The sequence below is a fragment of the Adiantum capillus-veneris genome, chromosome 3 (genome assembly GCF_014529385.1).
Source record: "Adiantum capillus-veneris isolate H3 chromosome 3, ASM1452938v2, whole genome shotgun sequence".
NCBI lineage: Eukaryota > Viridiplantae > Streptophyta > Polypodiopsida > Polypodiales > Pteridaceae > Adiantum > Adiantum capillus-veneris.
This window is the reverse complement of record NC_140933.1, coordinates 96,044,420-96,116,508: the sequence shown is the minus strand read 5'-3', so window position 1 is coordinate 96,116,508 and position 72,089 is coordinate 96,044,420. Positions and strand designations below refer to the sequence as shown.

The 72,089-nt window shown below is 42.1% G+C and overlaps 1 protein-coding gene across 1 annotated transcript; it reads right to left on the bottom strand.

The window, feature by feature from the left end:
- Positions 1 to 27,004: 27,004 nt before the first annotated feature.
- On the bottom strand, positions 27,005 to 56,765 carry LOC147461343 (short-chain dehydrogenase ptmH-like). The gene is made up of 3 exons (XM_086508911.1): positions 56,329 to 56,765; positions 55,403 to 55,562; positions 27,005 to 27,466 (listed from the first exon to the last, which is right to left on the bottom strand). Exons 1-3 carry the CDS (start codon positions 56,696 to 56,698, stop codon positions 27,103 to 27,105), a joined length of 894 nt encoding a protein of 297 aa, XP_086365037.1. The 5' UTR covers positions 56,699 to 56,765; the 3' UTR covers positions 27,005 to 27,102.
- Between the last annotated feature and the right edge of the window lie 15,324 nt (positions 56,766 to 72,089).

Sequence of the window (72,089 nt, the reverse complement as noted above, 5' to 3'; positions counted from 1 at the left end):
GGAGGTGCATCTGGCTGTCCCACATCTACATGATCTCCCAACAAGGGCTGATCTACATGATCTCCCAACAAGGGCTGATCTCCCACCTGAGGGTCAATGGGCTGCCCACGAGCAGCCATGGGACCATCATAACAATGACCATCCTCCTCAAATATCACATGCCGAACCTCAACCGTTCGCGGTGATGCTCTATACATAGAGTCCTCATGAAAAACAACATCATGGCTGCGCACAATCTTCCTGTCAATAGGATCCCACAATCGATAACCCATCGCACCAGAGCTACCATAACCCAAGAAGATACATCTCTTGCTCTTTGGATCCAATTTGCTGCGTTTTGCCTTAGGTACATGTACATAAGCTTCACAGCCAAAAATACGAAGGTGGCAAACGTGTCCATACCTCTTCAGGCACTTTGAAGCCCAAAGGAACACTAGGTGAACGATTTATCAAATGCACAGAAGTTGCAACTACTTCAGCCCAAAATCCATCTGACAAACCAGCCATAGAAAGCATACTACGGACTTTCTCCTGTATAGTCCTGTTCATGCGCTCTGCCACACCATTTTGAGGAGGTGTATAGGGAGCACTAAGCTCACGCCGTATACCCTTCTCAACACATAATGTAGTGAAAGCATGAGACATAAATTCACCCCCATTGTCCGTACGTAAGCACTTCAACTTACAACCTGATTGGTTCTCAACAAGAGCCAACCATTGCTTAAATATATCAAACACCGTATCCTTCTTACGAATGGGGTATGCCCATACCTTCCTGCTAGCATCATCAATGAACGTAACAAAGTACATAGCACCTCCAAGAGAGGCATTGGGCATCGGCCCACATACATCACTATGCACCAAAGCTAGTTTTTCCAAAGATCTATGTGGAACACTCTTCTTATGAGAAGACCGAGCATGTCGACCATAAAGGCAATGCTCACAAAACTCAAAACCACCAAAATCTGAAACGGGAATGTAATCCGCACGTGCCAACAACTTCAAACCTTTCAGTGACATATGCCCCAAACGCTGATGCCATAAAGAAGCAGGAGGTTGCTCAGTGATCCCCACAATGTGATCAACCACACTAGCTACACAAAGGGAATACAACGTATTCCTCTTAGCACCTTTAACCAAAACAAGGCTACCCTTAGTGAGCTTCCAACCTCCGTCACCAAAAGATACATTGAAACCAAGTGAATCCAGCTGACCCACACTAATCAAGCTTTTTGCAAGAGCCGGCACATGACGCACACGATGCAAGACAAACGTAGTAGAGTTTGGCAAAGCCAAATGAATATCCCCAATGCCATGAATCTGCATAGAACGCCCATCGGCAATCCTGACAGTACCTGTGCTCGAAACATCATAGTCATGAAACCACGACCTATGAGGCGTAACATGAAAAGAAGCACCACTGTCAATGACCCAATCCATAGGCATACTACTCTCATGAGTGAGAAGAAAAGCATCATCAAAATAGGATGCAAGCAGCACATCACCAAGCTCTTCACTAGTAGCACTAGTCGGAGCACATACATGGTCATCTTGAAAGCTACACTCTCCCTGTGTTGCATTTAACTCCTCAATCTTGACATTGGACTTAGGCTTGTCCTTAGCATCCTGGTCTTTCTTCTTACCATCTCCATTTTCCCTTTTCCACTTGTAGCAATCCTTTTTGAAATGGCTTTTCTACCACAATGAAAACATTCCACATCCTTTTTACTTGTGCTTGCACGGGACTTGCTTCTAGATTTACCCCTGTTGGACTTATACTTGTCCATAGTCCTGCCTCTGACAACCATTGCACTAGAAAACTTACTACCTGCATTATTCTTTCGATTAATCTCTTCCGTGAGAAGACTAGACTCCACATTAGTACTTGTCAACTCATCCGCAGGAACCAAGTTACTTATGGCTGTCCTAAATGTGTCCCATGACTCAGGCAACGTGACAAGTAAAAACATAGCTTTTACATTGTCCTCAAACGTAATTTTTTGCGTAGCAAGTTGGCTGAAAATTGTATTGAACTCATTCAAATGCGCATTCATGGAAGCACCTTCCTCCATTCGCAAATCAATAAGCTTTTTAATCCAATACACCATAGAAGCAGCCGAATGCTTATCATACATATCGCAAATCCGCTGCCATAGCTCATAAGCTCCACCCTCTGCATCTTTCACATTGTAATAAACAAACTTTGAAAGGGAAAGCCTAATGGTAGACATGTACATCTCATCCAACTCCTCCCAATCATCCCTCTCCATGTTCTCTGGCTTAACTCCCTGCAACTTTAGAGGTCGAATCTATTTCTTCTGCACCAAGACATCCCAAATCTGATCTTTCCAATATGAAAAGTTAGCACCATCCAACTTCTCAATATTGAAAACTGTGTCCTCTTTAGTGCCCATTACAACAAGAATGCAACAATCAGAAACCTGTAAACCAACCAACAAATTGCCACAACAAAGTAGTGTTGCAAATCTAACAACACTTGCTGCTCAATCAAAGAGCAAACGCATAGAGTATAAATCAGTCCATAATATGGTCAAAAAACGTACGTAGAAATCCACAAACAAATGCATAAACCTGTGACACCTGTAACTCAACCGGCCTAGGCAAACCGTGCCACAAAATGCATCAACAATGAGCTGTCAGAGGCATAAACATACTCCATGTCTGAATAACCACAATAGAGACATAAGCTGACCAAGCTTACACAAATCCGTGAGCATAAACGGATCCAAGTGAGCATATAACCAATGCACAAGCTCAACGAAGTCCAATCTCTACTGTCAACCAAGTACCACAACCATATACATGGCTGTCCCACAGTCAAAATACATGTTTTGTAACCACAGAAGAAACCTGTATCCAAAGCTCCCTATAACCTGTACCTGTACCTACACCTGTACCTGTAGTCGAAGAAGACAATGCCGCCAAACTCCCACTCTATCTGTGTGTATGAGGCCACTCCAAGAAGAGGCTACACACTCTCAAATGAGTTGTGGGCTCACGTAAGTGGAAGACACTGCAGCAATGGCACCTCAAATGGCTATGGAAGCTCTGGTAGCAGAAAACTACCAAAGAGAGCTGAAAAACGCAGCTCCTAGTCTGTAGCTCGGATGGGTATTCTGATGGCACGAATGGCTCCGAAAGGGGGGTTAAACCCCAGGACGTCTACTGCAAATATGAAGGAGTACGAGCGGAAGTGTGACGCAAGAGAGAGTGCGAGAAGAAGAGCACGACGATATGGTGAACTCGCTCTACTGTAATGTGTAGAGCATAGTGAGTTCTTATTAGGTTTTTACAAAAGAATATGTGTACATACATGGCGGCCCGCCCACTTACCTGGGCGACCACATTGGGCTTTATACCCCAACAACCTCCCACTTAAAGTCCAATGTGGTACTTTAAGTGTGAGAGAAGCTACTATACAAGCTAATATACAAGAGATGTAGAGAAGTGATGTACTACCCTACACCTAACTGCTTGCGAAAATGCGCAAAGCTCTCTGAGAAAAGTCCTTTTGTAAGTAGATCAGCAGGATTTTCTGTGGTGTGAACTTTGACAAGTTGAAGTTGCTTATCCTCGAGCATTTCCCTGATGAAATGATACTTCACATCCACATGCTTTGTCTTTGAGTGATAAACTGGATTGCGAGCCAATTGTATAGCACTTTGACTATCACAATATAACACAGGCATCTCTTCTTTGATTCCCAAATATGTTACTAGTCGATTAAGCCAAATTGATTCTTTGCATGCCTCTGATGCTGCAACATATTCAGCCTCTGTAGTAGACTGAGTAACACAATCTTGTAATCTAGAACACCATGATACTGCTCCACCAGCCAATGTAAAGACATACCCTGACGTAGACCTTCGGTTGTCTAAGTCACCTGCATAATTTGAGTCTGTAAAACCCTTTACATTTAGCTCTTGACTCCCATAGCATATACGCATACTCTTTGTAGCTTTCAGGTATCTCAATATTCCTTTCACTGCCTCCCAAAGTTTCTTGCCAGGGTTTGACATGTATCGACTTACTACTCCCACTGCAAATGCAATGTCAGGGTGAGTAGCAATCATTGCATACATTAAACTACCCACTACAGACGCATATGGAATCTTATCCATTTCAGCCTGTTCTTCCTCAGACACAGGACAATCTTGTTTGCTAAGTTTCACATATGGTGGCAATGGAACACTCAATGCCTTTCCCTTCTCCATATTGAAACGTTGCAAAACCTTGTCAATATACTTTGTTTGAGATAACCAAATCAACTTCTTTGATCTCTCAATACGCATACCAAGTATATGACTTGCCTCACCCATGTCTTTCATGTCAAACGATTTTGCCATCTTTGACTTCAAAGCTGAAATTTCTTCCAAGTGCTTGCCAGCAATCAACATGTCAACTTCTGTCTCTCTCAATACGCATACCAAGTATATGACTTGCCTCACCCATGTCTTTCATGTCAAACGATTTTGCCATCTTTGACTTCAAAGCTGAAATTTCTTCCAAGTGCTTGCCAGCAATCAACATGTCATCCACATACAAAATAAGGATCAGCCAACTGCCATCCTTAGCCTTCTTTGTATATAGACAGTGATCGAACTCACTACGTTTGTAGCCTTGAGAAAGCATAAACTTGTAAAACTTATGGTACCATGCCCTTGGTGATTGTTTTAAGCCATAAAGACTCTTTAACAACTGGCATACCAAATCTTCCTTGCCTTTCTCAACAAACCCTTCTGGGTGCTGCATGTAAATTTCCACATCTAAATCACCATGCAAGAACGTTGTCTTTACATCCATTTGGTGCAACACCAAATCTAATATGGCAACCAATGCAAGAAAGCATCTCAATGTAGTCATCTTGACCACCGGAGAGAAGACTTCATCAAAGTCAATGCCTTGTTCTTGCTTAAAGCCCTTGGCAACAAGCCTTGCTTTGTACTTTGGCTGACTATCATGAGCGGTGATCTTATACCTGTAAACCCATTTACAAGGTAGAGCCTTTTTACCCTATGGTAATTTAACTAGCTTCCATGTCTGGTTTTTATGCAGAGCTGTCATCTCTGACTGCATGGCCAATTGCCAATTCCCGGAGTCCTTCATTTGCACTGCTTCCTTGTAACATGAAGGCTCATTGCAATCAGTCAACATGACATAGTTCATAGATGGAACAAACCTATCAGGAGTCGCGTGATACGTCCAGATCTACGCACAATAGGTGGCTCAGGCTCAGCCGCAACCTGTGGTTCCAATCTATCCTGTCCTTGCTCCTCTTGAGCCCTGACATTTTGTCTTGCACGTGCAAGTCCATCTTCTTGGAAGACAACTCTTCTAATCTCCTCAACCCTCTCTGGTTTAGAATGATATTTGGATTCATTAAAGTGAACATCATTGCTGCGGACAACCTTTCTGGATTCGGGATCCCAAAGTCTGTACCCCATCTCACCAGAATTACCATAGCCTAGAAAGATGCACTTTCTACTCTTTGGCTCAAGTTTGTTCCTAAATTCCTTTGGAACGTGAGTATATGCCTCACAGCCAAAGACTCTGAGATGCTTGTATGAGGGTATTTTGCCTGACCATACCATCTCTGGCATTGAATCCTTCTGCAAAACCTTGCTAGGAGATCTATTTACAAGATGAACAGCTATTGATACAGCTTCAGCCCAAAACCCATTTGGCAGCTGTGCATTAGACAACATACTTCTGACCTTCTCTTGTATGGTCCTATTCATCCTCTCAGCAACACCATTTTGAGGAGGATTGTAAGGAGCAGTAAGTTCACGTTTTATACCTTTTGACTCACAAAAGTCCTAAAAGGCCTTTGAAACATACTCTCCACCATTGTCGGTGCGTAAGCATTTAACTTCTTGCCACTTTGATTCTCCACAAGTGTCACAAACGTTTTGAAAACACTAAACGCTTCATCCTTGTGCTTGAGAAAGTAAACCCATACTTTCCTCGAGTAATCGTCTATAAATGTCATAAAGTAAGAAGCTCCCCCTAGAGATAGGTTAGGCATAGGTCCACACAAATCACTATGAACAAGTGCCAACTGTGTGTCTCTTCTACTGCTTCTATGCTTATGTGGCTGTTGTGTTTGCTTACCATACAGAAAATGTTCACATAATTCAAAATCATTAAATAAAAAGCCAGGCAAATAACCAGAACGAGACAAGATTTCCATTCCCTTCTTGGACATATGTCCTAACCGGCTATGCCACAAAGAAACGTTCGGCTGCTCGGTTACATTGATTACATTTTTAGAGACATTTGATACATAAATCATGTAAAGTCCTCAAGACTTTACTCCATGTGCTACTGTCATAGAACCCTTGGATATCTTCCACATGTTCTGTCCACAAGTGGTGACGTAGCCAGCATCATCAAGTAAACCTGTGCTGATCAAGCTCTTTGTAATTGCGGGAACATGTCTCACATTCTTCAGCGTGAAAGAAGAGCCATTCTGAAACTTCAATTGAACATCTCCAACACCTAAGATCTCACATGTCTGCCCATTGCCTAGCCGAACATGATCTTTAGTGGTCACATAAGAGGTAAACCACTCCTTGTTTGGAGACACATGAAGTGATGCCCCTGAGTCTATAATCCAGTCACTCAGTGCATTTCCATCAGATGCTGTAAGAAGAGCTAAGTCCATTGTATTCTTCAAGATGTAGATGTCTCCTGACACTAGACTGTCATCCTCTGCAACAGTGTTTGTCACATTTATTTCTTGAATCTTCACTGAGGACTTGTTCTTCTCACCATGGTCTTCAGCTTTCTCTTTGCCTTTTTCTGCTTTCCATTCTCTACAGTCTCTTTTCATGTGACCCTTCTTGCCACAATGGTAGCATTCTATGTCACTCTTGCCTTTAGCACTGTGGGACTTGCTACGAGACTGATTCCTCTTTCCACCTTTGTACTTTTCTTTGGTCCTTCCCCTGACAACTAAGGATGTTCCTTTGCCTTTGTCCATTGTCTTTCTATTGGTTTCTTCAGTAAGCAGACTTCCTTCTACACCTGCTATGTTCAAACCATCTGGAGGTGCAGAATTACTCAAAGCTGTGCGAAAAGTGTCCCAATTGACTGTAGATTGTGTTGAATTCATTCAAATGATTGGACATAGGTGTCCCTTCTTTCATCTTCAAGTCAACAAGCTTCTTGAGCCAGTATACCTGTGAAGCTGCACTCTGCTTCTCATAAAGATCACTCAGCTTTAACCATGCTTGATAAGCCGACATCTCGTCTGCTACATTGAAGTAAACGCTTTCTGCCAAAGTCAGCATAATGGTAGAAAGTGCCAATTCATCCATTTCGCTCCATTCATCTTCGTCCATATCTTCTAGTTTTATCCCCTTGAGCTTTATAGGTTTTATCTGCTTCTTTTGTACCAACACGTGCCAAATCTGCTTCTTCCACAATGGGAAATTGGTTCCATCCAGCTTCTTGATATTGTAAAGAGCAGTGTCCTGTGATCCAGCCATAGCTACGCTTCAAAGTAGTTTACTTTCCTGGGAAAAATTCGGCAGAGTTTCCCCTGTAAACTGACCTCTGAACCAATATCAACCTGTCAAATGAACCAAGAAAGCTTCATATTCTACATAAATTTCGGCAGAGTCTCCTTTGTAAAATGGCTTTGGTGTACTCAAAAAACAGACCAAAAAACAGCTCAAAAAACCATTGTCTCTCTAACACTGTAAGTTGTGGGTAAACGTGTCCTGCACCTGTACTGTCTCTCACTGTCCTGTCACTGTCCTGTAAGCATAGACTGCGACAATGCCTCAACGGCAGTAAAGCAAAGATGCAATCCCAACTGTCTAACTCACAGTCAATACATCCTAGCTGCCTATCTAAGGGTGCTTGAGGGATCGCTCCAAGACCTGTATCACTGAAAGGATCTCAACATTCGAGAATCCCCCAGCTCAATAAAACCTCACTCGACCCTCAACAAAGGCTGCAGTAAATCTGACAGTACATAGACTTCCCACAAAGTCATACATCCACAAATTTCCCACCATATGCTGTAACCGTTGCGGCGGTTGTTTGCTGCGTGACTCACAGCCAGCAAACCCTCAACAGACATACATCATCTCTGACAATACATCCCATGTGGAAGTACCTGCAATGTCAGGATGAAATCTGGAATATCAAGCAGCAAACAATGATGATGAAGCTCTCAATGCTCTCACTACCAAGCTCTGATACCACTTGTTGGGATCGGAGAGCACACACACACAGAGCGAGCATGAAGAAGGAGATAGACACAGTGTGTGGCGGGGCACTACTCACACTACAATGTGTAGTTATGAGTATAGTTATTATGAAGGAGTAAAACAATGGCTGTACATGGGCGGCTGAACAACGGGCAGCCGGGCACACGGGCCTTTAACCCAACAATACATCAACTATGTATGCTAAAAATAAGTACTTAATTTTTCATCCAGGATGCATAGAATTCTTACAAGCTCTTGTTGAAAAATTGAATGTTAAATTTGTTCAAGTGCAATGAATTACAATATGGAACAAATGGTGCCATGCTTGCTCACAAAAGTAGGAGCACCTATTCCCTTTTTTGTCGTTTGGGGATAAGAAGGTTGGTATAATTATGGCAAAAAGAGATTTTTTGGGGCCAAAAAATCCAAGTATGGAGGTAATGTTTAAGCCCTTAGCAAAATTATCTAAATGCTTTGGGTATGATCCAATAAGGTTAGTGTTAATTCATGTCTCTCCTTCTAAATGTAGTGTTAGTCCTACTAAGAATTATATATTTCCATATACATTTGATGTCGATGAAAATGATGATGACTTACTCTTGGAAAACTATTACCACACTTCATGCACCTTGATGATGTTGATGATGTACACATGATCATTGTTTGTGATTATTTTAGTCAACCTCTGTTGATTGAAGGTCATCCTTTACTTTACCTTGTTGGTGATGATGTTGATTATTGGAAATGGTCACAACATATTTTCAATGTAGTAAGTCTACTTTTAGCAACAAAGAAGGTAGGTATCAATTTGAGAAATACTTATGTTTTTGTTTAGGAAATCTCTAATCAAGAAAAAGGTTGTTGGCAAAGAATCATCATACTTATTACCACTTGACCTATCCTCAAAATTCTCTAGATCAAATAGAACTAGCACGACCGTACCTAATGCATTCTCCTTTGGAAACGTGTGATATGGTTGAGGAGACTCTTTATCCATTCCCTTCAGCTCCACAAGAGGAGTCTTATATTGAGTCCACAATAGGATTGTCAATGGGTATGCTTGCACATTGCGTTTATCCTTTTCCTTTTCTTTCTATCAATCAAATCAATACAAAAAAGTTTTTAAAGTTTTTGATAGACAATAATATCACTTCACAAGGCTGATGAAAATGCCTTGCAATCAACCGTTCTCGCACCAAGGTTCTCAATGAGGTCTATAAGATCTACTTTTGTTGCATCTTGTAGTGCAAGGAAACTTTAGGTTGGAGAAATTGAGCAATTTTGACTAAAGCCTCTTATTCCGCTTTTTGAACTATAGGTAGTTAATGAACATCGCAAGCAAAGAGAACTATTTTTTCTTGCCATGTGTGAGTGGACCCCCCATGTTCTGAGCTAAAAACATGGGAGGGAGTCATGGACAGTAATTGTTCATTTTCTTTTTTTCAAATAAAATGGCCTACACACACATGTGTCACTTTCAGTTGTGGCTTACTGTTTTGAGAATGGTCACTTGCTAATATTTAACACTACATGGATGGTAGGTATAAGTTAAAAAGGTTTAAGTAGGAAATGGATAACAATTGATAGGTTCGTTGACACCTGTAATACGTATTCAAAGCTAAAAATTGGGTGTAGGTGAGGACTCTATCTTTACTTAGGATCTTTTTGGCTAAGCTATTGTTTATCACTATCGAACCTGACGTCCTTAACTTCACAATAAGTTGTTCTTGACTATCTTATGTACAAAAGACTAGAATGATACCTCATTCACTATGATGTACAAAAAAATGAATCAATGATTGAGTTGTTTTTATGCTAATCATTGTCCTTTGTCTACAGCCAACTATCTTTTGAAATGTTATGTTCTTTTGTGTACAAGTATAAGTCTAAAAATAGCAACACACACACACACACACACACACACACACACACACGAAAAGTCATCTTTTCAAATGGGAGAAAAGGCAAATAGCATGTGCGATCTAACAATGTCCATGGACATGCAATTTGGTAAAAGTTAACGTGCTTCCTCCCATGAACTATGGAGATAGAAAGACCTGAAGTTCATTGTATATTTTATAGAGGTCGCCGCATCTTGAACTTGCAAGCATTGGTGTAATGGTAAGAAAATGGCTCTACATTGAGAAAACTATGAATTCAAATCCCAACCCAACTATTACTTTTTCCTTCCCAAGGAAATGGATAGCACATGGGAATCAAGCATCATGATCCGTTGATCCCCGGGATAGAGAGTGTCAATTAATGCCATGAAGGGACTCTACATATGTAATTTTGATTTTCCATGATATTTTCATTAGACTTGTCGTGGAAAGACAAGTCTAATGAAAGTATTAGTCCTTAGTCATCGAAGTGCATCACGTTTTTTATTTTTTGAAGTCTCAATGGAATAATTCAAGCAATCCTCTATTATTTTTTAACTTAATTGGCCTAAAAACTCTTTATAAAATGAGTCCAAAGGCTGCTCCATGTAGCTAAATCTCAGTTGTCAAACAACTAGCAAGATTGTATGTTGCTTCATTGCCTCATATTTTGTGTTGGGCTTTCCACCTTGCTGGCAATCACCTAGCCAAATCTCTAGACTGCTTTTCATGGATGGTCCGCTTTTTTTAGAGCCTATAATAATTACTTCACCAACACTTGTCAAGGCCTATAATTTGACTCTCTACAATTCATTGCAGCCTGCATTCTATGACCTATCATCTGCATCCAACTCTTATAAATCTTAGTGCACCCTGCATTTTGCAACCAACCATGTGATAGGTACCTTTCATCTCCGTCGTTTGCATGCCCATCACCTCTCATGTTTGCATGCCCTATTTGTTTTTTTCATAGAGAAAATAAGTAATTAAACTAGGTGCTTGACAAACCCTTCAACCAAGTCCCTCAACAAGTAATAAAATAACTGAGTGCCTACCTTAACCAAGTAACAACTCATTGCCGTCATCCTTCTCTTTATTTTGTTGAATGAAATAACTTACTCTTGTTACTTCTTGGTTTTTTTTTTTTTTGGAAGCTATGTCAGTATCAATGGGTGTTGTATGTGTGTGTGAGTATTGAGTTCAATGCTTTCAAAAAAATCAGGCTTTATTGTATTGTTAGCTGAATAAAATTGCAAATTCTTGACTAAATTCAGAGCTTGTCTTATAGAAAATCGGCAAAAATTTACAAGTTTTAATTTAAATATCACTGATCCAGGTACAATTTGTGACTTTGTTAAAAGTTCACCAACATTCACCTGCATACTCAATGAGTACCTATGATGTCTAGGACTTCGTAGTTCTTTTCTTAAACTAGACTAGATTCAAAGCTTGTCTTATAGAAAATTGATAAAAATTTCACAATTTTTAATTTTAATATCAACAATCCATGTACAATTTGTGACTTTGTTATAATTCTACCAACATTCAACTGCATACTCGGTGAGTACTTGTGACGTCTAGCACTTCCGAGTTCTTTTATTAAGCTAGACTTATAAATGTCTCTCATGGTGGTTTGACATGACCAGTCAATCTACATAATCTAGAGGTAACCATCTCTTTGGAAATCTCTATATCTTCCATAATAGTCAAGTGACATATCCTTCTATATAATCTATGGCTTGAGACCATAACAAGCAAATGACACTCTCTATGTGTTCCATCTCTCTATCTTACTCTATGTTCCATCTCTCTACCTTTCAGAAACAATGGTTAGAATAAGCAAAAAAATATCAACAATGACACTATCGTGCGATGACATGTGTTTCACATAGACTTAACGACAACAAATTAATAGGAAACACTTATTTATCTTCCATCTCTCTACCTAATTGTAGGGGGTGGATCTTGCTAAATAGAGAAAAACTTATGAAATTGGATAAAAATATTTCCTTTTTGAATTGTCTAAACCCACAAACTTAAGGTTTTGTCACCAAACTATCTTATGATGGGTAGGTTTCCATAAGATCAAGTCGAATTTTCACAATTATACTTTGGTAGTACTATGTAAAATCTAGATTATTCTCACTAAAACAATCATTTCAAGTTTTTGGTCGTTGTGAAACAACCATTACTAAATTTCACCCCTTGACTTTTATGCGACAACAAAAAAATTGTCTACCTTCACAGGGCAACTGCTACAACTCAAGGTTGAAATTGGCCACATAGAAAAGGATACTACAATATGTAGTACTTCCAATAGGTTTGTCATGTGCATCCAAATCTCCATGTCTATTTGTTTTCTTGGATGACACAACTAATGTATGGGGCACGACACGGCTTCCATTATTTGTAATTTTTGGGGAGAAATAATGCTAATTCTCCACCATAATTTTTTATGGCACCTTTGTATGAGCGTACACTATTTGGCCTAGAATTTGTCTCCTTTGCTCACTACATGATGAAAAGTTTAACTAGTCTTTTTGTAGCTTTAGAAAATAACTTCTTTGCATTGCACACTATGATGATACTCCTACTCAATATGAGGTTGGTATTCCACTTTAAATTTTGCATTTTGATATTGCTTTTGGTAAACTGCTTTAGCCACTTATTCTCTCATAAGTACTGGATACTTGAGGACAATATTCATACACGTTAGACACTACATGCTCTCTTGAAAACTTGATGGTAGTTATTAAGACCTTTGTGTCTGTTTGATGCATATATACTTCCAATAAACACTATGATGTCTTGTGCTAGTCTCAAAATGAGGATCTTTGACCATGCAAGACTTATATCTAAGCATAGAGTTGTGACTTCTATCTAAGTTATTAAGACCTTTGTGTCTGTTTGATGCATATATACTTCCAATAAACACTATTATGCCCTGTGCTAGTCTCAAAATGAGGATCTTTGACCATGCAAGACTTCTATCTAAGCATAGAGTTGCAACTAAATTGAAGTTGGTTCAGTGCTCATGCGTTAATTCATGGTTTGAAGTAATTGTAATGCATAGAGATTGGGTGACACAGTGTGACATTCTTGTCCATAATCTAAAAATATGTCTAGTGGAAAATATTACATAAATACCCAACAACTGGACCACATACTTCCACTACCCTGACTTCAATACTATTTCCTGACACCTTGGATGTCTTGTAATTCTTGCAAGAAAGATCCACACCCTTGAATACATACGACTTCTTTTTGGGTGACAAATACATGTATTTAGTGTTGTCAAAATTTTAATCAATGTGGCAAAGACTAAGAATTCTATAGCATTTATATTACTAGAGAAGAGGTCACTACTAGATAATCCACTGCTATTCTAAACAACTAGTTGTACATTGCACTCTATGACCCATGAACTTTCTACTTCAAGCATCTTAGATGTGTTTTTTTTAATATATAGAATTATCTTGTATTGCAGAGGTACAAGTGCATGGCCAAAAGAAAGCACAAAAGACTAGGATTATGCATATTTCTTGCAGAAATTTTAGGCATCAAAAAGCTAGGCACCGGGTTGCAGCTAGATTGAAGCTAGCTCAAAATATGCTAAGTCATGGTTTGAAGTAAATTCAATGCATGGATATTGGGAAAAATGGCATGACATTCTTGTTCATAGTATAGAAATATGTTCATCTTGTAGGGTGGCATATTTTACATACCATAATCGATGACAATACCCTACAAATGAACCGCATAATTATATTTCCCTGACTTCAATACTATTTCAAATTGGACAACTCACAAGTAAAATATACATGGATGTCTTACACTTCTTGCAAGAAAGGTAACTCCCATGTGAACTGTGTGTTGTCCATACCCTTGAATAAATACAATGACTTCTTTTTGCATAACTACATGTACAATTGCTCAATGTTGTCGACATTTCAACAATTAGTGGTGGCAAAAACTACACATGTTATACCACTCAGATTACTAGAGGTCACTACTATTTAGTGCATTGCTTTCTTGGACAACTAGTAGTATTATATACTCTATGACCCATGGACTTTCTTTCTACTTCAAGCATCTTAGATGTGCTTGCTTTCAAAATCCACAAAAATCATATAATGCAAAGGTACAAGTGCATGGACAAAAGAAAGCACAAAAGATTTGGATTATGCATATTGTCTAATTTTTGGTTCTCATCACATGCAGAAACATTGGCCAAGCATTCTAAAGCTCAACAATCTACCTCGTAATGCATTTTGGAGGCTCAAGCTTATTCATCATCTTGAGAAAAGGGGGGGGGTGTCACTATGTATAAATAGTTCATATCACATGCATTCAAGAAATATTTTTAAAACTCCTTATCTGTGAATTTTTGATAGATAAAATACACCCTTTTCCTATTCAATCTGTAATTTTTTTCCCCAATTCTATTTTATGGTATCCTTCTATATGTGAAAATGTAAGAAAAATTGTGGTATGCATGAGTCTCAAAAATGGTTTTGTGAACATGGCATTAAGCTTGTCCTCCTCAACTATGGACATCTGATTATATCTTGAAAAACCATCACCATGAATACATATATCTCCCTTCTTGCTAAATGAATCTAAAGGTTGGTCAATGAAGGGCAAAGTGTAGTAGTCTTTCATTGTAGCCTTGTTCAATTGTTTCTAATTGACACAAATACAAAGCTCCTTATTATTTTTGGGCACGATCAAAGTTGGAGAAACCCACTCAATGTTATCAATAGGAAAAACAAGCCCAACTTCTAAAAGGTTTTTAATCTCCATGTAAACCACGTCACAATAATACTCAAGCAATCTCCCCTAACGCTGATGAACAAGGATAGCTCTCATCTTTAAGGGTACGCAATGCACAACAAGCTCGAGAGAAAAACCCTTAAGGTCAGAATTGTCCCATGCAAAAATATCTTGATACTCTTGACACAATTTAGTGATTTGATCCCTCAACACACAAAGATGCTTCCAGCTTGACAATACTATCCACCCCCCCCCCCCCCCCCCCCCCCCCCCCCCCCTTGATGGATATATAATAATATCCTCCTCTTGGGCCATATGTGGAGTATCTTCATCCTCATTTAATGTAATCTCCATAGAATCATGGTAAATGTAATAGGTATCATGGGTGTAAGAAGAGGTGGAGCTCTGATCATCATCAATATCAATATCGGCATCAGTAGTAGTAAGTCCTTGGGTGAGAATAGAGGAAGGATAGGCTAAAATAGTGACACGAGTAGATCCCAGTCCAAGAAGAAATCTCCCCTTTGGGATATCAATAACATAAGCAGTCTTCCATATGGCATGGTCTACCCAATAGCAATTGATATCAGCGTGGTCCTAGACTCAACCTCAAAACATGGCACTAAATCACAATAGTCTCTCTCACCACAATAATACATAAATTTTGAGCATGACCCTTTGCTCTAAGAGACCAATGATCTCCCATCCTCAAACCCGACAAAGGAACACTTTAAAAGATAAACCCAATTTGATAAAAGTAGAATAGCTCAAAACATTCACCCTAAAACCATCATCAACAATAGCATGGAGAATAACAAGATGAATCATACACCACTCAAAGACACTCTCCTTTTGCAATCACAGGATCCACTTTGCTGAAGGTAGAACCCCAATAGAAGACCCGAAGTGCCAATCTTTCTATAGTACCTCCTCAAAAGTGAGCAACCACTTGGGCATGTGAGAAAGTACTGTGGAAGGGACATGGCTAACTCCACAGTGTTGAGAGTGGATAAAAGATCATAGGAAGGAATAGTGGGAAACAACTTACTTGTAGGTACATGTGAACGTATATAACAAGGTTTAGGCAATGGCTCAAAAATGGGATCTACAACATGAATGGGTGGGTGGGATGAAGAAGATGTAGGCAAAGGAGTTGGAGTGGGTGCGAGAACTGGTGGTGCATTCTCCTCCCAAAACTTAATTATTTTCTCCTTCCCTTTCCTAATGATAGCTCCACATAAAGTTTAGACAACTCAATCATTTTAATAGAGCGACTCTCTCTAGATCGACCATTCAAAGGATTGGCGGATGTCAAGCTGCCAACGACTCCCCCCTTTTACAGAAGAGTCCAGCTATGGCCTACTGGACCAAGGGATGGAAAAGGGATACTCCTATTCATCAAGTGACACATTTTTAATAGCAAATATCCTCAATATGAGACCTCTTTCCAAACAAGGTACATAAGTGCAAACAATAGTTGGACAATCCTTGGAAAGATGATCAGGTCTCTACAAGCTCTACAAATTATCTTGGTGGGGTTAGGCTCATAGCAAGGTGCCACTGCCAAAATGTTTTGTTGACGCTTCAAGGAATTGACATTTAAGGTGAGAGACATTACATTTTCATTCAGTTGGTTCATATAGTTGGTGAACCTATCTTTACATTTTATTTAGTCAGTTCATATAGCTGGTGAACATATCTTTCAAGAAATTGACATCTAAGGTGAGAGAATTTACATTTTCATTAAGCTGGTTCATATAGTTGGTGAATATATCGTTCAGATCACTCATGCTTGATGTAGTGCTCTCCTAACCATCCCCATCTCAAGGTTGTGTGTATGATGAAGCAGCACATGCAGGGGTATAATGCGTAGTGGTAGGGTGTGTGGAGGTGGGGGCTAATGGAACAAGAGTTGGCCTATAAGAATACATGGGGTGCGTAGCTTGTTGGTCCACAATGGGTGGAGAAGAGATGGTTGGATTAGATTAGGCTATAGGAATAATTGGTATTGGAGTCGAAAAACACACGAGGAAACAAGCATCAATGGTTGGTGGACTTGAGGTACATAAGGTGGATCGGGAAATTGGGGTTGTACTTGGGATGGGTAAATAATTGGTTGTAAAGGACATTGTTGTAAAGATGGGCATGGGCATAGGAGATGGGTGGGGGTATTGTAGTTGGAGAGGGTTAAATAATAACCAAGGATAATAAGTGATGGATTGACTCCCATGTCTTGTTGGATCAAAAGTATGGAGAAAATAATTTTATGCATTCATCCGGTGATAGCTGCTACAAACGGAGGCGCGGTGTCCCTGCAAAATACTCAAAATAGTGGGTTGCAAGCCATAAAACGACTAATTTGCATACCTGAAAATTTGCATAGCACGTAATCCAAGGTGGATGCGAACTTAGTGAGTCAGAGAGCGAGAGAGTAAGCGAGAACGTGCAGGCACACCTCCTAGAGCGGAGTGCTATGCTGGCACAACGAGAGAGAAGAGAGGAGAGGAGAGAAGAGGAACACAAACACTGGGTTCAATCTTTCCCCGTGCAAGGACGACTTTGAATTTGCACATGAAGGTGCTACTAACGATGTCCCCCGTGTTTGTGAACTATCTTGTTACTAGGTTGCAACAAGCCATGGGCAACCCCGCTTTACAAGCCAAAGTTGCCCAACAACTTTGCATCCATGGGATTTTCCAAAGGAATAGTACAAAAGAGAAAGAAGTGAATCTCCAAATTCTTCAAAAGATGTGGCTCCATGAAGACGACGGTCTAGACAATCTCCAAATCCTTCCAAGAGGAAAAGGTCATCATATAGTCCTCCTCATAATATCGAGAAGGAATAGAGGAATCAAAGGAAGAAAAGGGAGAGAAAGAGGTCACCCTCTTCTCCATGTTTATCATCTTCCTCCTTCTTCCATGAAAGCAGTGTCTTATCTCTTAATGAGTCCAAGAGGAGAGGACATTGGAAGTCGTGCTGCTTGGAAAAGGTCCTACAAGCTCAAGAAGTTCAAAGAGGGAGGAAAGAGCATCTCTTTTCTCACCTATAATGGCACTTTTGGTGCCACGAACAAATTCTTGGCCTTTATTTAGCAATTCGATGCAGTATTTGGTGATGAGGGCTTCACATACTCCTCTAAGTTACACCATGTAGCTATGCATTTCCAAAATTCTGCCAGACAATGGTGGGCTAGTCTACGAGGTAATGGTGAAGCTCCGAAGACAAGGAAACTCTAAGAGTTTCCATAATGAAGTAGTTTCTTGCAAGTGATGCCAGAGACAAAGTTCTTACGGTTGAAGTTATCTCCCAACGAGTCTATACACAAGTATGTGGACAAGTTTTGGGATTTACATCTCAAAGCTACGGTCTACCAAAAGATGGACTTTAGAGAATAAAAGCAACAATTTTGTGATGGGCTACCTGAATACATGGCCAAGTATTTCAATTGTCAACGGCTAGGACCATCAGTGAAGTCATCCACCATACTATGGTTTCTTCACGATTAATTTCCAACAGGGGGCTAGGAGGAATTCTAAGCCCATGGAAACTAGAGATCAAAATGAGCCTAGACGGAAGAACAATGCTTAAAATGCTTACCAAGGAAACTCTAGAAACAACAACAACAAAACCAAAAAGAATGGAGCCGACAAAGGTAAAAATAAACCCTCTCCTAAAGAGTTAGAGCAATTTTTGCAAAGACAACAAATGTTTCAAGTGCGGGGAGCAAGGACATGGCTATCGCACCTACCCCAGAAGAAATGCACGCAATGAGCCACCTAGGGCTTCTACAGTTGAAGGTCCAAAAGATGATACTCATTGCAAAAGGATCATCCCTTGCCTATGCTTGGACAAAAGTAATGGAACATGATGCCTTTATCAATTTTGACACTGGCTCTACTCACAACTTCATATCAACGGAGTTGGCTACTAAGTTAGGCATACAAGCTTTTGAGATGGGAGACACTGTGACTGCCGATGGGGCTTTCAAGGGATAACACGCCTCCATTACTCCCTTAATTGGGAAATTGAGGCTTCATGTCCAAAGCTACGTCGACAAAGGGGACTTTTGCATCTCTCCTCTCCAACATGAGGATGTTATCTTAGGGGCACCATGGTTCAACCACATGGCTGTCAATATGAAGTTCCTTGAAAGAAGAATTTATTTCAACTACAAGGAAAAGAACATGTACATAGATGCTAATGAGTCGATTCATACTATACCCCTTGTAAATACGCTTACTTTTGATAAGTCAATGAAAAGCTCCGTTTCCGCATACATGATTTTTGTTAAAGAGTTCATAAATGATTCTAATGTTTTATCAAATCACTGAGGTAGGAATCAAGAGGAATTAGAGTTGTCTAATTTCCTAAATAGATTCCAAGATGTTTTTATTGATGGCATCCTTGGAGAGTTACCTCCAAAACGAGGGGATGATGACCATACAATAGAGCTTCTGTCTAGGAGCTCACCGCCCAATAAGCCTCCCTATTGAGATTCACAAGCTCAACAAGAGGAGATCATGAGGCAAGAACATGAACTAGTTGAAAAAGGGATGGTGAGACCTAGCTCCTCTCCTTTCTATTCACCAGTTCTTCTAGTGCAAAAGAAAGATGGCACAGACCGCATGTGTGTTGACTATAGGACACTAAATAGGATCACTACCAAAAATAGATTTTCCGTGCCACGGGTAGAAGATATGTTTGATAAGTTACAAGGGTCTACCAACTTCAGTAGGATTGACCTTAAAAGTCGCTATCATCAAATAAGGATAGTCAATGAAGATACTGTAAAGACCGCTTTTGGATTCTTGTCATGTCTTTTGGATTGACAAATGCTCCGGCCACATTCAACCGTTTAATGGAGAAAAATTTTAGGCCCTACCGCAAGTTCACTGGAGTATTCTTAGATGATATCATCATCTACTCCAATTCTCTAGAGGAGCATAAGCAACACCTCCAAGTAATCTTTCAAGTTTTGAGAGAGAATAAACTTTACATTAATCAAAAGAAAAGTGAATTTTTCTTGCAAGAAATTCAATACCTAGGCCATATTTTCTCTCGAAATGGCATCCGTATGGATCCAGCCAAGCTAGAGGTAATAAAAGGATGGCCTAATCCAAGGAATCTACATGACCTACGAAGCTTTATTGGTATGTGTGCATACTATAGACGCTTCATAGAAAAATTCTCGCAAATAGCAGCACCATTACATGACTTAACAAAAAAGAACGTTAAGTATCCATGGACTGCAAAAGAGAAAAATGTTTTTGAGAAGCTCAAAGAGAAGCTCTCAACCCATGCTTACACTACCGGATCTCTCAAAACCATTTGAGGTCCAATGTGATGCTTGTGGAGATTGCTTTGGAGCAGTCTTGCTTCAAGAAGGGCATGCCATAGCATACAAGAGTCAAAGACTCAATTTCGATAAGTGAATATTGGGCATATATGAAAAGGATATGCTAGCTATATTACATGCCCTTGACACATGGAAGCATTATCTTCTAGGGACTCCATTCATCCTATGAATGGATCACCAAAGTTTTAAGTACTTCATGACGCAAACCAAGCTCTTCAACAAAAAAAATGAGGTGGGAAATTTTTCTTTCGAAATTCAACTTCCATATTGCTCACATTGCTGGCAAGCACAATCAAGTGGCTGATGCACTATCACAACGACCAAGGGCAAATGCAGTGTCTACAGAAACTCACAATGATCTATCTTTCATGATAGATAAGTATGATACTAACCCCAATTTCAAGGATGTCATTTCAGCCCTCGCCTTAGGGAAAAAAGAGGAACCATTCACCTTGCAGGATGGTTATCTCCTCTATGGAAATAGGCTATGTGTTGCTAACTCACTTTGTGAGAAAGTAATATAAGAATCCCATGATCTTCCTTATGTAGGGCATAGAGGGATTCAACCTACTCTTTGGGGAGTAGAGACCTACTTCTATTGACCCACTATGAAAGTAGACATACAAGAGTATGTTTCAAAATGTGTAGTGTGTCAAAAGACGAAGTATGATAGAGGGAAGCAACTTGGATTTCTTCACCCATTTCCCACTCCTAATTCACCATGGGAGAGCATCTCCATGGATTTTATCTTTGGATTTCCCAAGTCTATCCATGGGAAATACAGGAATATGGACAATAGGCTACAAGTTTAGCAAACAAGCACATATTATACATGTCAAAACGACTATTAAGGCACATCAAATGGCAAATCTCTTCATATCTTAGATTTTCAAGTACCATGGCTTGCCAGCTTCCATAGTGTCAGACAAAGATCCTAGAATGACCTGTAATTTTTGGAACGGTCTCTTCTTTGAGAATCTAGGTACAAGGCTAAATTTCTCTTCGGTCTATCACCCACAAACGGATGGCCAAAGTGAAATAGCAAACCTTACGATTCTAGATGTATTAAAAACCTATGTTACAGAAGTAGATCAACGCTCCAACAATGGGAGAAGTACCTACCTCTTGTAGAGTATGCATACAACAACATTGTACATACTTCTACCAGAAAGGCACCTTTCGAGGTCATAGAGGGAAGATCTAAAAGTCCCTTGCTACTTAAAGTACATGGGAAGTTCTTCGTTGCTGATGAGTATAGCCAAGATTTTCAAGAATATTTTTGAAAGATTAAAGAGGCTATATCCATCTCACAGCAAAGAAAAAAGGTTATTGCTGACAAGCAGCGAAGAGCCTTAGCCTTTAAGGAAAATGATTGGGTCTTGCTAAAATTCCACAAGGCTCGTCTAAGGAAAACTACAAGAAAAAATCCTACGGGCCACCAAAAGTATTACGCTAAGCTAGCAAAAAGATACTATGGTCCTTTTAAATCCTTAAACCAATCAATGAAATGGCCTATCAATTAAAGTTTCCCAATCATTGGCTCATACACAATGCTTTTCATGTGAGCCTACTTAAGCCTTACAAAGGAGAGCCACCAAGAGAACCAATAAATAAGGACCCACTGGAGATTGAACATCAAGAAGAGGTGCTCCAACCCGAATCCATCCTTCGACATGAAGACAAGGTACTACGACATCGTAAGATTATCTGACAGTATCTTATTAAGTTAAAAAATTATCCTTTTGAAGATGCTAGATGGATGCAAGGAACACGGCTTAAGAATAATATGAACCTTTTCAATGCTTACACTGCTACAATAGAGTAAGCAAATGTAAATGCATTTTAAATAAACAATGTTTTTTTCTTATAAGACTAGTTCTCTTTTGATTGTGCACAAATTTAAGTAGCATGCATGCTTAGAATCATGTTTGTGATGACGACGTCTTCCAAACACCAAGTAGAATTTGTTATTCTACTCTGGGAGTATGATATGGACTAAAGAGTAGACATGCTTGCAGCGGCTGAGTCTCTCAAGCACCAAATGGACTAGTCATCTATTCTTGAATGATTTCGTAGGGTAAAAAAGGATCTTCTACTCGCTAAGAAACATAGACTAATGACTAAGGCTTTATCTTCTCTACCTCATAGTCGAGGACGACTATGGTTTCAAGAGAGAGGTAAAGTCATAAAATCTAATATCTACCTATCCCAAATGATTTTCTCATATTGAACTGATCATTTAATGTGGGAAAATGAATGGGAACAAGAGTTAGAATATAGATCTATCTCAACACAGGACGAAAGGGAGAGAAGGCTACATCTCATTGAGGGTCCAAAAAAGGAGATTTTAGATCTATCTCAGCACGGGACCAAAGGGAGAGAAGGCTACATCTCATTGAGGGTCCAAAAAGGAGATTGGTTAGCTTATAATGAGGAGACCACTTCTTTCTCGTATGCTACATCTTCTTCCTCTTCCCTTCCCTCGCTCCCTGCTAGCTCTCTCTACCTTTGAAGGTGTTTGAGGTCTTGGGATTGAGGCCGGGGACAAGTTCATGTTATTTGCAAGTTAATCAGGGGGATAATAACCATGTGCTTTTAGATCTATCTCAGCACGGGACCAAAGGGAGAGAAGGCTACATCTCATTGAGGGTCCAAAAAGGAGATTGGCTAGCTTATAATGAGGAGACCACTTCTTTCTCGTATGCTACATCTTCTTCCTCTTCCCTTCCCTCACTCCCTGCTAGCTCTCTCTACCTTTGAAGGTGTTTGAGGTCTTGGGATTGAGGTTGGGGACAAGTTCATGTTATTTGCAAGTTAATCGGGGGGATAATATCGGTGCATGAAGCTTATCATCTTCATAGCATCAAACAAGGTCTCAAGGAACACAAAGAATGTATTGTACCAAGTCTCTCTTTATGGGAGAATCTATAATACAAAAGCCTTTTGGAGGGAGAACCGGCTCCAAGTAAATCCGGTCCTCAAGTGTTGTCAATTTCTCTAATTATCTCTCTCTTTTGCAAGTATTATTCATGCCAAACTAACTACGTATAATGTTTATTTTGCTACCTTCAATCAAGTACTCTCCTTATGTTCATTAAAAATCCTCTTAAGGAAATGCTCACTACTGTCACTTTAATTCCGCTACAATCAATGTCATTAGCCATATTCCGTTTTACAGACACGGTGGAGACAGCTAGAGGACATTTGAGTAATTGTGTACTTTTTTCCTCCATGTTAGGTTTGAGTAGTATAACGATGTGTTTCACTCCTTTGAAATTGCCAAAGGAGGTGACAGCACTGCTAGTGGCATCTTTCAGTACATCATACATGAATTGTATGAAAGCAATCTGAGTTTTCAGTGCTTCCTTAACCTGGTCACCTAGCCAAGAACATATCAATGGGAGGTGATAAACAGGAGGGCTAAGTTCCAAAAGACAAGAGCGAGGTGGTTTAGTAAACACCAAATTGTATGGTCAAACCATAAAATGCTTGACACACAAGGGGGCTTGGGATCTTGAAACTTACATCCAAATTTGATGTAAGGCATGTGATTAGTATAGAATTCATTAGGCTCATCGTGCCTTTTGGCCCGACACAATAGAAGCACATTTCTTGTGATCAAGGAAGTCCATGTTGAACCAAGTCCTAATGGTGGATTGATTAGGTCGGAAAGATGCTTGATTCCGTCCTTCGCCAAGTGGACATCAATTGTGACCCAATAGTCATAAATTTGAGTAGGTTTTGATGACTGTGGCACTATTCTCTGTTGAAGGAGTCCTAGATGTCAAGATACCCAGTTCAGCAGCAAGATTATCCCTAATATATTCTATTTTTCCCTATATAGCCATGAATGTCGTATAGTATGCCGGCTCATCCTCTGCCTCTTATGACTGGCATCCTTTGTAACCACAAGCCTGCAACATCATTGATTGCTTGGCCTTCTCACCACTTTAACCGGTTGAAATCGTAAAATTTTGGCTAGATTTTGATCTTGCCTTGAAGAAAACCGGGAAATTTACACAAGTTTTAGTGTAATTACCAGCAAATACTTCAAATTTTGACCTAAAAACCGGGAGAATTTCAAGTTTTCCCTTATTTTCTTTGATTAGGAAAAATGTATTTTTATGGCCATGCACTACATTTGGAATATGGAACAAAAACTATCATGGTAGCCTGAGAACGAGCGATGATAGGCAGTAACTCAGGCCCTCTAACCCCTATAATGTGAGCTAGCATGATGAATGAATGAATAAACCACCACCACAACCTAAAAAATCACACAGCTATATGTCATTCTGAGAGTATAACCTCCCCAAAGTATGACCCTCCATCTTAAATGTCTACCAATCCACCTCAACCTTTGACATGTTGGTGTGGGATAAGGTCCATACCAGGGTAGAACCAAATCATGGTCTCTTCCCATTTACCAAAACTTTATTCAAATTATAATTAGCTGAATCAAAATATATGTATGTATGTATTCTAAAATTTCAAAATTGATTATACAATGGACCCCTCAGGATATGATCAACTAAACGATAGAGCTCGTGCTCAAGCATAGAGCGTAAAGATTGTCGAATATGTGGCATATTATGATGGTCACCAAAGAGGCTAGTTTTTTAGCATTCAATTTCAGGACAATAGGATTAGTGCTTGTGCTCTCAAGAAAGCCTTCACACATTGGTCATGTGATCTACATGTGTGTAGTTCATCAATGGCATCATGTATCATAGTGACGATGAAGAAAATAAAATTTGGAAGTCAAATCTCTGATGGCAATGGTCGGAACTTGTATAGTTTAGTTGCATGCTATACGGAATGCGTGTGGTCCTCATTGCTCCTAGAAGAGTCGCCACACCTCTTTAGAATTCATAAGAGTCGGTATATCTGAAGGGGGGCTTAAAAACACTCTTTTCTATCACCCAAGGTTATCGTTGTGTGGTATCTCCTATTGCTACCTCTCTTTGAAACCTGGCTCTAATCTCTCGACACTCATTATCATACCAGCTTACATGAGGAATAGTACCGCTACCATGTCTTTCTCTACCACGTGTGCAAAAGGCTATAGCTACAACTGTAGGAACAACATGTGCGATGCATAGGGATCCACCTATCACAATCTAAAGAATTCAAGAGAGAGATATTACATGCATCATAATCAAGCAAGGACCAAGCTTATTATGCATTTCCAAGGACTCAATTCTAGAGTCCAAAAGCTAGACTAATCCACCCCCAATTCAGAGACGAAAACAGTTGGAATCTTGCTTATGTGTCCTCTTGTAATTTGCTTTAAAAATGCACTTCTACTAGGGCTTGAGTGTCTCTAATCTCTGAGAAATGTCCAAATTTGAACTTTCTCGAATACATCATTGAGATAGAATCTAAACAAATGCCGATCTTGGTATTATCTAATTTGTCTTTCACAAGGAATCCGATGCAACTTTTACTTTTTAAAAATGCAAAATCCCTCCAAAATTACTATTTTTGAAACTAGGTGTTGGTATACCTACCCCTTTACCCTATGTGGACCATCCCTAAGGCTCAAATTTATTTTACTTCAACAACAAGAATCCTCCAAAGTTATATCACAAGATCCTGGTCCACTAGTCTTGGAAGAACGATGCAAATATTATCAATTAGCAAAACATACCTCAACCTATTGAAATACTAAATATGAGTTCGTTAGTCTATTCTCAATTATATATAGACTCCTTTTTTACCATTTGAGAGTGATAAATGTAGTAGGGAGAAACTTTACACATCATGTATTTACAACTACACATTGTTGTACATTACACCCTCGAGGGGCGACCGTCGGAACCACAACCCCAATGGGGAAGGAGGGTACACCCAAGAGAACGCAACCCGTAAGCCTCGAACTTTCAACCTTGGGGGTTACATAACGAAGGTCTTACCAATTAAGCTACACTTCTTGGGTATGAAGTTTGGTATACTTTATTTTCAACACTGAAGAACCGCCTTAGTGACATCTTCAAGGCTATAAGCTAACTGTATGTAAGTAAGACCAACAAATTGTAAGTCACAATCCATGCATACATTGCCCCCGGTGGACTACACCCCAAGAAACAGGATTTCTACCTCATAACCAATATCAATGCTACCAACATGCAAGCAGCATTTTTAATACAATTAGCAAATTCAAACCTCACTAAGCTCTGCATTCATGTCTTTAATGAGCAACATGCAAGCAGCATTTCTGATACAATTAGCAAATTCAAACCTCATTAAGCTCTGCACTCATGTCTTTACTTGTTTGATAGACGTTACTTCGAAAAATGAAGGTTGTGAGTAAGGTTTCTCCCTAACTCTCTTAAAAGAAAGGGATGTCCCTTTTGGCTTGATATGTTTGCATTGACAAGACAGGCTCTCGCCTGTCCTTTTTGCCAGATTAAGCAAAAGCTTCCCAACTAAATGCCAGCATTGTTGCAGCTCATTGTCGTCATAATGATCATAAGAATGCCTACCAACCCGTCTTAGCTCTGTTATGCGTGTGGACTTTGGCCCTGCCAACCACAGTAAATTGATCGTACTTGAAAGCACTAATCAGCTCAACCCATCCCTTGGGTTTTGTCAATAAAAAGGCTGCAGCAATCAAAGAATATTCTCATGCTCCCTTGTAAACGGCAAAATATGCCTACCTAAAGATACGACAAACCAGAAGTGGAAAAGAAAGCATCAAAGAATCAATTCACTGCTAAAGCATGCAAGGCATATCTCACCGAATTGGCACTGATTGAAAGAATATGGTCTTTCTCTGTAATTAAGGTGGGTTGCTCATTTCTACAAATTAGTATTCGAATAAGCTTATCAAAAGGGCCTAACACTGTAATACTAATCACTCTTGCTAGAAGGGACCTCTTTAAGGCCAAACATTCTTCGATAAACAAAGTCTCTCAGAAATACAGGAAGATAATATAACAGGGTCAGTTTGGTTGACAAATAGCCGACAGCCAGATAGTGGGGTGGATTTTTTCTCAAAACTTCCTTCACTGTCTTTTCAGCAAACTCCTCTGAGCTTGTAGAGCCAGCTTGTTGAGAATAGCTCATTCTCTTCTTAATAAACTGCTCCCATGGTTGGTAAAACTTCCACTTTGGTAAGCCATTGTAAACCTGTGCGGCATTGACCTCAATGTTTGATTTGATAGCACCAGGTGCCACTACAACAACATCCACACCGAATGGCGTTAACTCAACCCTGCACACCACACCAGGGAACCCATGTTTCTAATCAGAATGTTTTACTTAAAAGAGTGCTAAAATGTCTCTACACCATCAAATTAGCAGATTTTGACTCTTTACATAAAAAACAGCAACCCAATCATCAAAATGTACACACAATCAACAGCCCCCCAACCCCCCCCCCCTTTCTTCAAACCCCACCCGCCCACCTTGCAGCAACCCACCCCAAACCAGTTGATGTCATTACTCTCCCCTATATTCCGGCAACAACCATCCATAACAAGGGCAACAACCTCTAGATTACATATAATCTGATTCGGTGTTTTTTTCCTTTAGCAAGCCGGGAAGTTGGCCTAAGCCCAACCTACTCTCGCAAGATAAATCTTTTGTCACTGATTTCAGTGCCATGAGACATCGCCTTGGGGATCGTGACCCCGTTCAATATTTTAGAGCTTGCACCCTTGAGAATCAATCCAAGAGATCCCTGGCAGGCCCCGTTAGGAGCATGACAGCACCCAAAGGCCCCTCTAGAATAAATAAGACCTGATTTGATTGTGCAATATACGACTTGCTGAATGAAAACCCTATAGTACATAACACCATTAGTAGCATTGATGTGCAAGTGGCTCGATATAAACTTTTTATCCATGTTCAGCCTTGACTGTTGCGGGAGAGCTTGGGCAATTAGAAACCCATGCCACTAGTACTGTCCAACTTGTACAAATGAGAGAAGTATAGACAGCACGTGCAAGGAAAGGATTCCTTGAGGGTGGGTCTTGAACAAGAGGTTCAGGGACCTAAAAATTCTAGGTAATAATGTAAAAGTATCTAGGTAATTCTGCATTTAAAATATAAACACAAAGATAAAAATCTATTTATTATATGGTGTAACAGTCACCAGCGCACACCTGCATGCGCTAGCCTGCACACTCATAATGGTGTAACAGTCATCAACATACACCTACACGCGCTAGCCTGCACGCACACACATACACCTGTTGGGGGTAAAGGCCCCCTGTGGCCCCCCTCTTGTATAGTGTACACATACTTATACTTAAAACTCACTTATAAGTGAGTACACACATTTTTTTATTAAGTGTCCGGCCAAAGCTTGTAAGTGTACTTAATAAAACAAAGAACCCTCAAAAATGAGAATCGTGGGTTTCTTACGTGAGAGCCTTCTCTCTCTCTCTTTCGATCTGCTGCGCATCCTACTTCCTGCAGTGTGTGCCCATCTCCTCCTGCTCTCACACACTCCCTGCGCTCAACAACACCCCCTTACATGGGCTCCCAAGGGTGTAACAGTCATCGACAAATCATTTAACCCACACATAAACACATGCGTTCTCAGTCAACAATACCTCCCCTCCACCCACAATTGTCTACTCCATTCCCTCTTCATCATCCATTGGTACATCAAGCTCTAATGAGTCATCGTACCTCAGCTGCTCCATGAAGGTGATACAACTACAATAGATGGAAGCTGTGAGGCTCCATGATAGAATGATGGAGAGAGAGAGAGAGAGAGAGAGAGAGAGAGAGAGAGAGAGAGAGAATAGGTGCTAGATACTTTTTCATAGGCAGCCTGCACATTGCCCATTTTCGGCCTGTTTTGACCATCTTCATATTTTTAGGATGATGGTTTTATTTTTGGTTATGGTATTTGACAAAGATATTTGCCCAACCTTACCCTAGCTCACTATATATGTGAGCCTAGGGGGCTCTCTCTCCTTTGTTTTGTACATGTAGAATTATTGGGCTCACCAGCCTTTTGTCCATCTCTTCTCTCTCTCTCTCTCTCTCTCTCTCTCTCTCTCTCTCTCTCTCTCTCTATATATATATATATATATATATATATATATATATATATATATAGAATACTTGTCTTCGCTCTAAAATTTGTCTGAGGTCTTTGACAAGAAGGGTAGAACGCAATCCCTTCTTATTCCCGGCAAACGGTTTTTCCAGCATTGGGCAATGGCAATCTAGTTGTGCGTGTCATCCTCGAAGCATCTCGAGACCATTGGATAAGTGTCTTTCTCGTCCTCGAAGGAATTGGCTTATAGCACTTCTACACAGGCGGATACTCTTGGAGCTAATGCACATACTACTCTAATAACCGACATTAGAGGTTAGAGACACAAAGGTGAAATTGTAACCCAATTAGAAAACACTAGTGCTAAATTAAATATCTTGGATTGAGCATTCGGTATGTACAAAGAAAATACGATACAAAAGAAACGTATAGATCTAGTCAGTACGCTGCACCATGGCACTAGCAAGTACTCTACAATATCTTCATTATCTTCTGGGTATTATCTTCAAATCCTGAGGAGATAAGCACGGTGTCCTAAAAGTTGGAGCTACCCTCACACCTTAGCATCCTAGGTTGAGCGCATGGGCAATGTCCGACCAGTGTGACCAGGCCCTACATGTAAACACACCCTATGTTGAAGGAAGCATCAGAAGGGCGTTTAAGAAATCCTAGAAATAGGACCCTACGCTCATTTGTGACCTGTTTGTGTGATCACCACACTTGGACAATAGACCCTAGCAATGCTTGCCCAGACAATCAAGCTAGGGCCCAGTAGTATGAGACGCCAATCCTTCAGGTGAGACACTAGGCTGGAGTAGCTACAAGGTTTTGGACACGACCTAATAGTAAGTCAAGTGTCTATCCCTTTTGTTGATATGCATGTTTGGCTTCTCTGCCATGTCGTGTGTGCAAGACGGATCCTTGGGGAGCACTAACACCCACCCACCAACCTTTATACACGCAAATTAACGAGAACTTTAAATAGAGGCAACATAAAAGTTGCTTCTCCTCACAATGGAGGTCACTATTTTTTTTCACCATTGTTTTACAACATGTTTTACCACAAAACCCTCCACACAGAAAATGCATATCCATCACTGACAATTGCTTAATAGTTGCATCCACATTCCATAGTGGAGGTTGTTGTCAAAGTCGACGATGCAAAAACGTCCAGACCAAGGAGAGAATGCGCGCGCGAGAGAGAGAGAGAGAGAGAGAGAGAGAGAGAGAGAGAGAGAGATTTCTGAACTAACAAACCTTGGCAATGAATTGATGATAATACAATGGGGGCAATGGGTTGTTTATATACCCACCTCACTAAATTGGCCTGCCCAGACTTTGACAGATATGTAAAATAAATACCTAAAATATTGGGATCACATTGGGCTAGTCACTTGAGATGCTACTAACGTTAACACCCTCTCTGCAGCTCATAGTGGACATAAATCGTGAGACCAAGTCGATGAAGAAGCTACCATGGACACCCCAGCAACAACTCTCATGCTATATACACCTCGATTTGCTAGTATCAACATGTCACCTGAGAGAAATGCCATCTTGAGCTCCAATTGCTTTTTAGAAAGTTGATTTGTAGACCACACTACATCCAAAAAACCCGATTCATGGACTATGAACACATCACGTCCAAATACTCCAAGATAATGAACTTTCAAACATATCATGTCCATAATTCGGCCAACAACAATGGACTGGTGCATTCATCCATAGTGTTTTAGATACGTCTGATTGGTTATTTACAAGATGCATGTGCCTTGAACTCCGACTCACGGGTTCAAAAACCAATAACTTGAACTCCAACACAAGGGTCCAAATTATTTATAGAGAGCACTGTTTGTCCCTCTCTGACACTCATAAGCCTCTCCCTAGTTGAAGCTAGTGGCGGCAACAGTATCCACTTGACTAGAAGGCGGGACTCTCTTGCCAGCGTAGTCTCCACCACACCAACAGATTCCTTACTTTCCTTCCCTGAGTCATTATCACTGCTTTCCTTATTACGCTTGCCTTTGCCTTTGTCCTTTGTAGAGCTTCTGTCTTTGCCTTTGGATCTGCAATCTCAAGACAAATGACCACGCTTCCCACAGTTGTAACAACGGCTATTGGTCTTCTTTCTAGAATCCAACACAGCAAGTGCTTCAACACCTTTGTCAAAAATCTGAATTTTGCCTTAAGTTATTAACATGGCTTCCTCCTCCATGAGAAAAGAGTTGAAATCATCAACTTCCAACTTTTCTTTCGTAATTTGTAGCTAAAGTGTTCTAGACATTGTTTCGTACCCCTCAAACAATTTCGTTGGTACCAAAGCAACTAATTGAGTGCTGGTAAGTGCACTTTTCATAGCCGATAGTTGATCATAAATAACCTTAGAATTCATAAGAAAAGATCGCATGGAACTTCCGGTTGGAATCTTGATGGCAAATAACTGTCCAAGAACGGTAACATCATAGAATCCCGATAAAACGTTCCGACGAGCTTGAACCACATCTAGTTGGCAATCTTCAAAGTCTGTATTGCTGGTGAAATTTCCTTTATAAGAGATTCCACAATGGCTGAGACCCAACATTGCCTTCACATTACTCGCATCCCAATCATCACATGATTTGTGATATTGTCATCTTGAAGGCGGGTGTACCTGTTGTTAGGATCCCTCGTAGGACGGGGCTCCGAGCCATCGACAATGTCCCATAAGACTTTGCGCGTCAACCAAAGTCGCATAATCAAGTTCCAAAGGGCGTAGTTATCGGCGTTCAATTTGTCGTTGGCGCTTGAGCAAGGGTTGGAATCTTGATGGCAAATAACTGTCCAAGAACGGTAACATCATAGAATCCCGATAAAACGTTCCGACGAGCTTGAACCACATCTAGTTGGCAATCTTCAAAGTCTGTATTGCTGGTGAAATTTCCTTTATAAGAGATTCCACAATGGCTGAGACCCAACATTGCCTTCACATTACTCGCATCCCAATCAACACATGATTTGTGATATTGTCATCTTGAAGGCGGGTGTACCTGTTGTTAGGATCCCTCGTAGGACGGGGCTCCGAGCCATCGACAATGTCCCATAAGACTTTGCGCGTCAACCAAAGTCGCATAATCAAGTTCCAAAGGGCGTAGTTATCGGCGTTCAATTTGTCGTTGGCGCTCGAGCAAGGGGAGGCCGTGTTGAAGTTGCTAGATATGGACGTGATTGATTCCTTCTCGCACTCCAAAGAGTGGCCGCAAAGTCCAAGCTATTCCACAAATTCTGCAAGGGAAGGGATCCCCGGAGTCTGCACACGAAGTCGTCGTGACGATCGCCGAAGGGTTCACCTCGTTGCCCAAAGGGCGCTCTAAAAAATCCTTTGATTCCAAGTGACCAAAACAATCGGCTTTCAACCAATTTGGTTCCCCTAGGCACCCACCACTCTTTTGTGCACCGCGTTTTAAAAAGCTAAGCCAAAAAAAAAAAAAAAAAGGGGGGGGGGGGGGGGGGGGGGGGGGGGGGGGGGGGGGGGGGGGTGGCGACTTCACTGTCGCTACCAAAGGAGAGACAAGATGGGTTGTCGCCGTCAAGATTTGTAGATGGCGTATCAAAACATTCGCAGGTAAAGGGAAGCGCTTTGGTTGTCGTTGGACGCTTGCCGCACTAGCGTTTTAAACGTTGTCGACGGCACGTGTAGTGCTTACGGCAAGGTAGCAGCACGAGGTAAACGGCCACAACTTCGATAGCCTTTCAAAACGATAGGGCAGCTAGAAAGAGCTCCCATAGGCTCCAGAATGCAACGTTTTAAAACACTGGCTGCAAAGGGTGATGGAGAGGCGCCGCAAGCAAATGGAAGGGAGACTCTCTTCACGGCTTCTCCACGCTGCTTCTCAATGTGCTGCCTTGCTCCACCAAGGCTCTGATAGGATGTCAAAGTCGACGATGCGAAAGCGTCCAGACCAAGGAGAGAATGCGAGAGAGAGAGAGAGAGAGAGAGAGAGAGACTTCTGAAGCAACCAACCTTCGCAATGAATTGATGATAATACAACGACGACAATGGGTTGTTTATAGACCCACAAAAGTAAATTGCACTACCCAAACTTTGACAAATAAGTAAAATAAATACCTAAAGCCAAAATAAATATTGGGATCACATTACGCTATCCACTTGATAACTTTTAACACTTGTAAAACCTGAATCTGGCACAAAGAAGAGCTTCAATTTGTAATATCCGAGCAAACATGAGGACCTTGCCCATCAAGTTTTTCAACAAATTAATTAGACCTTTAAGCAAAGGTATTAAAAAAAAGCGAGTTGACAGAAGCAATTGCGTGTCGCCCCGTTAGAGAAGACTGCAACCACTTCAAGCGTTACATTCCTTGACATAAAGATGGGACCCTCAATTACCTCAAAGCAATGTGAACCCACCCTTATGTTGAGAGCAGTTGAGTCCTACACATAGGATCCTAAGCTCATTTGTGAACGATCTCTTGTAATTGCCATAGTTGGACTCTACACCCAAGAGGAATGAAATGCCCACACACTTTCTAAGGTGTGCGCTAGTGTTGAGTGAAACCGACAAGTACCACGCGTGAACTGAAAAGAACAAAATTGGAACAGACTGTAGCACTTCAAACACACACACACACACACACACACACAAATGAAATGAAATGATATATTAACGTCTTCAAAAGGCCAAAGTGACCTATGAGACCAAAAAGTTACAGAGTGGTGAATCTGATATAGTGTCTCAGTACCGAAAAGAAGAGACTAAATGGTACTAAAAGAAAGGGCCCTGAAAAACAAATTGTAACAACCTAAACTGCTGGAAGTGTTGAGCAACTAACCGGAACTCTGTAGGGTATGAGTAATAGCTAGTACAATGAGTGATACAATCTCAACGGAGGTGAGTGGATAATGTGTGACCATCAAGTCATAGGATATCCATCATCGGTCACCGACGGATCTCATCAATATCCTCCATGGTCAGTACTCTAATTGGGTGTCTCACATGCCAAGCTAGAATGGTCTAGATACTCTGTTGCAGCCTTCGTTGATGATGTGAAGCTCCTCGTAGTTGTGGGCGTCTGGATCTCACTAGCTCAGTCGCTCCATCGATCAATGTGCCTCTGGTGCGGGTGAGATCAGAGCTCTACTGTGAGAGCTGCTCCTCAAGCTGCCCCAATGGCCGGACTAAAGAAATCTATAATCTACCTTTGAGACTGGCTCTCCCCTCATCTCCTCAACAAGCTCTTTGTGTGTCTGCGCAACTCTAGTAAAGATAGTCCAAGACATCTCTAGTCCTAGTATCTCATGACTCTAGAAAGTGGTTGTCAGGTTTAGCGGAAGTGTTTATGGATTCAGGTCGGTAGTACTCCGCACAAACACAAGAGACACTTTACTTCAATTGAAAGACTGAACTGAATTGAAGAAAAGAGAGAGAAAAGAGATGACACGGGGATGTCGGGTCCCAACCCTCGAGGGCCCCCTTGCTCTGTTGCCAGAGCAAGTAATTTCTTTATTCTTGCGCAAATGCTCATACAATGATTGAATGCTAAGATGATGATGTTAATGGGTACTTGTCACAAACAACAGACGTGTCAAACCCCTGAAGAATGGAGCCAACTTGCAAATCCCGATCGAGGGGCCTAAACCCTAAGAAGAACAAGTAACAGAAGAAGAAGTCCTACCAACTTATGGGGACCCCGTCCGATGGGGCCCCAGTGACATAAAGGAATTAAAATAAAGCAGGACCTACACACACACACACACACACACACAAAGGCTTGCGCATCAGGTGATGACGTGGCAAGCGTACGGACGCTTCGGAAATTGCACCGACACGATGACGTGGCAGACTGTACGGATTTCCGCGTTTTGCGCTGACTACTGGCGTGGCAGTCGTACGGAATTCCGTAATTTACATTGGCAGCTTTTTGGCATTGCTTTTGGACCACATGCTTTTGAGTTTGAAGGCTTTTCATTGTAACTGCTTTTCAAGCCAAGGGCCTTTAGATATGAGGCTAGGGCTTATTCTTTGGCATGCTTCCTGGAGAAGGTGCAAAGTCTAGAGTACCAGTTTGTACTATGTTGATGCAATATAAAGAAATACCGAAAGGGGCACCAAGGTTTGGGGCCAATACTCTCTGGGGTGGAATTCCGCCCCTCCGTGTCGGGTCGCGTTGTCGTGCCGCTCCGCTTCCATGACAAGAAAATGAGCAGGGAATGCCAATCAGGTGTATTTGAATCCTACATGATTATTCAGCAGTTATAAGGGCTTGCTAGCTAACAAGCCAATTTTTAAGCTAAAAGTGTGCCAGATGCGGCTCTAAGGGCCAAAAGATGTCTTGGTAATGCTAAACAGTGAGTATGCTTGAAGTGGTCATAGCTGGGATTTTATTAATCAAAGTTGAAGTACTTGAAGGGCTCTACGTGCCTGTCTTTACGGCTCGTCGATCGAAGCTACAGAGAAGAAGTTATGGCAGCTTGAAGTTTGAATTGATTGCAGATCTGTACCGGATTGGGCAACTGCAGCTGAGGGAATAAAAATGAAGTGAATGCACGGGCCTGAAGTGCTCGCTTTGTGGAGTGCATCGGTCTTTTCAGATCAGTGATCGGAGTTACAGTTGCCAAGTTATTGGCCGTTAAAGATGCACCGGGGGTCGGTTCCCTACCAGTCTGGTCGGCTCGATCGGAGTGCTATCTAGGAATTTTTGAGCTTTATCCAAGTTTTGGAATGCATGAGCAGTAATTGCTTTGAGGAGTCTCGTGTTCGGAATGTAGTCTCTTGGAATGCAATGATTGCGGGGAGTGCCCAACACGGATGCGGTAAGAAGCTTCGGGCTATTTTCAGCGAGTGCGAAGGGAGTGCTCTCAGGCCAAAGCAATCACGTATGCTTGCATCTTGAAGGCGTAATTGCACTAAGAAGTTGATAAGGGCATTAAAATTCTCGATAATATTGTTAGTCAAGGACTGCTGAAGGAAGTTGTTGTGCTTGGCAATAATATGGCCGACATGTATATCAAATGTGGTGCCTTAATGAAATTTAGGGACCGGCCGCCCAAAGGCCAAGGGCATGGCCGCCCGCCCAAGCGAACTGAATGGCCGCCCATTGTTAAAAGTAGGGGGTAATTATGGTGTGAACCAAGGAAAAAAAGAGTGGAGCATGGCGTGAAAGGAAGCAGCGACGAGCGGCAGCTGCGCAGGAAGGAAAAGACACGTAGTCGCCAGCACGGGGCTCAGAAGCAAGCGAGCATGAAACGAGAATTGCTTGGAATGCCAGCGCGTGCCATTCGATGCCATCCTTGGGCAATTTGGCGATGGTCGGTACAATCGACTCCCACATCATCAGAGCGCCATTCCCATTAGCGATATCACTAATGGGATGGCCGAAAATAGGAAGGGGCAAGCCCATGCAGCCAAAAGGGGCTATTATAAAAACAAAAGGGGCGGCTCTTGTTGGGGGGTCTTCTGTGCATTCCTTAGCACGAGAATAACAAGCTCTAAGCCACACCTCTCTAATCTCATTTAGCCATCCTCATCTAAAGCTCTCGAAGCTAAGCTCTCTAATCAGAAGCTATCTTAATCATAAGATTTCCTAAGCTCTCTAATCTCTGGCGCCAAGCCTAAGCGAAGGTAATCATAATCCTCTTGAGCTCTTATCCCAATCTTGGAAGCCTAATCCAAGCCTAATCCTAAGCTCGCTGAAGCCAAACCAAGCCAAAGCTTTGATCTCATTAATCTCCTTAAGCCAAGCCGGGCTAAGCCGGATTTCATGAAGCTTTCTTAGGCCGTGCCTAAACTCGAACCTCTTAATCCCACAAGCAATAATCCTTAACTCTCATTAACCAAGCTTGATCTCGCCCTCCTAGCCGAACCTTCTCGGATCAACTTAAGCCTAAGCAAACTATAACCCGGATTATCACAAGCTCTAAACTAAATCCTTAAGCCCCTTGAACCGAAATTAAGCCGGTAATCATAAATCGAATCAGACCAACCAAGGCCATCGGAAGTTAAAGCTCCTAAGCCATGGCGGGAAGAAGCGCAAGGCGGTACAAGACAATTAATTTTTATTAGCACCTGGATTAAAACCGGGACAATTCTTGTAATTTGATTAAAACGGGGATATTGTTGCTTATTTGGTTTTAAGGTAGATTGTCTGTTTTGAGCTCTGTTTCCGTTAATTGTGTCTGCTGCACCTCTTTTCCCCGCACCTCTCACAGCCAGGGGCCCAGTGCCCCGGCTCACCTTTCGCATACTTATCCCCCAACAGCGTGTCGCCTCTCTCTCTCTCTCAATTCAATTGTTATTGAAGTGCTAAAAGTCTGTTCAATCTCCCCTTCTTGAAAGAGAGTAATCGTCCGCGATTACAGCATATCTACAAAACAACTCAAGTTAGCTCAAAAAAATTCCGAGGGACATTCCAAGGGACAATTAGTTTGCTCTTTTTGTTAAGGAGTTAGCTTCTCCTTTCGGCTCTTTTGATCAAGGAGTTGGCTTCTCCTTTCGGCTCTTTTGATCAAGGAGTTTGCTTCTCCTTTCGTCCAAATCGGAACTCTTGATATTGCAGTGTAGTAAAATTAGCCATCACACCCAGACCGCATTGATCTTCCACGGGTGTCTTGATGCACTAAAATTCCATACCCAGGCAATCTCATCCAATTAGGAATATTAAGTGGTTGGCACATCACAATGCAGCATAAAATGCTCACATATGCATGTTACAAGACATAGAAACATAAAGTCATCGATGAACACTCCTCCCGCATAACCTAGCAAGGTCCAGGCCGGGAGAGATTCAACGACTCCCTCATCACTCCTCTTGCATAACCTAAAAAGGTCCCGGCTGGGAGATATAGAGGCCTTTTACAACCAAACACCCCCCAAACCGCAACCTGCGTCATTTGGAGGTGCTGAGAGTAACCACTTCTCAGACTTCTTAATACTCCTCCCGCATAACCATCCAGGTCCGGGCCGGGAGTCACAACACTTTTCAATCATTCAATACTCCCCCTGCAAATAACCACAAGGGTCTGGGCCATCAGTATGAACAAGCATTGTCAAACATCATTTCTCACTACTCCACCCGGGAGTAAAATCACCAATCATTGAAACCAGTATTAAAACCAAAGTCAAACAATTCAAATCGGCACCAAGACAAGTTCAAAAAAGATACCATCCATTTCAAACAATACTTTCTAACTATAAAGAAAAACAAGTAGAGAGTTCATTCAAGGTTTTGTTCGGACAACCGAACTCTGAGGACGACTGGCTTCTGTTCCGAACCTGGAGAGTCACATCATTCTTGTCGTGCCAAGGCATGCCCAAAAGAGCGTCTCAATTGCCCAACTTCATGATGTGGAAATCAGCCTTTCCATGATAATCTTGAATAGTCACTGGAAGAGCACCAATGAGTGGTAACACTTTCTAAGTTTGCCCTGTGGCTAGCTCAGCTTCAATTTCTCCACCCTCTGCATCATAATCAAAGTGCATCTGCTTTAAGAATTCTGGATGGATGAAGTTCTCTGTAGCTCCCGGGTCAAAGAAAATAAGGGCTTTGAATCCATTGACTTTGCCATATGCTCGACACAATTCATTTGTACTCTCAAGGCGTATGCCATAAATATCAAGAACTAGTCCAATAGCGGGTCTAGCTCTCTTAGCAGGAGGTGGTGTTAGGATTCTGTCGACCGTTGGTGCGGGTGTCGGCTCCTCTGGTCTATCAGTGCGTTTGGCACAACTAGAATGATTATGCCCTGTTTGAAAGCATCCAAAGCATCGGCCTTCTTGTAGTAAGGTGTCTCGTTGTTGAGGCGTCAAACGAGGACTTTGCGGTTGATTTTCCCGAGACTCTCGAAAATTTGTTCATTGTTGCCGAGGTTGTGGTTAGTGGCCCGAGATTCTTCAGTGGTAAACTCTAGCTTTCCCTTCATCAGTTTATAGCCGATCGCGACATGGTCCACAAGTTCTTGCATGGTAGAGATTTGCTTGGAAAGACAATATTCCTGCAATGGTGATGGTAGTCCAATGGTGTATCGCTCGCATTGGGACTCAAAGGAAACAGATCTAAAGAAGGACACCAGAAGGTACACGTCGAGAAACCTTTGGTTATATTCGTCCATGGTTTCGGTGGCAAGCATTTTCAAGTTGCCCCACTCTACCAAAATCCATACTTCAAACATAGAAGTCATGTAACTACGTGCAAAAACTGTCTTGAAAGCTTGCCAAGTCCTTGAAGCATGCGGTTGTGTCGCGATTGAACTCCACCATTGCATAGCATTATCTTTAAGAAATCCCGCTGCTCGAGAAATCTTGGATTCTCTGTATAGTTCCCCAAAGCATGGATGTTGTCGAATTGTTGTAGAAACTGCAATGCTTTCTTGCGATCTTTCACCCCGGAAGAGGAGAGAAATTTGATTGTTGTGCCGCCATCTTTGAAATCTTTGGGTTGGTTAGGTGCATATCCCGAGTATGGATAATAAGGGTATCCATATGGGCTCCAACCATTGTAGCCTGGTGGCGGTGGAGGTGGGGGCAATGGCGGTGGCAAAGGCGGTTGCACTGGATCGGGGTCAGATGGCTGCACCATATTCCTGAAAACTCCCCCGATTGAAAAAGACGACTGAGAAGGTTGCTAGTTGGAAGTTCTCGTACTTTCTGATGCCGGAGAAGGAGGTACCACCAGGGGCATCAAAGGGGATAACATGTAGTTCAAAAATTGTTGAAAACTTTGCAGCATCGGAAGATTCTGCTGAGGATGCCGCGAAAGAATGTCGTGGAGTTCGTTGAGCAGAAACTGCAAATATTCCGTTGAATCCATGTCTTGGGTTCTTTATGGCTTATGCCCTGTAAGACACAGCGATGAAGACGGGAGCACGCCCGATGCGCGATGAAGTAAGGGTGGGAGTGGCTAATAAGTCCAGGGTCGGGGCCCGAAGATACTTCAAGTAAAATTCCAATAGCTCTGTCTACTCTTTTGTAGGACCAGTATGCTTTCAAAAAAGCACACGCCTTATGCTATTTGATACCACTGTCACAAGACGGGCACCACGTGCCAATAGAAAAGAACAAACTGAACAGACTTTTAGCACTTCTATAACAGCTGAACTGAGAGAGAGAGAGAGAGAGAGAGAGAGAGAGAGAGCACGCGACACGGAGTGGCGGAATTCCACCCCAGAGAGTATTGGCCCCAAACCTTGGCGCCCCTTTCGGTATTTCTTTATATTGGATTCTTTATATTGCATCAACACAGTACAAGCCGATACTCCAGACTCTGCACCTTCTCCAGGAAGCATGCCAAAGAATGAGCCCTAGCCTCGTATTTAAAGGCCCTTGGCCTAAAAAGCAGTTACAGTGAAAAGCCTTCAAACTCAAAAGCATATGGTCCAAAAGCAATGCCAAAAGGCTGCCAACGTAAATCACGGAATTCCATACAACTGCCACGTCAACAGTCAATGCAAAACACGAAAATCCGTACAATCTGACCCGTCATCATGTCGGTGCAATTTTCGGAGCGTCCGTACGGCTACCACGTCATCAATTGATGCCCAAGCCTTTGTGTGTGTGTGTTGAGTGTGTGTATGTCCTGCTTTATTTTAATTCCTTTATGTCACTGGGGCCCCATCGGACGGGGTCCACATAAGTTGGCAGGACTTCTTCTTCTGTTACTTGTTCTTCTTAGGGTTTAGGCCCCTCGGTCGAGATCTGCAAGTTGGCTCCATTCTTCAGGGGTTTGACACGTCAACAGTTTGTGGCAGTACTAATGCTGGGTACTGATGCTACTGATGCTGGGTACTGGTACTCGTTACTGTGTCAACGACGGTGACAACAACGAAGATGACAATGATGACGACGGCGGCGACGACGACGAAGCTATGGCTGAATGCCAAACTGCTAACCGTGTTGATGGTAAGAGGACTGCAACCACCACGAAGCTAATGCTGGAAACTGCAACACTTCAAAGCTGAAACGCAGACTGTCCAAAACTGAAAACGCTGGTCATAAAAGCTGAAAACGCTGGTTCTACTCTGCTGAAAACGCTGGGCTCTTGCGGCACGGTCTGGTGCCCCGCCAAGTCCCTGGTTCTCTGCCTTCTACAAGCGCCAAAGCTACAGGGCTGAAAATGCTTCTGGAGAGGAAGGCCTAGAAGCGTTGGCTGGCTGCCTGGCTCTGCAACGCTGAGCCTCCTTCTGCTACATCTGTCTCCTAGCGCTGCCCATAGGCTGCATATATATGTGCAAATCATTGGGTCGAGCAGCCTGGAGGAAGACTCCACAATTGCATTAAATTGCCCCAAAGTCACTTAATAAATTAAGTGACCGAACTAAGAGGTGGTTCACGCGGTCCAATGCCTGAATGCCGACTGACTATGCTGAGCAAGAGAGGGTGTGCAATTGTGACCGGCCTGGACATGCACATCCTGCTAGAGACTCACAAAGGTGCCACGCTCAGTCCTAAGCTATTGAATCATGCTAGACTGTGGCAAAACAAGTCCACGTAACGCAAGTGCAGTTGGCACGTGATATTCCCCCATGTTAAAGGTGAGGCACAACTACTGAACTTCTATTTGTACTTCTGATGTTGAATGCTTCTGATGCATGTGGATGCATCAACTGATAAAAATTTCTCCAAACAAGTGGGTACTACAGATGTAGATCCGGTGCGATGTAAACACCTACCATACGAGTTTCCAGGTAGCCTTACTACTGTCGCAGAATACCAACCTTCCTGCTGACTCTGCCTTGCGAGCAAGTACGACCACTCAAATAGTCTTCTCGTAAAAACATTGCGGGCGAAGCTCAAAGGTAAGGGTGCTCGGAGGTAATTCCTGCTGACTCTGCCTTGCGAGCAAGTACAACCACTCAAATAGTCTTCTGGTGAAAACATTGCGGGTGAAGCTGAAAGGTAAGGGTGCTCGGAGGTAATTCCAACGGTTTCTTGTCAACGGTAGTGAATGCACGCTACATGTGAATGTGAATGCAGAAGAGGTTAGGGATCCTTCCTCCAACTCCTTCCATATCCGCATAAGAAGCAAGCAGACCCTGGTACTCAAGGTCTGGATTCTCGTGTATCTGATGTCGATCTTCCTTCAAAGACATGGTAGTGAAGATGGGAGCTAACGAGTCTATGATTGGCACTAGAAGATTCTTTCAGGAAAAAAAAACCGGGAGAGGTTCTTTGGGTTCTTGGTGAATCTTGGGTTCTTGGGGTTCTTGGTTCTTGGTGGTTCTTGGGTTCCTGGTAGTAGTTCTTCCCTTGAGTTCGCGAAGCCGAAGCGTACTCCAAGCTCTGATACCAATGTCAGGTGCACCGGAAGTGTTTATTCCTGACGAATGAGTATAGTGATCTTTGTCCTTGTGAGAGTCAAAGAGGGTGCATCCATAGAGTATTGGAGGGGGAGCTATCTATCCATGCTAAAACCATGTAATAATGAAGCCATGATGCCACCTGTCCATACCAAAAGGTTGTATCCCCTTGCTGCCCTAACTGTCGAGAGGACTCAAGGGCTAGCCGGGCATATCCATCTCTAGGGAGGTCCCATAAACTGCGTATAAAGGAGACCGCTCTAGTAAGTGCCTTGACCACAAGGGGAGATGCGGCACCATCACAGCTCCAATAATTTCATGTGGTACAAAAGCCTTGGCTCTAATCATCTAAGAGATCATAGAAACCAAAGACCTCTCCATACCTCTCCATCCATCAGCGCTACCAGATCTGCCATGATGATCCACTAAGGATCCTCATATTTGAACTCCGTACAACATAGTTGAAGCCACGAGAGTGTCAAAAAGTCAAAGCTTTGTTCAAGGTTCTTGAAACTGAACCTGCGAACACATCCTCTCCAATCCCCCCAATGTTGCATGCGCTCTAGTCTGTCTAGTTTTTGCTGCTCTCCTCACTGAAATCACTCGCTCACAAACTGCTAACGTGTCAAAGCCTTGAAGAACGGAGCCAACTTACAGATGTCGGCCGAGGGGCCTAAACCCTAAGAAGAACAAGTAACAGAAGAAGAAGTCCTACCAACTTATGGGGACCCCGTCCGATGGGGCCCCAAGTGACAAAGGATTAAAATAAAGCACGACCCGAAACTGATGACGTGGCAGATTTCTGAAAATTACGCTGATAGTGATGATGTGGTAGACTGTACGGATTTCCGTAAATTACGCTGGCAGCTTTTTGGCATTGCTTTTGGACCAAAAGCTTTTGGTTTGAAGGCTTTTCATGTAAAACTGCTTTTGGGGCCTAGGGCCTTTAAAATTTAAATATGTGCTGAGGGCTCGTTCTCTGGCATGCTTCCAAGAGAAGGTGCAGAGTCTGGAGTACCGGCTTGTACTGTGTTGATGCAATATAAAGAAATATCGAAAGGGGCGCCAAGGTTTGGGGCCAATACTCTCTAGGGTGGAATTCCGCCACTCCGTGTCGCGTGTCATCTCTCTTTCAGTTCAGTTGTTATTGAAGTGCTAAAAGTCTGTTCAGTCTATTCTTTTCTATTGGCACGTGGTGCCCGTCTTGTGACAGTGGTATCAGAGCATCAGGCGTGTGCTTTTCTGAAAGCATACCGGTCCTACCAAAGAGGAGACAGAACAAACCAGCGCTTCCAAAAGTCTACTGGAATTTTATTTGAAGTATCTTCGGTTGCCGATCTCGGACTTATTAGTCACTCCCACCCTTCATACATCGCGCATCGGGCGCGCTCATGTCTTGCAGGGCATAAGCCAAAAAAATCACTTGCAAGAGAAGGATCCAAGATTTGTTTCCAGTCACTAATTTCTCAAAAGCGGTGCCATGCAGATGTTGATGTCTATAGCTACCAAGCCGCACACTTCCAAGGACTTGGCAAGCTTTCAAGAAAAATTTTGCCCGAAGTTATATGGTTTCTGACATCTTCCTTCGGAGTGCAACTTCTGGCAAAGTGGGTATCCTGAAATGCTTGCCATGGAAACCCAAGCAGATTATAACTTGAAATTTCTCGACATCTCTCAATGGATGTCTCTTCACGAGATGATGACCTTGGAGGTCCAATGCGATTGCTGTCTTGGGACTACCATCGCCGCCAGAGGAACATTGTCTGTCCAAGAGCTGATGGACCATGCTGTGCTCGGCTATGACCTTATGAAATGAACCTAACCCTAATTTTTTGTGCACGTTTTAGGATGGAAAGTCGATCAACTTTTCGAGCTCCACTGATGTCGAGATTGCTTTTTAAGTTTGAGATCTGTTTGAGAACTTGTTTGGTGATCCTACTTGGAATTTGTTTGAAATGGATGGTATCTGTTTTGAACCTGTTTTGGTGTCGATTTGAATGTTTGACTCTGGTTTTAATATTGGTTTCATTGATTGGTGATTTTACCCCCGAGTGGAGTAGTGACAAATGATGTTTGAGAATGCTTGCTTATTTACACTCATGGACTGGACCCTTGTGGTTATTTGCCGGGGGGGGGGGGGGGGTATTGAATGATTGAAAAGTGTTGTTTTCAATCATGGCCCGAACCCTTGTGGTAATTTGCGAGGGGAGTATTGAATGATTGAAAAGTGTTGTTTTCACTCATGGCCCGGACCCTTGTGGTTATTTACGGGGAGAGTATTGTTGTTGTTTACTCATGGCCCGGACCTGCATGGTTATTTACGGGGGGAGTATTAAGTGGTTACTCTTAGCACCTCCAAACGACGCAAGTTGCGGTCTGGGGGACGTTTGGTTGTAAAAGGCCCCTATATCTCATGGCCCGGACCTTTTTAGGTTATTTACGGAAGGAGTGATGAGGGAGTCGTTGAACAGCTCATGGCCCGGACTTGGATGGTTATTTGCGGGGGGACTGTTCATCGGCGGCTTTATGTTTCTATGTCTTGTAACATGCATATGTGAGCATTTGTGTTGCATTGTGATGTGCCAACCACTGAATATTCCTACTTGGATGAGTATGTAATTTTAGTGCATGAAGACACCCCTGGAAGATCAATGCGGTCTGGGTGTGATGGCTAATTTTACTATGCCAGAATATCAAGAGTTCCGATCTGGACGAAAGGAAAAGCCAACTCCTTGATCAAAAGAGCCGAAAGGAGCAGCTAACTCCTTAACAAAAAGAGCAAACTGATTGTCCCTCGAAATGACCCTCGGAAATTTTTGAGCTAACTCGAGTTGTTTTGTAGATATGTTGTAATCGCGGACGATTACTCTCTTTCAAGAAGAGGAGATGTCACAAACTGCTGACGTGTCAAAGCCCTGAAGAATGGAGCCAACTTACACATGCGGGCCGAGGGGCCTAAACCCTAAGAAGAACAAGTAACAGAAGAAGAAGTCCTACCAACTTATGGGGACCCCGTTCAATGGGGCCCCGAGTGACATAAAGGATTAAAATAAAGCAGGACCCGGAATTGATGGCGTGGCGATTTCCAAAAATTACGCTCGCAGTGATGACGTGGCAAGCTGTATGGATTTCCGCATTTTGCGCTGCCTGCTGACATGGCAGTTGTACGGATTTCCGTAAATTACGCTGGCAGCTTTTTGGCATTGCTTTTGGACCAGAAGCTTTTGAGTTTGAAGGCTTTTCATGTAAAACTGCTTTTGGGGCCTAGGGCCTTTAAATATGTGCTAAGGGCTCATTCTCTGGCATGCTTCTTGGAGAAGGTGCAGAGTGTGGAGTATCGGCTTGTACTGTGTCGATGGAATATAAAGAAATATGGAAAGGGGCGCCAAGGTTTGGGGCCAATACTCTCTGGGGTGGAATTCCGCCACTCCGTGTCGAGTGTCGTCTCTCTCTTTCGGTTCAGTTGTTATTGAAGTGCTAAAAGTCTGTTCAGTCTGTTCTTTTCTATTGGCATGTGGTGCCCGTCTTGTGACACGCCCACTGAAGACATGTATACTCCACTAACTCATGACCATAGGTAAATGTGGATGCTTACCTATGTCGGTGCTAACATTCTGACCCACTGCGTTGTGGTGTTAACCACCATAATCTTGGTTTTGCCGAGAGAGAGAGAGAGAGAGAGAGAGAGTGTCAGTCCTAGTTTAGCTTAAAATCTAGCCTGGCACTTTGTGAGCGTCTAGAAGGACGTGCATGCAGAGTTACCCAAAACGCAGAACGGGAACAATGACGAGATCCCCGCAAAACATGGAAACGGCAAGAGCTTGTACTATGTAGCCTTGAAGACTTGAAAACTTGAAAGGGGCTAGAGCTTGAGAGTCGAGACTCGGGTAGGCCCTTAAAATCTTGTGTGCATTGTGAAGGTAAGGGGTTGGGGGAGGGGCATTTTATAAGTGGGAGGCTCACAAGATAGAAAATCAAAATCTGAAAATCTGGCCGTTCTGGACCGGCCATTCCAGTATCAACTTATCAACTGCTTGTCCGAAACGGTTGGCCGTTCCAAAACGTTCCACAACTTGCCCGAGGCTTGGAACATCGTTCGCTGTCACAAAGTGATGACGTGGCTGCCAAAAACCCTAATTTTGTTGAAACCCTAACCCTAAAACCAAAAACCCTAATTTTGTTGAAACTCTAACCCTAAAATCAGAAACCCTAATTCTGCCCTAACCCTATTTCTAACCCTAACCCTGATTTGCTGGACATCAACGTGATTTACGGAAAGCTGGGCAGCTTTTTGGCGTTGCTTTTTTCCTACGCTTTGCAGAAAGCCTCTTTGTTTTATTTTAGCGAGAGAGAGAGAGAGAGAGAGAGAGAGAGAGAGAGAGAGAGAGAGAGAGAGAGAGAGAGAGAGAGAGAGAGAGAGAGAGAGAAACTTCTGCTTTATTTTTACAAGCTTTTGGGGCTCTGCTTTTGGCAACCCTTGTACCTTTAAATATGTGAGCATGCCTCTCACAACTCAGAGCATCTAGACGCAGAGTCTAAGTGTGAGCGCCTGCCCGCACTCTTGTACTTTGAACTCAGATTAATACAAAAAGAAATACCAAAAGGGGAGCCAATCTTTGGGACCAATATCTCTAGGCATGTAACTCCGCCGGGCCAGTGTCGAATTAAATTGTGAATTGTGAAATGTTTTGAAGTGGTTATTTGGTGCCGTCGCGGTAGATTCTTGACTTAGAGTGTCCAAGTCTGTTACAGTGGTATCAGAGCACGGCCGATTTCTCTTCTACGGGAAATCCGATCCCATTTTTTTTTTCCGCGGCACCTATGGCTTCAGGCAAGGATCAGTCGACTCCCTCTGCATCCGGAGACGCGGGAAGGGATCACAACGAAGATTCCGGCAAGAGTATGGCCTGCCTCGACCTATTCAGCCGGGGCGTCGAGAGATGGAGCGTCTTCAATTGATCGGCGATGCAACAAAGATGATGCTCAATTTTGCGAAGGACCCAAAATTTGCAAAATATATGAGCGAGACTTCCTTCAAGGAGGTGCATGCGCAGTGGCAGAAAACCACAACACCACCCCCAAAACCTGCTCTCAAGAAACCTTCCTCCTCACAAGAAATATACAGAGAAGGAATTAGAAGAGGTGGTTGATGCACGAATTGCTCAACTTTTTGACGCACAGAACGAAGCTAAAACGCACGGCAAAAAGAAAAAAAAGGCACTAACTTTCCGGGCTATTTGGGTCGTCAGTCGACATTTGAAAAGGCAAAGAAACAGAAGAAGCGTGTTCGCTTTGAAGGAGTACCCAGTTCTTCTTCTTCTTCTTCTTCTTCTTCTTCTTCTTCTTCTTCAGATAGTTATTCTAGCTCATCTAACTCGAACGAAGAAGACCGAAAAGGTAAAAAGTGAAGCAAGAAGCAACGCTTCGGAAAGGGCAAGAAAAAGACAAAGAGGTATAAATCTCGCCCAGTGAGTGACAGTTCTACGTAGGACTCGTCCAGTTCAGACTCTGATGACAACAACTTTTATGCAAAGAAGAAGAATTTGTATAAAGCCAACCAATATCACTTTCTGGAAGATAAAAGCAAGAAAGTCCGAGAGTTTAAGGAAGGTGGACAATCAATAATTCATAGTTACCCAGAACGCGGAACGCGGAACGCGAAACGGGAATGGCGACGGGATCCCCGCGGAACGGGGGAACGGCTAGGGGTCTGGAACGGGAACGGCGCGGAACGGGAGGTATAAAAAACACCCAAATAGTGCATTTTTTAGCTCCTTGTGTTTAAATACAAGGAGTATTAGAGTCCTTTGACTCTAATACTCACAAAAAACTCGTTTTGAAGACCATTCAACCTTACTATGACTAGATGATGAGAGAGAGAGAGAGAGAGGGAGAGACTCGAGAGGGAGGGAGAGGGAGGGAGAGCTTGAGAGAGTGAGAGGGAGAGACTCGAGAGAGTGAGAGGGAGAGGGAGAGATTTGAGGGAGTGGGAGGGAGAGGAAGAGAGCTTGAAGACTTGAAGCCTCAATTGAGCCTTGAGAGAGTGAGTCTTGAGAGAGAGAGATCTTGAGAGTGTGAGGGGAGAGAGCTTGAGCCTTGAAGATTAGCTTGTGGAGAGAAAGGGGGAGGGGGGTGCATTTTATGAGTCCTTGAGGCCTTGCCACTTCAAAAAGAAGCCCAAACATTTACTTCAATTTTTTCAATTTTTGCCAAATTTGTTTGTAGCCGTTGATTGTTCTGGGGGCGTTCCGAAACGTTCCGGAACGGCCGTTCCGATTGCACTGGCCACCCGGAACGTCCAGACGTTCCGGAACGTTCGAGAAGGGAGCTGCCCCCCGGAACGCTGGAATGTGGGCTAGGGGGCATTCCCCGGTAACTCTGAGTCTGTTAAATTTGACACTTTTTCTCGTTATAGAGATGCTTCGAAGGCTTTGTCTTTTGTACAGCAGTTTGACATCGCTTTCGCAGGAGGACGCTACTCAGAGCACTCTAAGATTCGGAGAGCTGCCTCTTACTTTAAGTGGAATGCTCGACCTTGGTGGTCCACGCTTCTTTTAAACAAGACTGCGCTAGTTAAATGGCTGAAATTCAAGAAGCTTTTCATTTCTTCTTGGCTGACTCAAGAGTATGAACGCGATATACGAGCTGCTTGGAACCATCTTCGGATGACCAAGAAAGATACAGTGGACGCTTATTGCGAGAGATTCTAGAGCTCTTTTCTACCCGCCTCTTCATTCAAGAAGATCTCGTTCAGAGAACAGATTGAGCGGTTTACCTTGGGTCTACCTACAGAGATCCGAGATCACTGCTTGGAATAGAAGTCAGCTTCTATTCAGGAGTTGATGAGTCATGCGAAACGGGGTTTTGCCATTCACTCTGGCAGTCTGACCTACGCCACCGATGAGGTCATGACACAACAAGCAGAACAGACTTCAGCAAATGAAAGTAGAAAGAGAAAGAGCAACCCAGAAAAGAAAGATGCACGACCCAAGCTTACTCCTTAGGAGAGAGCTCGCTTCGTCAAGGAGGGGAAGTGCTTTGGATGCGGGGAACATGGACATATCTCCGCGAAGTGCCCTAAAAAGGCACAGAAAGAACAGAACGACAAGGACGACGAAAGGCCTGAGAGTTCCAGAGTAGCCGAGGAACGTGGAAGAAAAGGCAAGATGAAAACAAAACTGGTTCCAGATTGTGTGGGTACCGATCCCACCATGATGAACGAGAGTATAGAACTTTGCCGAGCTTGGGGCAAAGTGAAAGACCAAGAGGCCCTTATCTTCTTTGATGGAGGAGCCAAGGCCAACTTCATTTCACCGGAATTGGCGGCGCGGCTCGACATCACTCCCAATCGGATGGGACCACTTGCGGAGGCAGTCCTAGCGGCACCCGGCAAGTACGTAGCCATTACACCTGTCATTGTCAAACTTTGGTTGCATTGTCAGGGGTATTTGGGGCATGAGGACTTTTACATGAAGCCTTTGGAAGGTTGTGATGTTCTCTTGGGAATTCCCTGGTACCACAAGAACAACGCCATGGTCGATTATCGGGCGAGGAAAGCAACATTGACTACAGAGAAGGGCAGAACCATTGTACTTGACATTAAACTGAAGGGTGAGTTTGTCCCTATTGTATCGGCTTCGGCCATTTCTAAATTCATGAAATCCAGTCTGTTTGTTTATTCGATTTTTATGAAAGAGTTGAGTGATGAGAATAGGACAAATATGTCTAAACTTGATAAAGAACGCCGAGATTTTCTCCACTCTCACGCCGATTGCTTCTCAGAGGGCCTGCCAGGCGAGTTACCACCTGCTCATCCTGAAGATCATACCATTGATCTGATACCTGGAAGCACACCACCGAACCGGCCACCTTACCGTGTGAGCCGAGCACAAAATGAAGAGATTATGAACCAAGTGAAAGACCTCTTGGAAAAGGGTCTTGTCCAGCCTAGTACTTCACCGTATTGCTCTCTAGTGTTGTTGGTTTTGAAGAAAGACGGATCTTAGAGAATGTGCATCGATTATAGAGCTCTCAACAAAATCACCATCAAGAACAGATTTTCGATTCCTAGGATCGATGATATACTCGACAGATTACAGGGATCCTCGTGCTTTAGCAAGATTGATTTGAAGAGTGGATATCATCATATCAGAATCGCACCGGGAGACGTCTACAAGACAGCTTTTCGGACGACTTTTGGGTTATTTGAGTTTTTGGTGATGCCTTTTGACTTAACCAATGCTCCTGCAACATTTAACCAGATGATGGACAAGATTTTTCGAGAGTATAGGCTATTTGTTGGCACTTTCTTTGACGATATCATTGTTTTCTCCAAGAATGAGGCAGAACATAGAGATCATCTGCTACACGTCTCTCAGGCATTACGAGATCACAAGTTGGTGATTAATGCAAAGAAAAGTGAATTTCTCCTACCAGAGATACACTTTTTGGGACACATTGTGTCAGCAGCAGGAGTGCAAATGGATCCGGCCAAGATGGAGACTATCCGTGATTGGCCCGATTTGAAGAATGTCCATGAAGTTAGAAGCTTCTTGGGACTGTGTTCGTACTACAGGCGGTTCATTCGAAAGTTTGCAGAGGTTGCTTCTCCTCTGCATATCTTAACACAGAAAGGAGTCCCTTTCTCGTGGGGACCCACAGAGGTGACTACCTTTCAGACTTTGAAAGAGAAATTGACTACGGGACCAGTTTTTGACTTTGTCGGATTTGCAGAAGTCGTTTGAAGTATATTGTGATACTTGTGGTCGTAGTCTGGATACGGTCTTAATGCAAGAAGGCCAATGTCATTGCCTACGAGAGGCGATTGTTCTCAAAGCCGAAATTGGCAGCTCCGATTTGTGAGAAAGAGCTTTTGGCAGCTATCCATGGTCTTATTCAGTGGCGACATTACCTACTCAAAGCCGATTTTACGGTTTTCACAGATGATGTGAGTTTACACTACTTGTCACGGAAGAAGCTATCGGAAAAAGCAAATGCGGTGGGCAAACATCTTGTCACGATTTACTTCCGGATTGTCCATGTGCAGGGACTGAAGAAATTGGTAGCAAATACTTTGTCCCGAAAGCCGTTGGTTCTCGCTTTTTCCGTGATACATCATAGGAACTTCGAGGATATGGTCAGTCAGTACACCACATAGCAAATTTTGCAAATGTATCCAGTTGAATACAGAAAGGGGAGATAGTAGCGGACTATTCCATTCGGGATGGCTACTTGATGAAGAAAACCATGTTGTGCGTTACACAGCCATTGAGGGAAAAGGTTCTAACCGAATGCCACTGTCTGCCTTTTACGGGTCACCACGGCATTGCTACCACCTTGAAAGGGGTAGAGAGATACTTCTTTTGGCCGAGACTTAAGAAGGATGTGGACGAGTTTGTGCGTAGTTGCTTGATATGCCAAAAGGTCAAGTTTGACAGGCATAAAGCACAGGGATTGTTACAGCTTTTACCCCTACTCACCCGCCCCTGGGAAAGTATTGCAATGGTTTTCATCTCCCGAGAACACAGCGTGGGCACGACTATTTATTGCCCAGGTCTTCAAATTACATGGCATGCCTGAGACTATTGTCTCCGACACGACCCCAGGTTCACGAGTTTGTTTTTGGACGGCTATTTGGGAGAACATAGGCACGTGGTTGAAGTTCTCGTTCCACCCGCAGACTGACGGGCAATCAGAGATTGCTAATTCAGTGAAACACGATTAACTCTTTGCTGGGGAAGGTGCCATTTGAGATTCTTGAATTTGCTACGAACGTTTCACCCTTCCTTAGCACGAAAGATAAGATTTTTCTTTGAAGCCGACCAATTCACGAGGGACTTGGTCCGGAAGGCTTTGCCGAAATTTCGGGAAAGAGAGAAAAAGGCAGCAGATTGCCATCTGAAATTGAACGAGAATGATTGGGTGCTCTTACATTATGGGAAGGCACTCTCGAGAAAGAAAAAAAAAAAGGGAAAGGAGCGGCTTCTTTGAAAGCTTAGCATGAGATAGTGTGGACCTTTCCAGATTTTCCGAAAAGATAAACGATATCTCCTTAGGACTGAAGCTGCCAGAATACTTGGAGGATTCACGATGTTTTTCATGTGAGTCTTTTAAAGCCTTTTGAAGGCGATGTGCCCGCTAATGGGAAGCTAAATGTGCAACCCTAATTGGACGAAAACGAGCAGATACTCGTTTCAGAACAGAAATTGGCACAGAAAGAAAGAAAGAAGGTAAAGCGAACTGACGGTTCTTGGTTAAATTCAAGACCCACTTCACCAAAATCCCCAAGCTCCTGGCGTTTTCAGCGTGCACTTGCAGAATGCAGCCTGAGTCTCCAAGATCCACTAACGTTTTCATCATCCCCTTGCAGATCAGCCCAAGCGCTTCTGCAACAGATCAGCCTTGCAGATTTCAGCATCTATTAGCCTCATCGACTGTAGATTTCAGCCTAACTCTGTCACTCACAGAACCTCCACTCAGTATCTCTCTCTTCTCTCTCTTTGTCTTTGCACATCTCTTTCATGAAATAAAAGGAACCATGAGTACGCACTAGGCACTCATCTTGAGTTAATCTGCACAATACAGTTAAAGGGTGAGCCAGTTGAGCTATATGGTTGGGAGGTAAGTCCATCGTGCATGATGGACTTTAGGGGAGCACTAATATGTCCAAAGCACTTGCTAATGTCCCATTGCCTTTTCAAGCCATCTATGCTCCATCTTGCTATCCCTTTGCAAATAAGTTGATTCAGAGTAAACTTACTTTACAGTAGAAAGGCCAACCCTCTAGGCTAAGTGCTAGCACAAGACGTTATTGCCTGGCAGCCTGTTTCCCAAGTTTGGGTAAAATACTGAGTATATAAACCCTCCTTGTCTTCCGAAAGCAATTGCAACAGGTTTTGCTTCAATGAAGGAGCAAGGGGGCACCTTAAAAAACCACCACCCACTTGCTCCAAATAGGGGCAAGGCTGCTCGACATTATGTCATAGAGCATGATGACAGATTTTAATAGATTTTCACATAACATTAAAGGCCATAGGGCCTATAGGCAATGCCAATATGTGAATACTATAAAATATTCTTGTTTACTTGCACGGTCATTGGTTGCAAAGTGGACCGTACAAGTCTATCCACCCAGTGACTTCTACCAAATTGTCGAGGCCTCCCATATGGAGAGAAGGTGCTTTCGCGTACAATTCAACGTATTCGATAGGCAAGGTGGATTCTTTGCATCCTAAGGACTTTCAGCATGCCATAGGCTTTGTGGCAAAATAGAGAGACAATAGGGATCTTACGACGCTGAATGTCAAAATTTAAAGTTCCATGGATGTACAAGAGGTTGCGAGGAGCCTTAGATAGTGATAATAGGCAACCCTTTTTGGTGAATGCAATGTCACTTTACAAGTGATTCTACATCAATCTTTGGTTCAGATCCCCTAATGGAGTAGAAGTCAAACAATGCATCACCTTCATATGGTTACCAGTTTAGGGAGAAGTTCAATAATGGAGTAGCTTCATGCGGTTACCTGTTCATTGCTGTGTCAGTAGCGCCAAAAAAAAACTTTGCAGCAGCTGGGTGCACCCATGGAAGGGTGTCTCGAGAGCAACAAGCACTGTGTCTGTGGAAGGAAAGGCCATCCTGAGACACGGTGCCTCTAACTAAGGGTGTCAAAGAGCAAAAATGCACAGATATTCAAGGAAAACAATTTAAAAGCTCATGACAAAGGATTTTTTTGTTCGTTTAATAAAAGGCTAGTTTTAATCGCCTAAGCAAGATCTCTATCTCACTACACTTATGTGATATGTCCCATATGACCTAAGTAAAGCCTTGTGCTAAGAAGAAACTAGAGTTCAAAAGGAGGCACAAAAATCTACCCCAAATTCAGAGCAGACGCTCACCATTTGATGTAGAACCATTGACACTATATTTTCAACAAAAGAAAATTCTCGCATCAACTACCTTTTAGTGTGTGACAACATGTTTAAAGATGAGCCAAACGAGAAGTACGTGCATTGCGTAGTACGACTAGGTGTAGTTCGACAAAATAGACTCCCAAGCAATCTTTGCAAACCACTAAACCTTCTCAATTTAGATGGCTTGACAAAGCACATTTTTTAACAACAAAGACCTTGTAATAAAATTCACGGAGGAGTGAAAGGCACAAATTTTTACTTCTCTCACGAAGAAAAGGAGCCCCAAAACAGCATGCCAGCTCATGCTATTTCTTGCCTAGAAGCAATCTACTACCTTTCCCAGAAAAAGCATCTGCCTCAACCCACAATCATGCACCAAAATTCCAGGTTCCCTTCTAGTATATCAGAACAATCATGCCACAGATTTTAAATGTGGCTCCACTAAAGAAAGGTTGTTTCAAGAACACACAAGATAGGCAAAAGCATCCAAATGGTGTATAGACATGTATCTTATTGTGGTTCCTACTGTTTTTCTGGAACTATATTGATGTAGGTGCTGCCGTAAACTACTGCAAGAGTTTGAATGCACACACACAAACCACTCCAGTAAACTGCCCTTGGCATGGTAACTGCTTTAAAGCGCCCTCCACAAAAAGTAGTATCTGTTGCTCTTACCAAAAACTGTGATTTCTACAATTGCTCTTTGAAGTAGCTTCCTACACTACCTTTTGGAAGAAAGAGCCGCTGGGCAAAGAGATCACACAAACCAAAGGCAAAGCAAATGTTTTAGCCAAAGAAGAATCTGAACTAACTTTGCAATATTCCCAGAAATGTGAGATATAGGAAATTTCAATAGGAAGAGATAATATGGCACAAATTATTTCATAATCAGCCGATTAACTTTTGAGCAATGAGGGCATTCACAAAAAACAGCAAACCTGAGACTGTCGGACAAGGCATGAAGTGCTGCTTTTGATGCTGAGTATCCACCAGCCCATGGCCCTGACGAATATCCAGCCACACTCCCAATATTCACAATCTTTCCTGCCCTCCTAGCTATCATCTGTGGTAGTACAGCTTGGATAAGACAAATAGGAGCTGAAAATAAAGAAAAAAGTTATGAGAAGTTCATTAGCCTCTAAAAGACAAATAACAAGCCGCATCTCTGATAAGCATATGCACTTTCATTCCCTAATTGACCTGGCTTCAACTGTTGACCATTAATGCTAGCAATCTCCATTGGCTTGTTAAAAAAAGCAAGTAATTAAATCACAAGGCCTGCCAAGAGACACATGAGGCCACAAAAGAGTTCAATTTTTTTTAGCACTCATCAACTCAATAAAAAATTCTTTTATTAATCTATTACATATGCTTCAAAATTTAGGTTCACAGTTTCAAACACAATGAATGTACACCTACTCTGTAAACTTCTGACTGAAATGAAGTAAAACCTTTTTATGGACATATTAAACGGCCACTACGGAAAACTAAGAATGATGGATTTCACCCATCTCATTTTCTGCCAATCAACATACAGTCAGTTAGAAAATAGACAAGTTCATCTTTATTTATCTACCAATGACAAAATGTTTTAGGATGAGAAAATCATATTGAAATTTTGGTTAAGCCAAAAAGGGTAAGCAATGCTATGGTAGGCCAAAAAGCACTCCAATTGCAAGAAAAAGCATGGCTGCTCTACAACAATAGGTTTTGGTTCTGAAAAATGTAAACATACATAATATATCTATTAACGTAGCCACACAGTAGTGATAATTTAATCATCAAGAAAAGTACTAGAAAACAAGTAGCTGGCCTCCTTAAACATCCAGCGAAACATCAAACAAGAAACAAAGTGTTGGCTTACCAAATACATTGGTGGTGAATGCATTTTGGAGGAGGGAAAGTGGCAGCTCTGCAATTGGGGCAATGCAATGCATGCCAGCGTTGTTGACAAGGATGTCAATACGGCCATGCCTTTGAAGAGCAGCAGCAACAGCTGCATCTCGAGATTCTGCAGAGGCAACATCCAGCTGCAGCAATGTTTGGATATTGGGATGGGCTTTATCGATGTCCTCCATTGAAGCCAGCGAGCGGGCGGTAGCAACCACAATGCAGCCTGACTTGGCGAATGCTAACGCAAGGGCATGACCCAATCCGCCCTTGGTGCAACCCGTTATCAGGACCACTTCTTGCTGCTCTGAAGAGCCACGCGAGCTTGACGAAAGAACTGCCATGTCTCCTCTCTCAAAACGCAGGACTGAGGACGCTGAAGCTGCGAAGTGCGAACCACCTTTTCCCACATCAACATTTAAGAATCTCCAACTGGATGTCGAGATCCACGGACCAACACTCACATTGGCTTAGGGTGGGTTCACACTAGGCCGCGGTAGAAAACTCTCTTTTCGCCTCTGCCTCTTGAGGTAGGAACATACGTTCTATTATCGATCGTCCAGTGAGATGTAGCGTAGTGGTAGAGCTCTCATCGTGGAGCCAATGAATGGGTTTTTTTTTTTGGAAAATAAGTGTTGAACTAAATAGAAAACTAGTATGTGACTCGCACGATGCTACGGACAAGAAGAAGATATCCTCTCCCCAGGCGACATCCAAGTAGTCTCTATGTATGAGTGCTTCATTGAATATTTTTTAGTGGTAATATGGTTTTCCGTCGTCATTGTATTTCCTTCAATCATTTAATCATTCGTAATGTAACGTCAACTTCTTATGACAATGAAAAGTGCACAAACAATTGAACCACAACTAAAGTATGTGACCCAAACAGTGGTGCATAGCAGAAAATAATCCCATCAATGCCATTGAAGCTCTTAAATCTATAACGAAACTTTAGTTTTGCTCACAAACAAAGTAAGATAAAAAAAAGCATTTTGTAATGGTTACAATCTATGAAAGCATCTCTAACACAAATATAAAAATCTAGAAGAAAAGGCAACGCCTAATTTTGACATTTTCAATGTCTTTTTTGAAAACAAATAACTCCAAATGCGATGCCAATGGACCTGCAAATAACAAATTATTTAATTCATACTAACATTGTATATTCCATGCAAAATATCAAAACTATTAGAGAACAAATGAAACGGGCAGTGGCATACCATTATCATACAAAGGATGCCTTGGCGGAGTCGAAGTTGGTGGTAGATAAAAACTATAATAATAGCCAAATTCCCTATACCTATCATAAATTGACCACCCTTCTTGCAAATGAAATCCCACAAATTGTAGCGTCCACCATTCATTTGATTCTTACACAAGGTTTACATCATATACGCCTTGTGGATGCACATCATATTGTTCAATGGACCACTCCATGATTTCCAATGCAAAGCGTTCCATAGGAGGAACTTTTCTACTTACAAACTTGAGACAAACTTCGACCATATACATGTATATCAATGCACCAAAAGACTTAGTGAAAGTAATATAACATGCATTACCCTTGTCTGAAGTCGTCTACAATGGTCATGGCAATCTCATGGGGTTTGAAAGGCGCTACCTAATTATTTGGGACTGTAGAAAGCATACCAAATCTACAAAAGTAAGAAAGATTCTATCGTAAACCCAAAGACAATCGTTACGAAGAGGTTCAAACAGTACAAAAAATCACCTGGAATATGTCGAGCTTTTGAGTACGTCATCTCAACCCTGAAGCTCACCTTACCAAAGAGTGCCATATCTTAGGCACGCAAATATAGATACAGTACTTGAAGCCTCTTTTTTAATGACCTTACATTTTTCAACCCACAAAGGTAGTACTTCACATGGTTTTGATGCAAAGATCATTTAAACCAAAACCTCAAATATTAGGCTAAGTAAATTGTACACCTTTATGCCATGCACACAAAGCAACACAACCATAAAGCCAAACGAAAAAACATGTTCATTACATTACTCTACCAACACAGTTCAACGCAATGTATGCTTTAGTACATCGCACAAAAGTAGGTGCTTGAATTATTCATAGTAGCCAAGATTGAAGGCACTTATATGGCACGGGCATCAGAAGCTCAAGCCATCTTTGTCATAAGCGCATTCATTCGGTTCAAGTGGACTTTGAGCCTTGTCACCTCTCCTTCAAGAGCACGAACCTGCTCCTTAAGTGCATCAATCTGAATTTGGCATTCCCTACCGGTCAAGTATGAGTTTTGTACCAATTCAAATTGTTGTTGCTCTAGGCGTATAAACATGTCAGACTTGTTCTGCTCAATGTGAGTCATTCCATCATTAAAACACTCTATACATAAATGCACCTCATTCCGAAGTTGTAAGAATTGATGGCCATTGGTTTGTTGAGTCACATCCAAAAGAGCCTCTAAGTGCCTTTCAAATTCCAACTGCCTACACTCAGCATGGGCAAAGAACTCCCGCATTGCTACGAAGAGTTGCTCAATCCCATCATGTACCACTGGATCAGCAGAAGAAGATCCAACAGCACGAGCACTTCTCTTTGTTGCTGCTTGAACATTGAAAATCCTTGGAGGAGTGGGCTCAATTCCATCGTATTCAGTCTCAACGATGACCTTGGTAGTAGTGTTTTCTATAACTGTACCATTAAACATCACATCACAATGCATACAAAAGGTAAAATATGTTTTAACTACCATAAAGGGAGTAGACCCTTGTGTAATATATGCTACAAACCCAACATTTGATCGTGCCAAAAGAAGTGTATACTACACAATATCCAAGGTGCTCGAGTGTAGTAAGAATACGTGGAGATACTTTATAGTCTACCTTACGTCTTTGCAACGTATATGTTTTTCTCTCTGTCTTAGTGTGTTTACCCTCTCTCTCTCTCTCTCTCTCTCTCTCTCTCTCTCTCTCTCTCTCTCTACATAGCGATAGACCCTTATACAAAATAGAGAATCAATGCATAAATTTGACATTCTTAGACAGCAATGCCTATAGTAGGAACATAATAGTTTGTATGTAGAGAACTGAAGTCTTTTGAAAAAAGATTTACTACATAGACACCTAGAAAAGTCACAATAAACATGAAGACCTTAACAGATGTATCAAGATATCTAAAGAAATGTTTAATGACCATGGTTGAGTTCTCGATATAAGTGACAAAGAAACAAACTCAATGAGGGATACTATTGTGCCACAAATGATCTAGGAAGCAAGATGTAACATTTAATGCACTAGTAACTTGTGTGTAGCGGAAATTGATAACATAGTGAGCATTTCATTAAGAACAAGTTCCTAATGAGCATAGAGAGAGTACTTAGTTTGAGAAAGCAACATAGCAATTTACACCTATCTAGTTTAGCATAGACAATACTTGAAAAGAGAGAGAAATAGAACAAATGATAACAGTTGAGGACCGGATTTACATGGAGCCGGTCCCCCCTCCAAAAAGGCTCTGTATTATAGCTTCTCCCATGAAAGGAGACTTTTGTACAATACAATCTTTGTGTTCCTTGATAAAACTCATTGGTGCAATGAAGATGGAAGCTTCATGCACCAAATTATGCTTGAAAAACACACCTAGTGTCCCTAGCCTTAGTCCCAAGACCTCACACACCTTCAAAAATGATGAGAGCTAGCAGGGAATGAGGAAAGATTGAGAGGAAGAAGATGAAGCTTACGAGAAAGAAGTATTCTCCTCACATAATCACTCTAATAGCATAGCTTAGCTTAGTAATTAGCATGGTAGAGGAGATGAGCATACCATTGAAGCTTGGCTCTTGGTTGGATTTGCATTCCATAGCCAAGAGTTGTTGGTGTAGGCCTCTACTTCTCAATGCTTGAAGAAGGAGATGGAGTTCTTGCTCAACACATAAGTTTTGTGTGTGTGTGTGTGTGTGTGTGTGTGTGTGTGTGTAGCAAAGTGAGTTAGACTAAAAATGCCAACTCTCTCTCTACTTGGTCAACCCCTCTTCCTTTTTGCTCTTGCTGGCTTCCCATTGGTTCCTGTAGGGCTTAGCCAATAACAAATAAGAAGCATAATTGATAGCCTTGTGACATGTGTCTCCCTTTCCCCTTTTGTGAGAGCTTTAGGTAATTAAATAATGTAATTAAACTCTCATTGGACCTTTTAGTCTTTTGGCCAATAAGAATCAAGCAAGCCATTGGGCTGCTGGATGCTCATTGGACCCCTTGGTAGACTATCCAATAGTCTTCTGGGGAGCTTAATTTCTATTAGTTCTTTCATCAAGCATTTTTAAATTGATTATACTAATTTTACTCTAGCCTAATTCTCATTGGTCCGCCTTTATGGCCATCCGATAGGATTTGAGGGGAGATTGGGGGCAACTGGGCGAGGAGCCTGCCATGTGTCCATTCTTCCCTTTGGGGAGAGCTTGGTTGTGTGTGTGTGTGTGTGTGTGTGTGTGTTTCTCTCTCTTCCCCTACCATTAGGGCTCTCCCCCTCCCTCCTAGGGATGTGGGAAGACTTTTTAGTCTTCCCATAACCATCCAATTTTTTCCCACCTTTGGCCATTGGACTTTTTAATTAGTTTTTGAAGCCTATGGAAGTCTTAATGGAGCAGAACCTTAGGTCTTTTAAGCTCCATTAATGTACATTGCTCTTTTGAAGACTGTCCCCCTTTGGATCCCTATTTTCCCTCCTTTGGATCCCTGTAGAGACCGATCTGGCAGCCTTACCAATATTCTAGCTTTTACTCCCTTGGTACCTCCCCATATTAAATGGTCAGTTTAACATGAGAAAATCATTTGGGAGAATTAGATATTAGTTTTTATGACATTACCTCTCTCTTGAAATTATAGTCGTCCTTGACTATGAGGTGAAGAAGATAAAGCCTAGTCATTAGTCCGTTTGTTAGCGGGTAGAGGATCCCTATTTTACCCTACGACACCATTCCAGAGTGGATGACTAGTCCATTTGGTGCTTGTGAGCCTTAGCTTCCGCAAGCATGTCTGCACATTAGTTCGTATCAATCATCCATAGTAGAGTGACAAACTCTACTTGGTGTTCGAGAGACGTCGTCTCCACAAACATGATCCTAAGCATGTATACTTATTACACATTTGTGCACAATAAAGAAAAGAGAGTCTTATAAGACAGAAACTTTGTTCATTTATATGTATTTACATTTTCTTACTCTAGAGAATCATTGTAAGCATTGACAAGGCTTAGATTATCCTTTAATTATATGCCTTGTATCCATCTAGCATCTTCAAAAGGATAATTTTAAAACTTGATAAGATATCATCAAATAGTCTTACCGCCTCTCAATACCTTGTCTTCATGTCGGAGAACGGGCTCAGGCTGCAGCACCTCTTCTTGGTCCTCGATCTACTGTGGGTCTCTTGAATGGTTGCTTCTTGAGGTGGCTCTCCTTTATAAGGCTTTAGTAGGCTCACGTGGAAAGCATTGTGTACGAGCCAATGGTTGGGCAACTTGAGTTGATAGGTCATCTCATTGATTGGCCTAAGAATCTGAAAGGGCCGTAGTACCTTTTTGCTAACTTAGCATAGTACTTTTGGTGTCCCGTAGGATTCTTGCCCGTTGTGTGCCTTAATCGAGCCTTGGGAAACTTAAGCAAGACCCAATAATTTTATTTAAAGGCTAGAGCTCTTCTATGCTTATCAACAGTAGCCTTTTACCTTTGCTGAGAGATGGAAATAGCATCCTTAATCTTTTGGAAATATTCTTGAAGGTCTCGGCTATATTCATCTGCAACGAAGATCTTCCCATGTACCTTGCGTAGCAGGGGCCTTTTTTACCTTCCCTCTATCACCTCAAAAGGTGCTTTTCCCATGGAAGTATTTACAGTGTTATTGTAAGCATGCTCCACTAAAGGTAAGTACTTTTCCCATTGGGACTTTTGATCTACTTTTGTGATGTAAGCTTTTAGTAGATCAAGGACTGTTAGCTTGGCTATTTCACTTTGGCCATCCGTTTGCAGGTGATAGGCCAAAGAGAAGTTTAGCATTGTACCTAAATACTAGTCATTCTAGGATCTCTATCCGACACTATAGACATTGGCAAGCCATAATACTTGAAGGTTTGAGATATAAAGAGGGTTGCCATTTGATGGGCCTTGATAGTCGTTTTGATAGGTATGAAATGTGCTTGTTTGCTAAACCTGTCTACTATCGTCCATATTCCTGTATTAACATGGATAGACTTGGGCAATCCAAAGATAAAATCCATGGATATGCTGTCCCACGGTGAACTAGAGATTGGCAAAGTTTGAAGAAATTCAGGTTGCTTCCCTCTATCAAACTTCGTCTTTTGGTATACCACACATTTTGAAACATACTCTTGTATGTTTTCTTTCATGGCAGACCAATAGAAGTATGTTTCTATCCCTTTTAGGGTAGATTGCATCCCTCTATGCCCTGCATAAGGAGGAGCATGAGATTCATACATTATTTTCTCACGTAGTGAGTTAGTAACGTATAGCCTGTTGCCATAGAGAAGATAACCATCTTGTAGGGTAAATGGTTCTTCCTTCTTCCCTAGTGCAAGGGATGAAATCACATCTCTAAAATTGGGATCGATAGAGTACTTGTCTATCATAGAAGATAATTTATTGTGAGTTGCTATGGATACCGTTGTCGTGTTGTGACACGTACATAGTGGGAACGCATCCTACAAGAGTTATCTTGTAATTTTTTAGATACATAATTATCTTTCCTATAATGTACATATGGATATTTAAGTATAATAATAAGCTTTCTATCTCATCCTATTATTTTTCTCAAGGGTAACCTATCCTTACTTTACCATCATAAAATACTATGGGAAAAGCTCAATAGCTCCGCCTTTTTAACTTGGGGCAAAAAGCATTGATTCTTTATTTCTACTATCTCATTATCATCTCACACCTTAGCTAGATCCTATATCTAGGGTAAACTCCAATATATATATATATTCTATGTATTTTTTATACTTTTCTTATATTTCTTTTTAAATAGCTACTAGGAGGGAATCAAATCCTAGTGGGACACTAGGTGGCATGATTTCAAAGATACACTTATTTTAATGGCATGAGGTGTCCTTTGGAATTAAATGAAAGTCTAGGTTAAGGGGACCACGGGAAGACTTTTGCTGCCAGAAATGGACCCTATTTTGATGAATTTTTTACACAAGGTTCCAATCCGAATTGGAAAATGATTTTAAATGAAAATCGTAGCTAATGAGCTGAAGTTTCTGCCCGTATTTTTTCTTTTTTTATTTGGAGCCACGGTTGAGGAGATATGATAAAAATACTGGACCCCAGTCTGCCCACATCATGCAGAGACAGCTCATTTCCAACTTTTCCAATTCCTATTCACACTGGCTCCTCTCTTCTTGTGTAAACCCTTGGGGGTTCCCTTCACCTATAAAAGGGGACCTCTTCTTCCTTGAAAGAAACTCAAGCATTCAAGCCATTGATGAGAGGAATTCTTGAGGGAGTGAGTAGTAATGCCTAATTGTACTTAGCCTATTAACATAAGCCCAAGCCTACACTTTCTCCTAGAGGGAGACTAGCCATTCTTGCAACAAACTAACCTTGGAAGATCAACTCTAATCAAAGAAGGTCTTGCACTTGGTGTATCAATCAAAGTGGAATTATCCACTCTTCTTCTCTCTCCATCAATAATGGTGCCGAAGGGTTTGTCAAGTAAGATGTGTTCTACATTGATGTTTTCTTGATTTCTTGTTGTTTTCTTTTTCATCTCTAATCCAACATATATATATATATATATGTATCTAATCTCATCTCCTTAAGCAAACCTATCTCTCTCATTCTTAGTAATTCATCCTCTCTGCAAATTCTAGGTTCTCTTTTCTACAGGTACTTCTCTCCCCGCAGTATCCTTATTGCCTACGGGAAAGCATAGGGCTTGGGAGGGAAACTTCTCATCTTTTCACTTCTCTCATATCTACATTTCTCACACACTATCCTAGATGAATAACCCACATGATGATCATTTCTATCGCTTTCACTCTGTACGATCTATTAGAATTAACGTATGGATTAGCCGAAAATACACTTTCAACAACGTATAGTGTTTCTCTTTGGCCCAGAAAGTCTTAATGAAATACTTATATCACCGGATCCCATCATACTACCTCTCATAGACTATAACTTTTCTTTTGACGTAAGCGTAGTTATCTTGCTATGAACCAAGAGGATTTGTACACACAATTAATCCAATCACTAGACAAAATATATATACTACGGTAAGCACAAAGCTACAATTCCAAAGAACAATTCGTAGCCTATTTGGTCAGCCAAGATTGAATGCCATTAACTCATCTGTTAACCCTTTCATACTACCCATGATACGATATGACCATAGCCTTGATGTTTTCATCTTTGTGTTGTTTTGACATTCTCTTTTGTGTTCTTTCTTTGTGTGTGTGAGTGCAAGAGAGAAAGAGTGGGTCTTCTTTGATTGCACTTCTTTCCAAACCCTAGTCTTCATGGCATCTATGGTTTACCTCCTTCATATAGTTTTTGTTGGGTTCTCTCACAAACTCTCACAGCCATAAGCCCGGTGCTTTCCTGGCAAGACCACAAATTTCTCGACATATTTTTGGTGAACCCGACGCGAACAAGCCGGGGTGAGAGTACATAAAGATGGTTAGCAAAGTGGAGCAGCTATATGCTGAAATGAAAGAGCTTGAAGACAGATGCAAATGGCTTGAAAAAGAAGACCGGATTCAAAAAGCGATTGAAAGCGCTATGCAATCCGTATATAATGAGCTTAATATATTCGAAGGCTATGATCTAGAAGGATATCTTGAGTGCTATGTGACAGAGATGAGGCTTCAAGCAATTCCAGAAGCTCGGATGATTGCAGCATTTGTTGAACTTATGAGTGATGATTTCAAGCACCAAGTTCAAGACTATGCAAGTGTATATGCAAGCAACTGGGGTGAGTTTTCTACAGCTATAACATAGGTATGCTTGGAATATCAAGACCAAGAGATGGAGCAGAGTGGAAGTGGATGTGACCAGCTAGAGTTGGTGTCTCCTGTAAGCCATGCAAGTGTCAACACATCCATACATGCCAATTTAGAAGCAGTAATAGATGCATATCTTTTGCAAGATGCAAATATATTGTACATGTATGCAGATGAAGCAGACATAGTGCAAGATATTTATGCACGTTTGGGTCTCGTAACCTTCGTATCTCAAGATAATGACTCTCATGATGCTATCCAAGCGCCTAAAACGGCTCAAAGCGACTTAGAGGATGATGCAAACTCGTCGGCTATGATAGATGATTTGGACGCTCCTTTTGATTCGTTTGAAGATGCACATGAGTGTATATACAAGGATGAGGATGCTATGGTTTTGACAGAGGATGTGAAGGGAAAACAGGTGGAAGACGGCTATATTAGTGATGTGCTACAATCTACTTTTGAGCAGATCTAGGAACTTTTACCAAGTTTAGAAGAGCCGGATGCCTATACTGAAGACATATACCAGGATGAAGAAGCCATTATCAATGCTTTCCTATGCGAGTTTGATGCATGTGGCACTACCCAAATGGATATGCCTAGCTGCAAAAGTGCTAATTTAGAGGGGGTGACTGAAAATCTCTTCCTTTGTGAGTATAGCTCTGCTAGTAGCATTGCAGATTGTGAAGTACCTCAGCTAGACGAGGTGGAAGAAGAGGAGTGCATTGACAGAGTAATATGTATGTCTTGTATATATGGGGTAGCAGATGTGATGTAGATGACTCATGAAATTATGCCTTATTTAGAGCTAGATGCAGCAAGCTTTCACAATTCCATGGTAGAGGAAGGAATGACATATGTGTTGGAATTAGGGTTGCAGAGAAACACACACAGCTTGGAGAAGACGAAGGGAGCTCAAGGCACACAATAGAGAGTGTGTTACTTAGTGTGCAATGGAAAGATAGATAGCCCTAGAGTGATGGGCGTATATACCATGCACAGGGGAAAAAACCTCCTAAAGAGGGAAAAAATGCCCCGGCGGTCCTAGTGTGTTCACACACATCACTACCACATGTATATGGTAACAAATCCCCCCTGGAGTGATGCGGTGAACGAGAGCTGGCACATGAGTAAAGGGAAGTGCCATGCCCTGAGGACAGGATCAGTCCACAAAGGGGAGTAAGCCCAAAGCTTTGCGGAAAGCTTCAAGCTTCTCACGAGACAATGCCTTTGTGAAAAGATCTGCAAGGTTGTCCTGTGTTGGCACATAAGCCAAGCTGATCTCTCCTGCTGAGAGCCTCTCCCTGACATAGTGGTAATGCACCTCAATGTGCTTTGTGCGAGCATGAAAAACTGGGTTCCTCGCAACTGCCAATGCGCTCTGACTGTCAGTGTAGATAGTGTTGGCAGTGTCCTGTCCAACACCCAAGTCAGCCATAAGGCGTCTGAGCCATACACACTCAACCGTAGCTGTGAAGACTGCCCTGTACTCAGCCTCACAACTCGAAGTGGCCACAGTAGGTTGCTTCTTGCTCAACCATGATATACATGAACTGCCAAGCACGAAACAAAAACCACTTGTGGACACTCGCGTGTCAAAACAACCAGCCCAATATGAGTCCGAAAAAGCATGTAAGTCTGGCGGCAATGATCCCCCCTTGGGATAAAACAAGCCAAGATGTAAAGTGCCACTAAGGTAGCGGAAAATCCTCTTGACAGCCTGCCAATGCTTAGACCCTGGGCTATGCATAAATCTGCTGACCTGCGAGACTGCAAACTGAATATCTGGCCTCGTGTTGCATACATAAATGAGGCAGCCAACAGCAGTTTGGTAAAGAGTGACATCAGCAGGATCGCCAGCATCATGTAGACTCAACTTCAAACCTGTTTCCATGGGAGTGGCAATAGGTTTGCAATCCTCAAGTCCAAACTTACATAGCAATGTCTCTATGTAACTTTTCTGACACAAGGCAATACCACCATCACACTGCTTAAACTGTATACCCAAGTAATGATGCAACAACCCCAAATCTTTCATCTTGAAAGTAGCATTCAAATCAGCCTTAAATTCAGCAATATGTCTCTCATTTGGTCCAGTGATCAGCAAATCATCAACATAAAGAACCACAATGAGAAATACATCATCCTCACGCTTTACATACAATGTGCTTTCTGTTGGACTGTTACGAAAGCCTCGTTTAACCAAATGAGTGTCAGCTTTCTCATACCAAGCACGAGGAGATTGCTTCAACCCATACAAAGCCTTCTTACATTTGCACACTTTGTCCTCTTGTCCTTTTATGACAAAACCGCGAGGCTGCGTTACATAAACTTCCTCAAATATGTCACCATTCAAGAAAGCAGTAACAATGTCTGATTGATGTACATCCCAACCAAAATGAGCTGCCAATGCACATAGAAAACGCACAGTAGTCATACGACAAGTGGGAGCAAAAGTCTCTTCATAATCTATGCCTTTTTGTTGTGCATAACCCTTTGCAACAAGTCGAGCCTTATGGCGATCGATCTCACCATCCGGCTTGCATTTCAACTTGTAAACCCACTTCGTACCAATGGCCTTTTTGCCAGAAGGCAAATCACATAAAGTCCATGTGTCATTCTCTATAAGTGCATCATATTCTGATTTCATGGCAGCAATCCAATTTTCTGAATTCTGTGCTTCATCAAAAGACAGAGGCTCCTCAACATCATGTAAACTAGACACAGCCAAAGCATAACAATCTGATGCATAAGATGCATGGCGAGAGCCTGAACGACTACGACTAGATAAAGGTGCATCCAATTTACTGTCACGCAAAGTGTGCACCAGCCATTTTGGCATACCTCTAGCCTGCTCATTTTCAGTCCTTTCCTCATCAAGTACATCATGTACATCTGCATCAGTAATAGGCTGTTCTAAAACATTTTCAGAAACCCCCATAGGCTGTACATTTGCCTCATTGGAACTTACATTCGTATTTCCACCACTGAAAAGAGGCAACAAAGTGTCATAAATGTCCTGTGAGCTTACATTACTGTCTCTAGTACATGACAGCAAGGGCTGAACAGAATCTTCCACAAACACTACATCCCGTGAAACCAGAATACGTTTTGTTTGCGGATGATACAACCTGTAACCTTTGCTTTCAGCACTATAACCAACAAAAATACATTTGACAGCCTTATCATCCAATTTTCTGCGCTGCACTTGTGGCACCAAAGCATATGCCAAACAGCCAAAAACACGCATGTGCTCAATAGAAGGCTTTCTATCATGCCATGCTTCATATGGAGTAATAGACTGCAAAGCTTTCATAGGACACCTGTTAAGTACATAAGTGGCACACATGATGGCCTCAAGCCAAAAAGAATGCGGCAAAGCTTGACTTTTGACCATACATCGTGCCATTTCCGTTAGTGACCTGTTTTTCCTCTCAGCAACACCATTTTGCTGAGGTGTATAAGGCACTGTACATTGGTGTTTTATCCCACGACTAGCCAGAAATGCATTAAATTCATGAGACATATACTCCCCCCCTCGATCGGAACGGAGGGTGCCCATAGTACATTTTGAGACATTTTCAGCCATAGCCAAAAATTGTTTGAAGCACATAAAAACTTCGGACTTCGCTTTAAGCGGAAATACCCATGCATGCCTGGAGTAATCATCAATGAAAGTCACGAAGTACAGGTAATTGCCCAAGGACGGAGTTTGCATGGACCCACAAACATCACTATGCACAAGCTGCAACCTGCATGTGGCCCTAACTGAACCATCCTTTGGAAACTTAGAACGCTGCATTTTACCTAGAATACAGCCTTCACAAACATGTTTGACAGGTGCTTCAAGAGACGGCAAAGAAGCAACCATATCAGATTTCTGCAAACGCAGCAAACTGGCAAAATTCAGATGACCAAAACGTGCATGCCAAAGTTTTGCACCTGAAATAGCCCTTGAATCTGCAACAGCATTTGCAAAATTTTGTCCACACTTGTCATACAAAGTGAGCTTATACAGCCCACAGCACAAAAGCCCAGATGCAACAATTTCATCACCAAAACTGAGATCATGAACTGTACATCTGTCATCCACAAATTTGACTACAAGTCCAAGTCTAGCAAGTGCGGATACAGACAAGAGATTCTTCTTGATCCCAGGTACATAAAGTGCATCAACAAGTGTGAAGGAACTGCCATTAGCAGCAGTGAGCACAATCTTTCCAACTCCCTGAACTAGATAAGAGGCGTTGTTGGCACAAGTGACTGAATTCCCATGAGGGACAGACTCGAGAGAGGTAAACAATTCACGATGTGAGGTAATGTGCTTTGTAGCACCACTGTCGAAATACCACACATGTGAATCTGCAGCAACTGACAAGCATGCATCATGGACAACAGGATTGTAAGTGCACTCTGCGCTAAAAGCCCATTCTGCATCAACATCAGCATCACAATCTCCTTTCACAGAAGACTCAACAATGGCTGCATTTGTAGTGGAACCAGCATTTGCAGTGGAACCACCCTCTTTCTTCTTAGCCTCTTTGGCCTTCAACTTAGGACACGACTTGATCAAGTGATCATTGGCTTTACAATAATGGCAACGCATCTTCTTTTTGCCCTTATCACCAGAATTGCCAGACGAAGTGCTGCCAGCAGAAGCATTAGGAACAGAATTTTTGCCACTCGCAGCAGAACCATAAGAAGTGGCTGCATTACTTTTACCACCCTTTCTTTGAGAAGCAATAAAAGCCTGTTCAACTGCACGCTGCCTAGTCCTGTTTTTTCTAGAAAGTGACTCTTGCAACAGCAATGTGCATAATGCATCAAACTTGACAACTTCAGGATTTCCTTGGGTCATCAGTCTCCAAGTACTAGCAAAAGTCTGGTAGGAATCTCGTAAGGCATCAAGAACAGTCTGCACAAGGGAACTGTCCGAAATGACTTCACCTGCAGAAATGAGTTGCTCATTGATATCCTTGACACTAGCAAGGAAAGTGTCCATATCATCTTCCTCATGCATAATCTTCGACTCTAGCTCTTTACGCAGCAAAGCAATTTTAGCCTCATTACGGCTTGCATAAAGACCTGCTAGAATATCCCAAGCCTGTTTTGCAGATTTTGCTGAACGGATGTGAGGAATAATGGTGCGCTTCACAGACAACGCAATCAATGCATGAGCCTGCGCATCCTTAACATCCCAACGAGCTTGTTCTGCCGTAGGCAAAACAACTCTAACAGCTGCAATCCTTGCAGCAAGACCTGCAACATCCTCAATATCGCCTACATCTTCAGAACCAGGACGTACATCAATGCCCTGCACAATGTTCCAGACACCTTTTGACACTAGAACATGTTGCATCATATAAGCCCACATAGGGTAGTTGTCCCCATCCAACCTGTCCTCAGCAGCAAACATCTTGAACACATCTGTGTTGTTGTTGTCAGCCATGGTAAATGCTGCACCTGATGTGAAAACTGCCCGAAAATAGGAGAAATGGAGCGGGAACAACTTGTGCTATATAGCACAAACCGTAGAAGACTATAAGGCACCTGTTATGCAGAAAACGGCACTGACACAAAATCTGCACAAAATGACGAAATAGCCTGTGCAGTACTGCCCGTAGTGGAAACGGAGGCCGAAATGAGCCCAAATCAAAATTCTGAGCAGACCAAGCTCTTCGAGCTTACCCAAAATATTTGTCGACCTGCGAACGCTCGCCAAAGCTCACTGAAATCGGAGAAAGTGAGCAGGCGTGTGCTGGAGCAGCTGGCGACTAAGCCCGGGAAGACGTGACCTGCTCTGATACCAATTTTTGGAATTAGGGTTGCAGAGAAACACACAGAGCTTGGAGAAGACGAAGGGAGCTCAAGGCACACAATAGAGAGTGTGTTACTTAGTGTGCAATGGAAAGATAGATAGCCCTAGAGTGATGGGCGTATATACCATGCACGGGGGAAAAAACCTCCTAAAGAGGGAAAAAATGCCCCGGCGGTCCTAGTGTGTTCACACACATCACTACCACATGTATATGGTAACAATATGTAGATTCTCTGCATGAGGATTGGGGTTCTGCGGATGAAGCTATGAATCTTCAAGATTCACAAATCAAAGATAGAGAAGTGTTTGGTTATGCTATACAGGTTGAAGTGACATCAAAGGATAGAGTAGAAGAGCAAGAAACCTCTTGGGATATGGTCTGTGATTGGGGTGATATTTCTTATATGTGTGAAGATGCAAATAAAGATGCTTGCCATAAAGTGCCTACTATACAGGGTTCTAAGAAATTCGGTTGCCTGTAGGTATGCAAACAATATCTGAGGCATAAAAGGGATTTAGGTCTTATGTCACAGGGTATAAATTGCAAGCAGGTTTGTGAGCATCTATCTGCTATGGATAGGAAGGGTATACATGGAGATTCCTTGAAGCAAGAAGAGGATGATAGCTCTATGCTGACACCAGAGTCATGTAATGAAGAAGGGTTCTCCCTAGATGAGTGGAGACATGATTCAGTTGAAGATAATTTAGCGATGAGTCAAAAAGGAAGAAGGGGTGAAGATATTGTGTCAGAGACTAACTCCAAGGAGGTTTTTGAGCAGTCGGTTACAAGTGACTGGGAGCATACCTACCAGGATGATTTGGAAAGGGAATTAGACACCATATTTGAAAAGTATGCAAAGTTTTATGCTATAAAGCTGGAGAGGTATTTGGTAAAGGGTGAGAGAATTGATGAGAGGTTTACCAT

Coding starts and splice junctions, on each gene's coding strand:
- LOC147461343 (XM_086508911.1), bottom strand. CDS start 56,698: ATGGCAGTTCTTTCGTCAAGCTCGCGTGGCTCTTCAGAGCAGCAAGAA. Junction 55,563..56,328: donor ATTCACCACCAATGTATTTG/GTAAGCCAACAC, acceptor CTTTATTTTCAG/CTCCTATTTGTCTTATCCAA. Junction 27,467..55,402: donor GCCTTGTCCGACAGTCTCAG/GTTTGCTGTTTT, acceptor TGTGGTGTGCAG/GGTTGAGTTAACGCCATTCG.